The sequence below is a fragment of the Acinonyx jubatus genome, chromosome A3, assembly GCF_027475565.1.
Source record: "Acinonyx jubatus isolate Ajub_Pintada_27869175 chromosome A3, VMU_Ajub_asm_v1.0, whole genome shotgun sequence".
Taxonomy (NCBI): Eukaryota; Metazoa; Chordata; class Mammalia; order Carnivora; family Felidae; genus Acinonyx; species Acinonyx jubatus.
The window spans coordinates 28,482,301-28,553,968 of NC_069388.1; the positions used below are offsets into that span (position 1 = coordinate 28,482,301).

Below are 71,668 nucleotides of genomic sequence, written 5' to 3' on the forward strand. Positions count from 1 at the left end.
CGAATTACGCGAAATTACGAAACCAAGGTTTCGCGGCAATCCCACGTATTATAATGATACAGAATAGAATATACCTTGTTGTAGAGCCTTCTTCCCAGGAGAGCCGGTGGGAAATCGAGCAGGGGAGGGACAGAAGCCACGCCAGGGGCATCATCTTAAAGTCCCACTTCTGGTCGATCCTGCAACAGTGCTCGGCAAAGAGCGTAGGGCGCGTCTCAGAGTTGTCACATTGGGGGAGTAGCGATGCTGGGGTATTTGTACTCCTGTGCTCATCGGTGATCGGAGGAAGACCACTGCCCTCAGGAGGACGCTGCCAGTGCTTTTCCAGGTACTTCCTGCTCTCCATAAATGCGGGCCAGGTGCGCTCCTCTGAAAGAAACAGGTGCTGGCTGCTGGGGGTGGAAGCCTGGTGGGAGCCGGCACCCAAGGGGTCATCTACTACCGGAGGGGAAGTGCTCTGAAAACAGTGGAGGGCTTTACCAGGTTTGGGCTCCTCTCCCAGCTCACGGGCGACCTTAGGGAAAGTCATGTTGCCTCTCCGGGTCTATTTCTTCCGGGGCCAAGGAGAGCGACCACGCACGTGGATTGACACAGGGTGGGAGGGGTTGAGCAATGGTGACTCTCTGGGTGGTGAGCCCGTGGGGAAGCAGGCCCCGTATCATGGCTAGGGAGGGCCGGGTGGCAGTATGTGTCAAAATCTTAGATGCCCAGGGGCGCCTGGACATCTCAGTCAGTTAAGTGTCCGACTTCAGCTCAGGTCATGATCTCACCGGTCGAGGGTTCAAGCCCTGCGTCTGCCTCTGTGCTGACAGCTCAGAGCCTGGAATCTGCTTTGGATTCTGTCTGTCTGTCTGTCTCTCTCTCTCTCTCTCTCTCTCTCCCTCCCCCTTCCCCACTCATGTTCTGTCTCTGTCTCAAAAATAAATAAATAAACATTTAAACATTAAAAAAAAATCATAGATGCACAAATCCTCAACCTTCCTTTTATTTCTAAAATATGATCCTACATTTGTACTCATGCACACTTGAAACAGCGCATCTACAAGTTTATCCATCGCAGCATTGTTTGTACGAGCAACGAAATTAAAATAACCGAACTGCTGAGCAAATTATGTACACTCATGCGATGGAATATTCTACAACCAAAATAGATAGATAGATAGATGATAGATAGGGAATGAGAGCGTGCTCTCTGTACTATTGTTGGATGATCCCCAAGCTCTACAGGGAAATTATAAAAAGGCAAAAGAAATTTAAAAATCAAGATAAAGAGCAGGGCGTATGCTATTTATTTAATAAATTGTGCTGTACACATCTGAATCCACTTAGTCCGAACAATCCTGTAAAATAGGTGTTAGTATTCCGTCCGTCTTGCAGATGAGAAAACGGAGGCACAGAGAGGTTAAGGAACTTGACCAAGGTCACGAAATGAGCGAATGGCAGGGCCAGGCTTGAAGGGTGGAGGGGCTGGAAAACCTGAGCTCTCTGTCGCTCTGCTGTCTTTTCCGTCGGAAGCTGGAGATGACTCCCCATCGATCATAATCACTCTCTTTTCCCCGCCCCCCCCCCACCCCCGATCAGTGATTGCTTTGGGAAGGGCACACGGCCCCCTGTGGCCGATGTGATGTGGGGGGGGTGTGTGTGTCCGGTTTCCTCGTGGATTAAGAGAGATGTGTGGCATCCTCCTCTGCCTCCTGATGTGACGGTGAAGCTGTCAATGGAGGCAGCCACCCAGTGCGTGGGGAGAGCGGAGCCTGAAGACAGAGCCCCGTGCACTACGGATGAAGGCCTGGAAAGACAGACAGCGTCCAAGGGTTCTCACAAAGCTGTCACGCCACTGACGTCAGCAGCCCTGAGGCCTCTTGGGAGATGACAAACGTCACTGCTTCTCAAACCGCAGTGGGCATTAACGTCACCTGCTAAAACACAGGTGGCTGGACCCCGCTCTCAGAGTTTCTGATTCAGTAGGCAAAGCCAAGAATTTATATTTCTTTCTCTTTCTTTCTTTCTTTTCTTTCTTTCTTTCCTTCCTTCTTTTTTCTTTCCTCTTTCTTTCCTTCCTTCCTTCTTCTTCCTTTCTCTTTCTTTCCTTCCTTCCTTCTTCTTCCTTTCTCTTTCTTTCCTTCCTTCTTTTTTCTTTCTTCTTTCTTTCTTCTTTCCTTCCTTCTTTTTTCTTTCTTCTTTCTCTCTTTCTTTCTTTCCTTCCTTCTTTTTTCTTTCTTTCCTTCTTTTTTCTTTCTTTCCTTCTTTCTTTCTTCCTTTCTTTCTTTCCTTGTTTTTTCTTTCTTTCCTTGTTTTTTCTTTCTTTCCTTCTTTCTTTCTTCTTTCTTTCTTTCCTTCTTTTTTCTTTCTTCTTTCTTTCCTTCCTTCTTCTTTCTTTCTTTCTTCCTTTCTCTTTCTTTCCTTCCTTCCTTCTTTTTTCTTTCTTCTTTCTTCTTTCTTTCCTTCCTTCCTTCTTTTTTCTTTCTTTCTTTCCTTCTTTTTTCTTTCTTTCTTTCTTTCCTTCTTTCTCTCTCTCTCTTTCTTTCTTCTTTCTTTCCTTCCTTCCTTCTTTTTTCTTTATTTCTTCTTTCTTTCCTTCTTTCCTTCTTTCTTTCTTTCTTTCTTCTTTCCTTCCTTCTTTTTTCTTTCTTTCCTTCTTTTTTCTTTCTTTCTTTCCTTCTTTCTCTCTCTCTTTCTTTCTTTCTTTCCTTCCTTCCTTCCTTCCTTCCTTCCTTTTTCTTTCTCTCTCTTTCTTTCTTTCCTTCCTTCTTTCTCTTTCTTCTTTCTTTCTTTCCTTCCTTCTTTTTTCTTTCTTTCTTTCCTTCCTTCTTTTTTCTTTCTTCTTTCTTTCTTTCTTTCTTTCTTCCTTTCCTTCTTAGTAGGTTCCATGCCCAGCACCATGCAGGGCTTGAGCTCAAGACCCCTGAGATCAAGAGCCAGATGCCCAAACACTGAGCCACCCAGGGACCCCCAAGAACTTACATTTCTAACAAGTTCCCAGGTGATGCAGATGCTGGCTGGTCTGAGGAACCACACTTTGAGAATTACTGTTGAAAGCATTTTGAGTCAATGTTTTTATTCTAGGAAGCCCAAAGCACCTTGAGGCATCCTGTGACCTGGAGCTGTGTGCCTCCCAAATCCTCTAGGGCAGGGGAGGCCAGGGGTCACGGTCAGGGAGGCAGCCTGGGGGGATGGAACTAGCAGCAGAACGGAAGTCAGGAGCCCAGGATGCCTTGAGCACTTCCTTTCCTCCCTATGGGGTCTTCTCCATCCATACATGGGAAGGAGGTTGGGGGAGGTTACAGCTAACTTTTCTTCTGGCTTTGACACTCCAGGATTCACCAGAACGGTACCATCTGACCTTGAAGACTCAGGTGGTGTCAAGCCAGTCCCCTTTGTACCATCCGCTCCTCTCTCTCCCTCTCTCACACCCCGGTTGGGGCCGGGGGTGGGTCCTGCAGCATCAGGTGCTGGGAGGCAGACACAGACTCCACGGTCATTTTTAACATATTAAAGTTCTGGGCAGAAAGCTCATTTGGAGCGCATGTTTGAGCTGGAAGAAGAGAGGCTGGAACCAAGCCCCTCCTGCAGGGGTTTCGTCTCCGCGGCTGGAGCTGGGACGCATCACAAGCCAGCATCAGGAGGGGCGCGATGCCCGGGCCTCTATGGGAGCCCCTCCCCAGGGTTCTCAATCTGAAGGTGTTGGGTAAACATGGACTTGGCACGATTTCGCTCTCCATATCCAGTCACTGAGTACCAGCTTCCGCTTCCTAAATGCCATTCAGATCTGCCAGCTTCTCCCTGTCTGTCTGCCTGGGACTCTTGGAAGCAGCTGACCGGGCTCTCTGCCTCCAGTTTTGCCCCTGCACCCTCCCCACCCCCCACCCCCCACCCCTGCTCTGCAAGCAACACCTGATACGGCCTCTGGACACCCACACAGCCCTTTACAGCCTGGCCCCCGCCACCCTCTCCGGCACCCCTTTGCCCTTGAAACTCCAGCGGGACCAGAGTACTACCGTTTCCAGAATGTTCTGGGGTCTTTCCCACCTCTGAGCCTTTGCACGTGCCACGGGCCCTGCATGGAGCACGGCACTTTTTCTTCCCCCTCCGTCCATGCAGCCTCTCGGGTCTCAGTGTGGATCTCACACCAGAAAGTACTGGATGGGCACAGTGCAAAATGGAAACGTGGGATCGTGCTGAAACTTTATTAAGCGTTTCCAGGGGCGCCTGGGTGGCTCAGTCAGTTAAGCGTCTGACTTCGGCTCAGGTCATGATCTCGAAGTTCATGAGTTCGAGCCCCGCATCGGGCTCTGTGCTGATGGCTCGGAGCCTGGAGCCTGCTTCAGACTCTGTCCCTTGCTCTCTGCCCCTCCCCCACTCATGCTCTGTCTGTCTCTCTCTCTCTCTCTCTCTCTCCCTCTCTCTCTCTGCCCCTTCCCCACTTGTGCACTCTCTCTCTCTCTTTCTCTCTGAAAATATATATATAAACTTAAAAAAAAAAAAAAGAGTTTCCAGATGGCAACAGCAAAGCATGAAACCAAGTTTGGGCCCCTCCTAAGCGTAGGCCCTGTATGACCGCACAGGTGACACATTCATGAAGCCAGGCCCGCTCCTGTCCATCACCCCAGTGTCTCCTCTCCGGGCCTCTTCCGTGCCTCTGCCCATCCAGTCTATTTTTCTCCTCCCCCTAGACTGTGAGCAGCAGGGGGCAGGACTTAACGCCTGTCCTGTTCTCGGAATGTTCCAGATGCCCGGCACAGAGTTGGCAGCGGGCACTCCACCGACACCTGGGAGTTGTCATCCCGTGCATCAACACTCTGTTCAACAAATGTTTCTGCAGGGGCCCCAATGCGCCGGGGATCTGCATCCCTGAGCCAAACAGACACCCTTACTCTCGTATAATGTACGTTCCAGCAAGGAAGACACACTGTCTTAGGTTGGATCCGGCAGAAGCAGGCCCTGAGGCTAGGATCTGAGTGGATCCAGACAGGAAAGGGAGGGGGGTTATACAGGGAAGTGAAATGCAGTTACCACTGCGGGCTCCGGGGACTTAACTCCAAGGGGGGATCTGGCCTCCTCCTCCAGGGAGAGGGCCACAGAGCCGTGAGCGGCCTGGCGCCCCCCATGCACGATCAGCAACAACCACAACCAATTTGCACCAGGTGTCTGAGGCGAGACGTGGTATGTGGGGCAGAGTAGGTGGGGCTGGTTGTGTGTGTGTGTTTTGGGGTGGGGGGGCACTCTGCAGAATCCACTGGATCCAGAGCTGAGCCCTCCCCGCCTTCAGCCCACCCTCAGCCCCTCTGCCTCCCTCTCTCCGGCCTGATCCCACGCCACAGTGTTTTGCTTTCAGTCTTGAACTTGGACCGTATATCACAACGTCAGAGGCACGGATGGCATGAGAACTGAAGACCCAGATCGCCAGAGACTTCTAATTGGGCTCCTGACAGTTCGTCCTCTGGCCCTGCTGATCTTCCGCAGTCCCCAACCTGCAGCCCCAGGGCAGAGGTTGCTGGCCCGCTTCTTCTGGAAGGAGCTGTTAATGAAGAGAGAGGAGGAGACCCTGGCCTCATCTCCCGGTGGCGGTGCCCCAGCCCTGACAGATGGCAGAGGGAGGCAGCTAAGGCCCGCGACGTCGGCAAGGATAGCGGTCAGCTTCCACAGAGAGCATGCCCGGAGGGTCAAGATGGGCCACCCCTGCCAATAATTTGTCTTGGCTTTGTCTCGATGTCGCCTTCACTTGCTGCCCTCATCAGAAACAGGATTTTGAAGTTTGCTCCTGGGAGGGATTGGATCCCTGAGTCCCTTTTGAGCTAACGCCTCACCCCCTCCCACTGCCCCCGCCCCCCACAAAAGGAGAATTATGAGAGCTCAAGTGGAGAGCAAAAAACTCACACGTCTGTTTTCAACGTTCTTCCACATCCACGATCTCATTTGTCCTCAAAACAATCTTATGGACTTAGCAGGAAAAATATTAACATTCTCCTTACAGAAATAAGGCATTGGAGGGCACCTAGGTGGCTCTTGGTGCAGCATCTGACTCTTGATTTCAGCTCAGGTCAAGATCCCAAGGTCATGGGATCGAGCCCCGTGTTGGTCTCCCTGCTGAGCATGGAGTCTGCTTGGGATTCTCTCTCTCTCTCTCTCTCTCTCTCTCTCCCCCTCTGCCACTCTGCCACTTGCATATGCACTCTCTCTCTCTCTCTCTCTCTCTCTCTCTCAAATTAAAAAAGAAAGAAAGAAAGAAAGAAAGAAAGAAAGAAAGAAAGAAAGAAAGAAGGCATTGGACATTGAGGCAGGTTAAGATAAGGTGTGGGCTGGTCTAGAACCAAAATTTCTGAAGCTTTAATGCAGTGCCTTCCCATCAGGCCAAGCAGTGTCTACCCTTCTATGAACCCTGTAGCGGGGATCATTGGGGAAGCATTTTAAACACATTTTTTTTAAGTTGCAATATAACATAGATTGAAAAACACGAAGTTAAGGGGATGAAAAAGTACAGCATAGGGAATACAGTGAATAACATCACAAAAATTGTGTATGGTGACCCACGGTAACTACACTTACTGTGGTGAGCACGGTGTAAGGGACAGAATTGTCAACTCACTATGTTGTATGCCTGGAACTAAAATGATGTTGTATGTCAACTATACTTCAATTAAAAATTTAAAAAATAAAAATTGGGGCGCCTGGGTGGCTTAGTTGGGTTAAGTGTCCATCCCTTGATTTGGGTTAAGCATCCATGCCTTGATTTCTGCTCAGGTCATGATCTCAGGGTTGGTGGGTTCAGGCCACCCTGACAGTGTGGACCCTGCTTTGGATTCTCTCTTTCCCTCTCTCTCTCTCTCTCCCTCCCTCTCTCAAAATAAATAAATAAACTTAAATAAATTAAAAAATAAAAATTAAGGTACGACCACGAATCATAACTAGACGGCTCAGTGAATTTCACAGTATTTTGGCAAAATTCCCGCGTATCCGATATCCAGGTCTAGAAACGCTATGCTTCCCCGGAAGCTCTGAACTTTGGTGTCGCTGGAAAATCCAGGGAGACGATGGGCGTGAAATCCTTGTGTGAAGTCGAGTTTCATGTGTGTGCGTTTGCACACAGATATATGTACAAATCGGTGTGTTGATTCATGCATGCTCCTTGCACATAAGCAAGAAGATGAAACCCTCTACAATCTCTCCTTGAGTAGGTGTCTACGGAAAGAACATCGAGACAGAATGGAAGCATGATAAGCCTGTATGAGGGGCTGGCTTTGCCCCAGATATCAGTGGAGAGAGCCTAGTGAGTGACGTGGACCATAAGGAGTCCCTCCTGTCTCAGGGTGTCAGCATAAAATAGCTTCGAGCCAATGCATTCTGGTCTGGCCTCACCCCTTCTCCTTCAGATGCTCAAATTCAGGAATTAATTAAGACCTCTATCACTCCACACTACGGTTGGGCATGACACAAAGTCAAATGCTGTTAATCCTTGGCATTTCTCTGGTGGGGAGTTGGGGTGGGGGATCGTTCATCATTTGGAAAAAAAACACCTTGATATATCACTAAAGGGTAGAAGACGGGGAGGGGGGTGCTCCAGTGTTGGCAGGGTCGGGGCCCCAAAGGGGGGAAAAGCTGGAATGGCTCTGCCTGAGGTGTTTGTTTTGCTGAGAATCGTGCTTTCGTCCAGGGAGGGAGAAGGGAAGGAGAGAAAAGAAAGCAGAGACGGGAAGGGGATTAGCCGCAGAGAGGTGGTGCCTTGCACTGTGTGGGGCAAAGTGCCTGAAGGAAGCCCCCCGGGAGACCAGATGGATTTTTAAGAACACGGTGGGCAACGCAGGGTGGCGGTGCCTGATGGATGGTTTACAAGGCAGGTCCTCCCGGTGACTCTCACACATCATTAAAGTCTGCCATTTTCACTTTGTGTGGTTGGGGTTTCTTTTGTTTGGAGGGACTCAGGTGAGAATGGATAGGACAGAACAGTATGGGAACATGTGAAGGGACCCAGAGTGGAACAGAGACAACCCTTGGGAAATAGGAGTCCAGGGCTAGAACTGACATCGAGAGTGTCAGCCATATTCCTACCCCTCCTGCCCCGCCCTGGAAATCCACAGATACTCCAAAGGACTTTTGGACGGGGCTTGGGGCGAAGGGTTCTAGCCAATCTTATGTAGACCCCAAGAGGCAGAGAGGCCCAGCCGAACACAAGAGTTGAATAAAAACCTAAGAGATTACAACTCCAAACATCGTCGCCCAAACACAACAGCAGCAGCATCTGAAGAAGGCTGAGGTAGACATTACCCGGGAAGACTTTGGGTCCAGACCAATGGCATGGATCACAATTGGTCGAGGCCAATCTCTACAGTCCTATTTCCCACTTTCCCAGCCAAGGGTGGCCTCGTGACCCAGTTCTGGCCAAAGAGACCTAAGCAAAAGTCTGCTGGGTTGCTGACGGGGTTGAGGGTTCTGAAAACTTTTGTTTTCTTCTTCCTTGAACACAGACATGATGATTGGCGTGGTGGCAGCCATCTTGTAACCATGAGGGAAATGTCAAGAGAATCATGGAGGTATATATCCTGAGGTGGTTGAGCTGCTGAACCAAAATCAGCAGCCAACTACCTCTGATCTTGTTACATGAGAAAAACAAACCTCTCTTGGATTGTAACCACCAGAGCCCAGTTTTCTGTTTCTTGCACTAAACACATTTCTAAGTGATGCAGAGGTAGATGAAGGAAACTGTTCCCCAAATGACTTGATTTTACTCATCTATGAGAATCAAAGACAAATTCAAAGGACAATATAACCAGATGCCTGGAACCAAACAGGCTCAGCTCCAGCCCCAGTAGAGAATAGCAAAGAACTGCCAAATCTCATTATTGAAGGCACAGAACAGCCCTCCAGTGAAGCATCACAGTTAATAGTGTATCTCAATCTCATCCACAGGCAAAGCCAAGGCAGCAAAATGAAGCCAGTGATGGATGCTGCCACATCAGCTGTTAGCTTGCTGTGCTTTTAGTCCCTTAATCATCAACAGCTTCAAGATCCCAGTGGAGAAATGGACCATCCAACAGGAGAGCCGAGAAAAGATGTCCACTTCTAGTTTGCGGGAGCAGGAGCAGGCGTTCATGGGCAGGAAAAAGCAGCCAGGAGGAGGTGACTCTTGTCCCTACTTTATATATGAGAAAACAGAATGAGAGTTTAGAGGGCTTTGTTTGGATTTAAATTTTTCAAAAATGTTTATTTATTTATTTTGAGAGAGAGCGCGCGCGTGCGTGTTCTCATGTGAGTAGGGGAGGAGCAGAGAGAGAGGGAGAGAGAGAATTCCCAGCAGGCTCCACGCTGTCGGTGCGGAGCCCAATGTGGGGCTCAATCTCACCAACTGTTAGTCCATGACCTGAGCTGAAATCAAGAGTCAGACGCTTAACCGACTGAGCCACCCAGGCGCCCCTGTTAGAATTTAAATGAATTGATTCATCCGTCAAACACTTATTAAGTACGTACTGTGTACTGAGCCTCATGCCGGGTATCAGTAAGCTACTCTGCGTGTAGTGGGGACAACAAACCAAGGGCACAAAAAACTACGACATAAACCAAAGCCATCTCGGGAATCTTGATAGAGGAACAGAATGTGCCGGAGTCTTGGGGAGTGAGACAACTCTGGCTTTGCAATTCCAGTGGACGAGAGGAAGATTCCATTCGGTTGTTCAGTTACTGTTGGGGCACATGTGGCATCAGCATGTAAAAATAAAAAGGGACGCCTGGGTGGTCCACTCGGTTGAGCGGCTGACTCTTGGTTTGGGCTCAGGTCACAATCTCGCAGTTTTGTGGGTTTGAGCCCCACGTTGGCTCCACACTGGGAATGCGGAGCCTGGTTGGGATTCTCTCTCCCCTCTCTCTGTCCCTCCCCACTCTCTCTTCTCTCTCTCTCTTAAAAAAGATTAATTAATTAAAAAAAAATAAAAGGAAAAGAAAAAGGAGGGAAAGGAACAGACATGCATGAGGCGGGGTGTCTGTTCCTGATTGGTCTCCAGCAACTAGAAGACGCTAAATAAGCATATTTATTAGTCACCTACAGTGTTTGAGAGGAACAATGCTGGGCACCTTTGGTATGTGGGTAGAGGGTTTACCGCCATGTTTCAGAAGAGGACTGGGTCCTAGAAAGGAAAAGTATTGTCCATGGCCTCATAACCCGTGAGTGCTAAGTCAGGATATAAACCCAGATATATCTGAATCCAATCCAGACTCAATCCACAACACTACCACTATACTAACTCCTTCTACCGGTCAGGATACCTTCAGAAAATCTACCTAAGACTGTCTTTAAATTTTTTTTTAATGTTTTTATTTATTTTTGAGACAGACAGAGAGAGACAGAGAGAGAGAGCGTGAGCAGGGGAGGGGCAGAGAGAGGGGGAGACACAGAATCCGAAGCAGGCTCCAGGCTCTGAACTGTCAGCACAGAGCCTGAGGCGGGGCTCGAACTCACAGAGTGTGAGATCATGACCTGAGCCGAAGTTGGACGCTCAACCGACTGAGCCACCCAGGCGCCCCTACCTGAGACTGTCCTAAACAGAGAAGGAGATTTGCAGGATCACATAACCAAAGAGTCTAACAGTAAGTTCAGGTAAGGTTTGATCCAGCAGCCCAAATTATGTCACCAAAGTCCTAATTTCTTTTTTGTCTGACAATGCTGGGGTTAGTTTTTTCCTCTGGCTCCATATTTGTCCCATCCTAAAATAGGCCCAGATTCTCTTGTGTGCACAGTGGTCCCATTTTTGTAGATTTCGTATCATCTCCGTTATTGACTAAGAGAAGGGAGAAGGTATGCCTTGAGAGCCCTTGTAGAAAGGAGGAATAAACAGCTTCACCTTTCCAGAAATCCTGGCAAACATTTTCTGAATGGGTCTGGTGGGTCATGTGCCCATCCCTGAAGTATTAGTGTGGGTCCCCTGAAAATGACTTTTATACACAGAAAAGACCATTTTTATTTACTTCAAGTTTTAAATTTTACATTAAATATATTAAAATTATAAATTAAAAATGTAGTTCCTTAAACTTTTAAATCCAACTTATAAATCTTTATTCTATCTCTAGATCTAGCAAACTTTAATAATCAAGTTTCAGGAGGCCTTTGCAATTAACTTAACGTTTTAAACTGCATTATTAAATTTAATACAGTTGATTTTATGTTTAGGTGTTTCATCTGCCCACGAAATAAAAACTTTGAAATACTTTAGTAACGCTTATCATATGGGCTTCTTGCATGTTTCAAATCAGTTCACAAACTTCATAAAATCACTTACACTTTTTAATGTAAAATCATAAATCTAAATCCATGATTCAGTTACACTTTTATTCTTTTTAAACAATTTTTTTAAGTTTATTTATTTTGAGAGAGAGAAAGAGCGAGCAGGGGAGGGGCAGAGAGAGCTGGGAGAGAGAGAATCCCAAGCAGGCTCTGCACTGATGGTGGGCTCAAAATCACGAACCGTGAGTCCATGACCTGAGCTGAAGTCAACAGCCGGTCACTCAACCGACTGGGCCACCCAGGTGCCCCTTACTCAGAGTATTTTCAATCTCCCCTGTGATTCCTATACTGTTCTATTTTCACATATTTATGTAATTCCCAGACATTGATTTCTACTTTTGTTTTATTATTGTCAGACAGCATACTCTGTATGATTTAATAAATGTAAAAAGATTGAAATGACCTGATACATGGCGTGTCCTGTAAAACGTAGAATGTTTCATGTGCACCTGAGAAGAATGTACATTCTGTTCTTGTTGGGTGCAGTGTTCTATAAATGCCTGTTGGGTATTGTTGGTTTATGTATTGCTCTTCATTTTCCTTACTGAACTTCTATTGAGTTGTTCTATCCAGTATTGAAAGTGAGCTACTAAAGTATCCAACTATTATTGTTGAATTGTTTACTTCTCCCTTCAAGTGTGTCAGTTTTGCTTTGTGTATTTGGTGACTATTTTATTAGCTGCATATGTGTTTAAAATTGTTATATGTGCATCAAAGAATGACCATTTTGTCACATAAATGTCCTTTCCCCCAATAACAAGTTTTATCTATAGTCTTATTTGTCTCTTATTTTAACGACCACTTCGATTCCCTTTTGGTTGCTGTTTGCATGGGAGATCTTTTCCCAGCATTCCACTTTAAACTGTTTGTGTCTTTGTATCCAAAGTTTGTCTCTTATAGTCAACATAGAGTTGTTTCATGGAGTCAGCATTATATTTATTCATCCATTCTTCCAATCTCTGCCTTTTATTTGGTGTGTTCAATCCATACACATTCAATACCGTCGCCAATAAAGTAGGCTTTACTTTTGCCATTGTGTTATTTTCTGTATTTCTTATGTCTTTTTGTTCCTTTATTATTCCATACTGCCTTCTTTTGTTAGAACTGTTTTCTAGCATACATTTTAATTTCTTTCTCTTTTATTATATATATACACACACACACACACACACACACACACACACACACGTGTGTGTGTGTGTTTGTGTGTATTTTTTTAAATTAATGTATTTATTTTGACAGAAAGAGCACCAGTGGGGGATAGGCAGAGAGAAGGAGAGACAGGATCCCAAGCAGGTTCCACATTATCAGTGCAGAGCCCGATGCAGGGCCTGAGCTCACAAATTGTGAGATCATGACCTGAGCCAACATCATGAGTTGGATGCTTAACCAGCTGAGCCACCCAGGCACCCCTACTATATTTTTGAGTTATTTTCTTAGAGATTTTCCTGGGGATTTCAATTAACATCTTAAATTATAACAATCTACTTCAAATTAATGCCAATTTACTTTCAATAGCATGTAAATAAATGCATGCTCCTTTATAACTTTATTTTCTCCCTCGCTTGTGCTATTGTTATCATGCAAATCACATCTTTGTACATCGGAAGTCCTCAAAAGAGTTTTATAGTTATTGCTTTATACAGTCATCTTTTAAATCATACAGGAGAAAAAAGTTACAAACAAAATATCCACTTTCACTGTCTTTTATGTTTACATGTACTGGTAATTTGTTTTCTTCGTGTGGGCTTGAGTTACTTTTTGGTGTCATTTCATTGCACCCTGGAGAACTCCCTTTGATATTTCTCGTAAGAAAATTCAGTTAGCAACAATTCTTTCCATTTCTGTTTATGTGGGAATGTCTTAACTTCAAGAAAATTCAGTTAGCAACAATTCTTTCCATTTCTGTGTATGTGGGAATGTCTTAACTTCTTCATGGAAGCACGGTTTTACTTGATACAGATTTTTTTCCCAACATTTTGGGTACGTCATCCCACCGGCCTTAGTTTCTGATGAGAAATCAGCTGTTAATATTATTGAGGATCCCATCTGTATGATAGCTTCTCCACTGCTGCTTGTAAGACTGTCTTCAATTTTCATACTTCAACAATTTTATTACAGTGTGTACAGTGTAAATCCTTATGGATTTATTTTACTAAGAATTCACTGAGCTTCTTGTATTTTAGATAAATAGTTTCCAACAAATTCAGAGAGGTGTTGGCCACCGTTTCTTCAAATATTCTATTTGCCTTTTCTGTCCCTTTCTCTTTCTCTCTTCCTGTTCTGAGACTCCCATTATATGTACATTGGTAGGATTGGTCTCTGAGGATCTGTCCGTTTTTCTTTCTTCTTTTTTCTGTTCTTCGTTGCATAATCTCTATTACTCTACCTTCAAACTCACTGATTCTTTTTTGTGCCGTCACAAATGTATTGAATCCTGCTAGTGAATTTTTTCATTTCCCTTATTGTACTTTTCAACCCCAGAGTTTCCATGTGATTTTTTTTTTATAATTTCTATCTCCTTATCGATATGCTCTATTTGATGAGACATCTTTCTTTCTTTCTTTCTTTTTTTCTGAACCAAACATATTTATTTAGAACTGTTATTAAATTACCACTTTAAAAAACAGGTTTTCAATTTTTTATTATTATTATTATTTTTTATTTTTTTTTAATGTTACTTATTTTTGAGAGAGAGAGCGAGAGATCAAGTGTGAGCAGGGGAGGGGCAGAGGGAGAGGAGATAGAGAATCTGAAGCAGGCTCCAGGATCCAAGCCATCAGCACAGAACCCTACACGGGGCTCGAACCCACAAACTGTGAGATCGTGACGCAAGCCGAAGTCTGACGTTTAACCGACTGAGCCACCCAGGCGCCCCTCAATTTTTTATTTCATTTATTTTATTTATTTTTCATTAAAAAAATTTTTTTAATGTTTATTTATTTTTGACAGAGAGAGAGACAGAGCATGAGCAGGGTAGGGCAGAGAGAGAGAGGGAAACACAGAATCCGAAGCAGGCTCCAGGTTCGGAGCTGTCAGCACAGAGCCCGACGCGGGCCTTGAACTCACAGACCATGAGATCATGACCTGAGCTGAAGTCGGATGCTCAACCGACGGAACCACCCAGGCGCCCCTCCATTTTTTTATTTTTAATGTGAAGTATGTCTCTGCTCTTGTTTCATTGATTACAAGGGGACTTTCCTCTCACGAGTGTTTGTTGCGTACAAGGAAAGGTGGCCAACAGAAAGAAAGTTGTATTGTTTTCAAATAGAACTTGTTTTTCTTGGATGATTTTGCTTACAACCCAACAGCCAAATGAGGAAATTCCCAGAAAACGTGATCATCAAAATATTTAGCCGCATGAGATGCCCTCCACATTTTGAGATACGGGAGCAAACGTTTAGCTCAAAGCTGCAAGATGCTCTTGATGGATTTATTGATGTATTTTTAATGATGATTGCCTCCATTACTCAATGGTAAGAGTAATGAGAATAGGGATGTGTTTAATGAAATTCATATTTTTCTTTTGTACTACAAGCCTTTCTTTGATATTGGCAGAGGGGGTGCAGCCATTACAACTCATTCACAGCGATCTATCACATGTAATCTCTGTCACCTGTGTGAACTTGGCAGATAGCTAAGTCTTACTCATCATGGAAGAAAATCCATCTAAAACATATTATGTTTTCCTGTCTTATGAGACAACGTTGAACACATTTAGACTAAAAAAAAAAAAAGAGAGAGAGAGAACTGTTGAAATGTGCTCTATAAATTGGAGAAGGTATGTAGCTGTTGAAGGTAGTTGAAGGCCATTCTCTCAGAGGCCCCACCTCTTCCCATTGTTGTGTCTCCTGTTAGGAATTTCTTTTCCTCTGTTAGGCTCTCAGCTGTCACTTCTCACTTCCCTCAATGTGCCTTGGCCCCATTCCTTGACTTCTTTAAGAATGGCTTCCTTTAGTCCTTTGAATATATTTATTACGTCTGCATTGGTGTCTGCAGTCTGGTATCTGGGCCTTCTCAAAGGTGGTTTCTGTTGCCTGCTTCTGTTCTTGATTGGCCACGCTTTTCATTTCTTCATTGTATATCGTGATGTTTTGGGAAAACTGAACGTTTTGGATAATATACTGTAGCAACTCTATGTAGATTCCTTACCCTCCCCTGGACTTGTTGTTTGCTTATTTACTTGGCTGGTGGCTTTGCTGGAATATTTTGGGAAAATCTGTTTCCCCTATAGGGTTCAGCCTGTGGTGTTGCTTCTTAGAAACCGCAGCCTTGGGCATGAGCATGGTCGCTCTTCAATGCCAACGGATTTAGCAGGACTCTCTTAGACTGTCTTTTTTCTTATCTCTGTTTAACTGTCTTCCTCTCTTGGTATCATACCCGGCTGTTAGCCTCCATTGATTGAGGACTGGTTGTTCTATTGTTTTTGACAATGGTCTGGGGCATAAATTGCTACACAGTCTGCTCCAATGTCATTTGGACTTCTTCGCAGGGATCGTCTCTAAGGCTCGTTCTGATCCCAGAAGGGCTATTCTAGCTGTCTCTTTCCCTGACTCTCTATTAACCTCCTAGATGGTCTAAGGCTTAGCTTGTTGCTTTCAAGGAGGTACCAATCTCCTGGTAAGTGCTTACACCAAAGTCTTCACTGTTTTTGAGAGCACCCTTAAGCCTGAATTTCCCCTCATTCTGTTCCCAATAAAGTCCGTTCTTTTGCGGAAAGCGTCCATGTTTTCTGTGTTTCAGGCCTCCCTTCTTCCCCTGAAATAAACCTCTGCACCACTCTTCCAGCAGCCTACTTCTCTGGCAATAATATCCCTACTGCAAAGTAGGGTGCTGGGTGGGGTCACAGCCTTGGTCTTCTTGACTTGCCTCTCCTGGTATGGAACCTCTGCCCTAAGATCGAACAGGAAGAAGGGCAATCGGGGTCCCAGTATACTCGACCTGCCATTCCTGGGGTGGAGCTTCTGTCCTCGGCATGGGGCATGGGGGCTGGGTAGAGGAAGGGCATCCCAGATATCTTAGCCATTCTATCTTGGAATTCTGCCACATGGAACTAGGTGGGATGAGAACTCCAGGTGGCCCACAGTATTCTAGCCCTAAGCAGGGATCTGGGGGAGGAAGGAGTCCTGTGTTCTTATCTGCACCCACCTGGGGCAGAGCTTCATTGTGCTGAGCTGGGAGACAAGAGAGGGGACCAGCCATGGCTCAAATGGCATTGACTTTTGCTGTTCTTACTTACCATGAAGTGTCGCTTCATTTTCTGTATGTCGATAAGACAATTTTAAGTATCTTTTTAAAAAATATTTTTTGCCAGTTATGGTTGTTTCACTGGGAAGATGGTCTGCAGAGCTTCTCGTGCCACCATTCTGGAAGTTTCTTTCTTTCTTTCTTTCTTTCTTTCTTTCTTTCTTTGAGAGAGGGAGAGAGAGAGAGAGAGAGAGAGAGAGAGAGAGAGAATCCCACAAGGGGCAGAGGTGGGGGACAGAGAGAGAGGTGGGGCTCACCCAAAATGGGGCTTGAGCTCACCCAGTGTGGGACTCGAACTCACGAACCATGAGATCATGATCTGAGCTAAAGTTGGATGCTCAACTGACTCAGCCGCCCAGGTGTCCCTGGAAGTTATTGCAAAGACGAACTTGTATCTTCACTTTAGCCAAAGGTGCTAAACCCGAGATTCCCCACCTTTGACTTCTTGTTTGCATGTTTCTGTTACCTATAGCCAATAGCATCCAGATTAGTCCTAAACTTATCGAAGCCCAAGCAAAGGTTGGCAGAGCTTTCTCCCTCTATGAAGGTGACATCACATAAGATCTAGCGTAAAAGGCACCCGATCACAACACCTAGTACACCTTCATGTTATTTTTTTCTGTTTGTTGGCCTGTCTCTTTCACTGGAATGTGATCTCTTTGAGTCAGGGTCCGTGTTCTGAATATTTCAGTATTCCTGCTTTCTGGCATTAGGCGTGGTGCTTACTCTGGATACGGAAAACTAGCAATGAATGAATGGCTATTAATAAGGTCACGTAATTACTCTAGGGCCATTCACCCTTGGGTCTGTCCCCACAAACTTCCCAGATCTATTATAAAATAGAATTTGGAATTTTGCTCTGAGGACTGACCTACCCATCTTGGTGGCTGACATGTCTGAGAATGCAGAGATTAGACAGGGTTTGAATTGCTTGCTATCACTTTGCCTAACAACCTTGGACATGTAGCTTCACTTCTCGGTACTGTAGTTTTGCATCTGTTCCTTGGGGGCAACAATACCAGTCAACATTACATTTTGCGATAGTAATAACTAACGTTATTGAGTGCATGCCGTGCGTTAGACACTGTCCTGAACTTTTTACACGTATTAGCTGATTTAATCCTCACCACAACCCTATGAGGCAGGTACTATAATTACCCCCATCTTGCATGTAAGAAAACTACAGTCGTGTCTGTACCCGGCCAACACAGCCGTTTACTTCAGCCAAGCATATCATGGGGACCTCGTTCATTCATTCATTTATTCATTCATTCAATAAAGTCCCAGACCCTATCCTGTTCTTGTTCTTGTTCTAGCAGCTGGGGTTTTAGTGGGAAGTGTGGCATACAATGTGAAAAATAAGCCCACCGACCCAACGAAAGGAAGGATGTGGAGATTCGGGGCACAATGAAATGAAGCTTTAATCAAAGTTCTTGCAAGAGCGAGTGTCTAATGGACAGGCACACTTGGGGCACTTACAGCAGACAATTTATCTCCAAGTGTGAAGTCCCTCCCCTGGTTCCTCATTGGCTGAGTGCTACAGAGGTTACACCCTTACCCGGATGTCGCCTATGCCCATGGAAGGCGAAAAGTAGTCTTATTGGAACAAATGTACATTTCCTGAGATGACACAGACTTTCAGTCCCTCCTTTGTTCTTTGGTGCATGCTCATTGCAAAACCCATGAAAATAAGCCCGCGAAGAAAACATGAATAGACACTTCTCTAAAGAAGACATCCAGATGGCCAGCAGACACATGAAAAGATGCTCAACATCACTCATCATCAGGGAAATACAAATCAAAACTTCAGTGAGATATCACCTCACGCCGGTCAGAATGGCCAAAATGAACAAATCAGGAGACTATAGATGCTGGTGAGGATGTGGAGAAACGGGAACCCTCTTGAACTGTTGGTGGGAATGCAAACAGGTGCAGCCGCTCTGGAAAACAGTGTGGAGGTTCCTCAAAAAATTAAAAATAGACCTACCCTATGACCCAGCAATAGCACTGCTAAGAATTTACCCAAGGGATACAGGAGTGCTGATGCATAGGGGCACTTGTATCCCAATGTTTATAGCAACACTTTCAACAAGAGCCAAATTATGGAAAGAGCCTAAATGTCCATCAACTGACGAATGGATAAAGAAGCTGTGGTTTGTATATGCAACGGAATACTACTTGGCAATGAGAAAGAATGAAATCTGGCCATTTGCAGCAACGTGGTTGGAACTGGAGGGTATTACGCCAAGTGAAATAAACCAGCCAGAGAAAGACAGATACCATATGTTTTCACTCCTATGTGGATCTTGAGAAACTTAACAGAAGCCCATGGGGGAGGGGAAGGGGGGAAAAAAGTTACAGAGAGGGAGGGAGGCAAACCAGAAGAGACTCTTAAATACTGAGAACGAACTGAGGATAGATGGGGGGTGGGGGAGAGGGGAAAGTGGGTGATGGGCAGGGAGGAGGGCACCTGTTGGGATGAGCACTGGGTGTTGTATGGAAACCAATTTGACAATAAATTATATCCAAAAAGAAAAGAAAAAGAAAACAGAAAAGAAGCCCGCGAAATGGAGAGGGGAGGGAAGAAGAACCAGGAAGTGAAGCGTCTAAGGCGGGGGAGGCGTTCGTATATATTTCCAATAGGTTGTAAACCTGCTGTTAAACTAACAACACAGCTTTTATTTGGTATTTCTGCAAATGAATCATCTCCTTTACTCCTCACATATAATAAAGAGATAAATATGTCGAACAAGGTCGGGTGGGAGAAAACGAAAAGAGGATATGTGGAATGGGGGGTTACACTCCGACCCCTGAGGACAAGCAAGCTGGCGGCCGCCCTTAATCTGGTAGAGGACCTGCCGGACGGACGCCTGCACTTGGGGGGCTGACAATGAGTCGGCCTAAGAGGCCACTCGTGCCCACTCGCCCACGCCGTCGGATGGGCCACACTTTAGGACGTCTCTCTTGTGGAAGTGCCTCTGGCCCCAGAATCATCGTTTTCCAAACCGAAGCACCTTCTGAATCTAGCTTTCCTCCTCCTCCACTCCCCTTCGGTGTGTGGAACGAACTGGAGAAGTCAACCGGCAGACTCAGAGGATGCCCGTGACACCTCGAGGCCGGGAGGAGCCTGAACCCGGGGCTGCGGGAGCCTTACCCCCACCCGTCCCCTTGAGATGGCTTAGCTCAGTGGTTCTCGCACTTGAGCGAGCATCAGCCTTCCCCGAGGCGTGTGTTGCCCCCCAGGTGGCTGGGTGCCGCGGCCAGAGGTTCTGCTCAGCAGGCCGCTCTCCTTGTCCCCTGTCCCCCGTGTCCTCTGCCCCAAAAGGCTGAGGACGACCTCCATGCCTCACACTCTTCCATCCCTACCCTCCCGCAGGCTTTGGTGGCGTGGTGACACCTTCTCTTGCACTGAATTGAAGCCGGGCTGTGAATTAAAGGGCACCAAACAGCTTCTTTGTTCCCTAGATTGCGCAAGAAAGAGACATCTGAGGTTCTCAGCTGCAGTTGCCCTGCACACCCTGACTGGTTTCCTGAAGAATGAATGACAAAGCTGATTGCTGCTTCACAGAGAAGGGGCAGGAAAGGAAAATAGGACACACGTTTTGTTAAGGCTTTTCAAGTGTCAGTGACTTAGCATCAGGGAGCTGTACGCTGGGGGTGGGGGGGCCTTTGGGGATTCTGCTTCTGGGAACTTCCGCGCCTTCCTTCTGCTCGTTTAAATTCTACATTTCAGCCCCCTCTGCCTCTATGGATCTGCTTCCATCTGACATTCCGATTCTGAGCAGCTCTAACTGGCTCAGAAGGACTGATGCAAGGTGGGCACCCTCCAGGGATGGCACACATTGGGGACTGTTATAGGGACCCTGGACTTTGTCCAAGGACGGCATGGAAAGACCACAGCTTCGGAGACAGACAGGCGTGACCGTGAGCAATACCAGGCCACGCTGAGCCTCAGTTTCCCTGCCTGTCAAACGGGGAGCGTGCTCATGACTTCGTAAAGTCACTGCGGGGATAAACGAGGTCGGATGCGGTGGCACGGGGAGGCAGACGTTTTTGACAATAAGCATCTGCACCGTCACAAATAATTTTATTACATCTGAGAAGATGTCTGAGCGCCGAAATGCAAGGTGGCACGGACGTCTCTGTGAGCAACACGGTGCGGGTGACATCTGTTGTCGGATTTCAGAGATTCACTACCTTCCTCCGGGTCATTACAAATCCAGCCCTTGTTCCTGCGGTCTGCGGTCTAAATTGAGAAAATAAAATGCGAACACGATGTCTGGGAAACGACTTTCTGTTCCGGCGCTTACATTATAAGGCAGGTTCAGTTCTCTGGCTTTCGACATTGGTGTTTCCATCACTTATAAGAAATAAACATGCAGAAGCAAAACCGATCAGCCGTTTCATTGCTTTTAAGACACAGCGAGACGAACGGCTTCCCTAAGCCAGTGCGTCACTGCATTTAATTTGACGATGGTGTTTAGAAACTCTACGTACTGTTTTCCAGGCCAAAGCATATCAAGCATTTATGAGAAGAAAACCAAAAGACAAACGGCCAATTCCCCGTAAAGAGGGAAATTATTGTGGTGCTTGATTATAAGGATAGACTCTGCTCCCAGGGGAGGAGGGCAGGCGCTCTTTCTTGCAGGATTCACAGGCAATAAGGAGAAAAAAAACCGGTCTCTGCCACGCAAGTTACTTGACCTTGAGCAGGTCACTGCCCACCCCCACCCCCGCCCCGACTGGGCGCATCTCCTCACCCTCAAATGGACAATGGCCTTTCCCATTCAGCCAGCCCCCGGGTTGCGGTGAACATCTACTGAGTAAGCCAGAAGCACCCTTCTTACGTGGGATTTCATGTAGTCGCCACAGAGCCCAGTGACATTTGTGACTTGCCCACGGTCACAGAGCTGAGAAGAAGAGAAGCCAACATTGGAACTCTAGTCTAGATGCTGCCTCCGGAACTGTAAAGAAACAAAGCAAGAGGTATGACAAATATCGTGGCTGCCAGGGCCACCAGGAGGCTGCAGCAAGAACCGAATGACATCATTCAGTCATTGACAAATATGTGTTGAAGAGTGTGCACCCTTCTAGGCGTCGAGATTATGGCGGCACATGAACATGGTGGGGGAGACATACAGTAAACAAGCAAACGAAATAATGTTAGATCGGTAATCGCTATGAGGGAAGTAAAACATGGGAGGTGGGGGGTAGTACATTTACTTGAGATCAGGGAAGACATTTTTTTTTAATTTTTTTTAATGTTTATTTATTTTTGAGACAGGGGGAGACAGAGTGCTAGTGGGGGAGGGACAGAGAGAGAGGGAGACACGAAGTCTGAAACAGGCTCCAGGCTCTGAGTTGTCAGCACAGAGCCTGATGCGGGGCTTGAACCAACAAACCGTGAGATCATGACCTGGGCTGAAGTCGGACGCTTAACCGACTGAGCCACCCAGGTGCCCCAAGGGAAGACATTTCTAAGGAAGTGACTTCCGGGCAGAGACTTTAGGGAGTGAGCCATGGAGGGCCATCATCAGGAAGGTCAAGATGCAGGGATCAAAAGCCCAAAGTGGCGACTGTGCTTGGTCTGTTGAGGTTCAAGAGGAGGTCAGAGGGGCTGGACCTTGGTGAGAAAGTGCTGGAAAGCTAGCGCAGACATGGGGCAGGGTCCCACTGGGAGGCTTTGTTCGGCAGGGTGAGGAGACTAGATTTTCTGTTAAGTGAGATGGAAAGTCAGATCAGAGAGTCCATTAATTAATTCACATAAACATTGTAGTTCAACTGACTTATCGTGGGACAGGTAGTATGGTCATGCGATTCAAGATTCAGAAGTACCAAAGGTAAGCCGTCTCCCTCCTCACCATCCCCAACCTGCCCTGATCCTCTGCCTGGACGTCATCTGGGTGCCGGTGCCTTGTGCTTGTTGACAAGAGATATCACACAGTCAAATGCTCACCTACTCTCCCTGCCCCCTTGTGCTTTTGCAAATAGTCACACACGGCTTTTCTGTCTCCTGGATGCAGCTCATTTGTATCCGTTCCAGTAGGGCCTTCTCATCACCGTGCTCTTGGCATGCCTGCATAGTATTTCATTACGTGGGTGGAACGGATAATAAGTTAATTAATTAAAAAGAACGGTTTATTTAACCGGTTGTTCCTGGAGTTTTCCACCGAGGACTTGGACATTCGGCGGCTTGCTTGACACTTGTCACCTGGATGTCTAACAGACAGCTCACACGTACGTTCCAAACAGAGCTCTTGACCTACTCACAACCTTGCCTTCCCGGGTGCACCGCCTATCTCAGTAAACGGCCAACCATCCGCCGTTCACCCAGATGCATGAACGGCGATCTCAGGAGTCATATTTCTCTCCCATCTTCGGTCCAGCAAACCCTGCTTGTTCTAACTAGAAGTATCATTCTGGGTCTGTCCACTTCTCTTCATCCCCCGCAGCCAGACGCCTCCCTCCCAGGCTCTGTGCTCCAGCCACGGTGGCCTCTCTTTCTGGAACACTTGGGACTGGGGCGTTTTCATTCACTGTCCCTCTGCGTTTAACACTCTTCTGTGGGTTCCCCGCATGGCTGGCCCCTTCTTCACTTTCGGGTTATCCTAACTTGAAAGCCCCCTTCTCAGTTTGATCTAAGCCCCTTTACCCCCTCCCTCTCCCCCAACCCAGGCGACCTTCATCAGTGGGAGCAAGACCGCTTAACAGCCGGCCAACCCTGAAGGACTCTTGTGTGAGGTTCTCAAGTCACCGGCCCCTATTTCCCACGTGTCCCGCTGACATTTTAGTGCTGCTCTCAGAGTAGCGCTATGGGCAGCTGTACAGATAACCCAGCCACCCCCAGCAGTAAACCAACGTTTCAATGTGTTAGGAAGTGGTGGTTATTAAATTCTTTTATTAAATCCAGGTTTCAGAAACCAAACCCTTTTCAACGTGGCAAAAGCCACACCGAATCACACTAAATGACTTTAAATAACTTTACTTCGAAGATTGCCACACAGCACCCTACTGAACAGTCCCTCTGGGCACAATTTCCTTTAAGGACACCACTTGAGCCCAGCACAGCCATTTCAAATGCTGGAATCAATGACTTGGAGAGACCCGGGACTTGCAGAAAACCAGTGGGAAAACTTCTCAGAGATCATCAAAGTCCATCATCTCCTTTCTCCAATAAGAAAACACCTGATAGTGTCGGTGACTCCTTTCTCTGAACAGCTGTGTGCTCTGAATCATACATAGTGGGTGTTTCATATACAAGATTGTATTCTAATTGCATAAACACACTGTTCTAACGAAGCATCACTCACTGCATTTGCAGAACGCTCTATCTGTATAGTGACTGGTATTGTCTCAAGTAGGGTACACGGGGTGTATAAGATTATCCCCCCAGGGTGGGAGCAGAGAATATTAGGATTTATGTTCCCGAATATGCTTGTTTTATTTTATTAAACAAATGCTTTCAATGCTTATTTTTGAGAGAGAGAGACAGAGTGCAAGCAGGGGAGGAGCAGAGAGGGAGACACGGAATCCAAAGCTGGCTCCAGGCTCTGAGCTGTCAGCACAGAGCCCGACGCAGGGCTCGAACCCACAAACCACGAGATCATGACCTGAGCTGAAGTCTGATGCTTAACTGACTGAGCCACCCAGGCGCCCCATATTTATGGATACACTTGTTTTAAAAACAAGACACACACTAGGAATGCAAGCTGGTGCAGCCACTCTGGAAAACAGTATGAAGGTTCCTCAAAAAACTAAAAATAGAACGACCCTACAACCCACCAATTGCACGATTAGGCGTTTATCCACGGGATACAGGTGTTTCGAAGGGACACATGCACCCCCATGTTTAAATTTTTTTTTTTAACGTTTATTTATTTTTGAGACAGAGAGAGACAGAGCATGAACGGGAGAGGGTTAGAGAGAGGGAGACACGGAATCTGAAACAGGCTCCAGGCTCCGAGCTGTCAGCACAGAGCCCGACGCAGGGCTCGAACTCACGTACTGCGAGATCATGACCTGAGCCGAAGTCGGCCGCTCAACCGACTGAGCCACCCACGCACCCCTGCACCCCCATGTTTATAGCAGCACGATCAACAACAGCTAAAGTATGGAAAGAGCCCAAATGTCCATCGATGGAAGAATGGATAAATCAGATGTGGTATGTATATACACACACACACACACACACACACACACACACACACACAGTGGAGTATTACTCAGCAATCAAAAAGAGTGAAATCTTGCTATTTGCAACTACGTGGATGGAACTGGAGGGTATTATGCTAAGTGAAACGAGTCAGTCAGAGACAGACAAAAATCATATGACTTCACTCATATGAGGATTTTAAGAGACAAAACAGATGATCATAAGGGACGGGAAACAAAAACAATATAAAACCCAAGGGGGGACAAAACAGAAGAGACTCATAAAGAGAAGAAACTGAGGGTTACGGGAGGGGGTGTGGGAGGGAGGATGGGCTGCATGGGGAAGGGGCACTAAGGAATCTACTCCTGAAATCATTGTGGCACTTGATGCTAACTAATTTGGATGTAAATTTAAAAAAAGAAAAAAGAAAAGTTAAAAAAAAAAAAGAAAAAGAAAATGTTCCTGAAACAAACAAACAAATAAATAAATAAAGACGCACACGCACACACACACAATAAGACACAAGACACAATAAGACTAGTAAGCTTTACTAGTATTTATATGTGGTTTGACGGGACAGGCCCTCGTAACCCTCGGTTATGTGTCAGGGACAGTAAGTCCTTTCTTGGTCTTCACGTATTATGTGTTGCGGTTTCCCTGCTACAGGAAATCAGCAACAAGGCTCATTCTGATGAGGGAGCATTAAGGCAAGCTGAAGGCAAGGCTCGGGCTAGCCCCGACCCCAGGCAGGATGTGTGTGACATTCCTCAGGCACCCCTGTCTGCCCAGGGACAGAGGAAAGGAAAGAAAACAAATGGTTAACTGATAGAGATCACAGTCATGCAGGACAGGGGTCTCCATGAGTTGACAACTATCTTAGTAAATTACAAGAAAAAGGCAATCCTATCAATAGCCTAATCTCCAGAAACCTGCAGACTCAGTTTCCTGGAGCCCCAACATCACCCCTCCATGGTGATGGGGGGAACAAAGGCAAGAAGGAAATGGCAGGAAAAATTAAATTTCCTTGGAACCTGCAGCCCATTGACAAATACTTGAGGCTGGCAGAGTTAAACTGTCTCCAGGACCTCCCTACAGTCTTAATGGTAATGCTTTGTTGGGGGAAAAACAATCTTAACTAGGCCTCCGGTAATCTGTGAGTCTTCAGCAGATGGAAAATCCCTTTCAGAAACTTCCTCTTGACGTTGCCTCCCCCTGCCCCATGGTGTATAACCAGTCACTCTTCACAACCCCAGTGAGGCTATTCCTGCCCATGGGTCCTGTCCCCGTGCTTTAATAAAATCACCTTTTTGCACCAAAGATGTCTTCAAGAATTCTTTCTTGGCCATCAGCTCTGAACCCCACCATCACCCCAAAAGCCCATCAATTTGACAGAACTTAGATCCTTAAATAGTAGAATTTGTAAGGTTTTTTTTTTCAATGTTTATTTTATTTTTTTTTTTGAGAGACAGAGAGAGACAGAGCATGAGCAGGGGAGGGGCAGAGAGAGAGGGAGACACAGAATCCGAAGCAGACTCCAGGCTCTGAGCCATCAGCACAGAGCCATCAGCACAGCACGTGGTGAAATCATGACCTGAGACAAGGTCAGACACTTAATGGACTGAGCCACCCAGATACCTCTAAGGTATTTTAAAGGTGGCCACATAGGGGTGTCTGGGTGGCTCAGTTGGTTGAGCATCTGACTTGGGCTCAGGTCATGATCTTGCAGTTCATGAGTTCAGGCCCCGCGCCGGGCTCTGTGCTGACAGCTCAGAGCCTGGAGCCTGTTTCAGATTCTGTGTCTCCCTCTCGCTGACCCTCCCCTGTTCATGCTCTGGGGTGAATTTTCATAAACGGGAAAGAAAAGGACTATGTAAACTGATGGTACCCAATTACTGCAAGAGTTTATAAATTGAAAAAAAGAAGCAATAATAGAGACAAAGAAAGGCAAAAGAAACAATGCAAATGAAGCTTGGAACTGTTACTTCTAGAAAGTAGCAAATTCATTCATTCATTCATTTATGTTGCCGTTGCTGTAAAACAAAGCACTACTTTATTAAATGAGTTATTTTACATAGTACGAACGGCAACGTAATTACAATTGTAAAAAAAAAAAATTTCATAATAAGGATGGACTGATTTTCAGACGTCCAAATCAGAGTCAGCTGTACCTTTACACAGAATTGCCTCTGTCGGAAGCCCAAAAGCGGACAGTGTAGAAATGAGTGGTTCTGTGACCCCATTATTTTTGCTGATCTACAGTCTGTTAGGAAAACAGCTGCAGGTATGGGGCGCCTGGGTGGCTCAGTCAGTTGAGCAACTGACTTCGGCTCAGGTCACGATCTCGCGGTCCGTGAGTTCGAGCCCCGCGTCGGGCTCTGTGCTGCCGGCTCAGAGCCTGGAGCCTGCTTCGGATTCTGTGTCTCCCTCTCTCTCTGCTCCTCCCCTGCCCGAGCTCTGTCTCTCTCAACAATAAAGAACTGCAGGTTTGTGACCTAAGGTCTCAGACAGTAGAAGAGTCAACGATACCACGGATTCACCTGTAAACAACTTTATGCCTGAACAGCAGCCGGTTCCGGGGGAAGTGGAGTCTTAGGATGTTGGCTTCCCAAATGCTGCTTGGAGGTCTTGGGGTCCGGCATCTGTGTCCTACGAAGAGTGCAGGTGTATATGAAGGTGGCTTTGGCAGGCACCTCTGCCTTCTTGACTTCTTCTGTCCAGCTTGCTTTTTGGCATTTTTCTGCTGAGACTGAATCTCCTGCTGTCCATGAGCCCCATCCGCCACTTGTCACAGACCCCTGGCCGGCTGCCGTGGCCCGGGGGCGGGGTCAGGCCCGAGCTCTCCCTCCTGCCCCAGGCCCCACCCAAAGTAGCCAGTTTAATCACAACCTGCACTCAAGAGGCCACTGTCACAATGACAGCCAGTGGCTGCTCTTAAAGCTCACTATGGGTCCTTGGAAACGCAATGAAATTCCTCCAGCCGGAAGAGAGGGTATGAAGTGAAACTCCTCGTGAAGTCACAGTCTTGGATTTACACGGGCCAATCTTGGGGTGACACTCTTCTTCACCACACGGACACAATTTATTTCCCAACGGCCCCGTTATTTTGGACATTTGGGTTCATAGCGATCCGCTAGGGCCGCCATAACCAAATAGCACAGCCCCCGAGTGGCATACACACGACAAATGTGTTTTCTCGAAGTCCCGGAGCAGGGGATGGCCAGGAGAGCGGTGTAGACAGGTTTCTCCCGGGGCCTTTCTCTTTGGCTTGCAGAGAGCTGCCTTCCTGCCGCGCCCTCGCACAGCCTTGTCTCTGGTCCTCCTCTCACGAGGACACGGGTCGCATTGGAGCAGGACCCACTCAGATGACTTTGTTTCACCTTAATTACCTCTTTCCAAATCCAGCTGCGTTCTAAGGGGCCGGCCACTAGGACCTCAACACATGAGGGTGAGGGAAACACAACGCATTTCATAAACAGGGGTGTGTCCGTACTTTTCGCTAGACGTTTCCTCCCCTCACACAGTCCCCCATCCAAACCAATCGCCTGTATTTCCAGCACCCCGCTGAATACTTCCCTGTGCCAAGGACTGCCGGGGACCGATCCCTGCTCCCTCGGACAAGTGTAGGGGTCTCCTTCTCATTGGTTTTGCGCATTTACTATCCTCCCCAACTCCCCCCATCCGTTCTCCGCACCGACACTGTAAAAACATATATGTCAGATCGAATCATACCATTCCTCTTGACAGTCTTTCCAGCGGTTGCTTTTCAGTTAAAATGCAAATGGCTTAATATGCTGGACAAGGCCTTGCAGGACCTACACCTGTCTTCTGGCTTCCTCCCCCGACCCCCTGCCCGGTCTGCTTTACTCCAACCCCACTGGCTGTTTTCGTGCTTTCAAAAGAGCCAAGCGGCTCTCACTTGAGGCTATCGGTGGTTCCCTCTCCCAGGAACACCCTTCCAACTCATCCTTCACATCTCACGTTAAAAGTCACTATTTTGGGACGCCTGGGTGGCTCAGCCACTTGAGCATCCGAGGTCGGCTCAGGTCATGACCTCAGGGCTCATGAGTTCGAGTCCTGCGTCCGACTCTGTGTTGACAGCTCAGAGCCTGAAACCTGCTTTGGATTCGGTCTCCTTCTCTCTTTGCCCCTTTCTCTGCTCACGCACTCTCTCTTCCTCTCAGATATAGATAAACATTTAAAAAAACTTTTTTTTAAAGTCATTATCTCAACGAAGCCTTCCGCGAACCCCCACTTCCTTGACCTGATTGGTGAGGTTGCCATTATCCCAGCTCCCACGGAATCCTAGGGTTTTCTCTGCAACAGTTATGACACACAGTCATCATCCGCGTGATTATTTAACGTGCATCCCTCCCACCGGACTCATTGCTCTGTGAGGGCAGGGGCCTCGTGGAACTTATCCATCCCCATATCCCGATGCCAAGCACAATTCCTGGCAGAGGCACACTCCAGGACCACGTGCTGACTGAATAAACATCTTGTATTTGGCTGTTCCCTCTGTCTGGAAGGCCTTTCTCCAGAGTCCAATGGACAAATTGAGGTCAGTCAGTTCCTACTTCTTCTGATTAGAATGCGAATTCCCCGGAGCGCCCGAGGGGCACAGTCTGTGAAGCATCCAACTCTCGATTTTGGCTCAGGTCACGATATCACGGTTTTGTGGGTTCGAGCCCGCACTCACAGTGCGGAGCCTGCTTGGGATTCTCTGTCTCCCTCTCTCTCCCCTCCCCTACTCGCGCCGTCAATTTGTCAAATCAAATAAATAAACTTTAAAAAAACAAGGGGCGCCTGGGTGGCGCAGTCGGTTAAGCGTCCGACTTCAGCCAGGTCACGATCTCGCGGTCCCTGAGTTCGAGCCCCGCGTCAGGCTGTGGGCTGATGGCTCAGAGCCTGGAGCCTGTTTCCAATTCTGTGTCTCCCTCTCTCTCTGCCCCTCCCCCGTTCATGCTCTGTCTCTCTCTGTCCCAAAAATAAATAAAAACGTTGAAAAAAAAATTAAAAAAAACAAAACAACAACAACAACAAAAAAAACACAAAAAACAAGGACACGAGCTCCTTCACAGCAGGGTCTGTGTTCCCTGCGCCTGTACGGATATGGTGGCAGAGACTAAACCCGCCAGTTGAAGCACATCTTGGCTTGTTTCGCTTTGTAGCCGGGTCCCATCCCACTGCCTTTACTGATGGTTCTCGACTCAGGAAATAGATCCAAATTATCAATCTTCTGTCCAATTCATAATAACTCTGCCTGGTAAAAATAAATAATACAAAATAAAACTGATAACAGTTAAGATGCACCTGCTAAAATTGTTTTGTTTTCTTTTGTTTTTTAAACAACTCAGAAGATTCCTATCTTGAGGGTAACACTGAAAACTGAAAAAAAATGAAACACTCAGATCTGATTTGTTAAAAAGAAAGCCACATGGCCAAGGTGGAGTCACTTGCCCCCAGGACAGCAAACCAAGACTTAACTGCAGTTTCAACCTTTCCAGTAGTGGAATTTTACACCAATCAATCTGGAATTTTCTGGTCAGCACCAAAGAGGTAATCGGTTGTAGGGGCTCTTCATCCTTCAAAGGAGGACAAGGTAATCCACCTAATCAGACTCCTCCACCCTCCCCCACCTCCTCCCTCCCCCCTCCACCCCCTCCCCACTGCCCTGCTCCCGCCTGTCCCCCTAAGGGCTGGTAACCTTGCCTGAAACGATCCTTTCTTTTCTCTTGCTAATAACTGCTGGTCCCACCCTCCTTCCTTACAAAAAAACCTTCCACTTAAAAACTCCTCTACTTGTTAGACGGGATGCTCCTCGATTCTTGGATCGTTTAATAAAGCCAGAGCGATCTTAAAGTTCAGTCGCTTGCATTTTGTTTTTTTAACAGGTTGAAATAGTCAAACTGAAATAGACTAGACAGCGCACGTAAAATGTGTGCTTTATCAAACATTGATAAAGGACTGCCATTGGGAAATTTTAGACTTGCAAAATTTTACCAAGGAAAACTTGCACTTGCTAGTGGCAGTGCCCTCTGGCCAAAGACCTGGGAACACACCCATCCTTGAACAAGTTGCACGCCGCGGGGGGAGCTATGGGGCATTTCAGTCAAAGGGTTAGAAAGAAATCTGTAGGAATGGAGCATTGGTTGAGTGATCAAGGAGTCTACGAAAGCAGGGTTTGCTCTAGATTGGGAGGAAAACTCTAATTGGTGAAGAAGTGGCAGTCACTATAGCCAAGAGAGGGGAACCTTTGGTATTTTGTACGTGTGACAGTGACCATGTTTTTGTCCGTGCTTAATCAAAATTGTAAAGTAGCCTTGCTCTGTCTCATTTTATCACGCTATCAGGGTAAGCTTGTTTGAGAATGGTATTCTGTGGTTTGTTTATGTCCAAAAGGAGAGAAATATGGCCAAATCAGAATGTCAGACCAGCTTCTCGATCTCAGGAGTTTGTTTTGTTTTGTTTTGTTTCGTTTCAGTAAAGTGATGTTGACATAAGATACTTCACCTTGATATAATGAAAGTAAAACTCGGTATACAGATTATTGAGTAAGTAAAATGTCTATTGATGAGGAAAACAAAGACAAGAGAAATGTAGCCACAATTAAATCTCCTTACAGCTTGCAGCCCACAGATAGACACCTGAAACTCGCAGAGCGTGACCTTCCTCAAGGAACTCATGGCTGCCTTGGTGTTGATGTTTAATTAAAGACTAAGAGTAACCTTATCTTCACAGCAGCTAGGCCCTCAAGGTCCTGAAAGCCTTGCTTCCAAATTTCTTAGAGACTTATGCTACCTCTAACCCCCACTAATTAAAAAGTATATAATCAGTCACTCTTCACAATCCCAGTACAGCTTTCTGCCCACGGTCCTGTCCCCATGCTATAATAAAATTACCTTTTTTCAACAAAACAGTCTCAAGAATTCTTTCTTGGCCATTCGCTCTTGAACCAAACTTTTTTTTTTTTTTTAACCTGTGTTTATTTTTGAGAGAGAGATAGCACGGGAGCAGGGGAGGAGCAGAGAGAGAGACACAGAATCCAAAGCAGGCTCCAGGCCCTGAGCTGTCAGCACAGAGCCTGACATGGGGCTCCAACTCACAAACCATGAGATCATGACCTGCGCCAAAATCGGACGCTCACCGACTGAGCCACCCAGGCGCCCCTTGAACCCAACCTTTAAGTCACATAATTTATTATGACATTTCCATGTAACAGTCATTTAAGGAAGATGATTTCCATGAAATAAAAATGGGATTAGATACTGTTTGACTATATTGTATATATAAAAAAAAAAACGGATCAAAGAATTAAATTTGTGGGGCACCTGGCTGGCTCAGTCAGTAGAACACAGTGACTCTTGATGGGGGTGGGAGGGCTGTTGAGAGTTCTAGCCCCAGCTGGGGTGTAGAGATTACTTTTAAAAAAGAAAAAAAAAGAAAGAAAGAAAGAAAGACTTTAAAAAATTAAATTGGCTTAATGGCATTGGCTCTGGAAAAATTCTTTCACAACAGTTCATCACTGTTGATATAATCCTAATTGAAATGATTGCATTCCAGTTTTGGTGGGGACGTAAATTTGCTAATGTCTTTGGAGAGCAATTTGGCCACATCCGTGAAAATTAAACTTGCACTTGGCTTTTGACAGCAATGTGACTTTTGGAAGTTTATTCTACAGAGAACACCGAACATGTACGCAGAGGCATAGACAAGCAGGTTACCGCTGCGCTGTGTGTAGGAACAAAAGACTGGCTAAAAAATTAGTGTCGTCCAGTGGGAGAACGGTTAAACACATGATGGCACATCCATGCTAGGAAAATCAGGTGGCCTCACAAAGGTCAGCTGGTCTTGCAGCGACAGCGGTCAGCCCACCCTCGCGCACCCTCCCACAGCCACGCGAAGCCAAGAGGGTGGCATCACAAGGGGCCCCAGGAAGCAGGTCCAAGGCCACAGCGAGCGCCCCCACCACCCCCCCACGACGGTCGTAAGAGGCTAGGTAGGGCCTTGGTGTAACTCCTTCGTCGCCGTCTACTGCCCGGAGCCGGAGGATGGGGTGCGGGGAGAGGGAGACGGCCCCCGCGGGCCGCATCACTGAGGCTCCCCCGCACCGACGGAGGCAACACGAGGCCCGATCCGCCGTGGAATTCAGAGCCCGAATGTGCCAGACCACCCGGGGGTCCAGAAAGAACGCACGCGGCCGCCTTTCCCGCGCGCTTCCTGGAGCCGGGGAGCGCGCCCGCAGCCGCTCGACCCCGCATCACCCTGGCAACCGGGGGCGTCCAGCCGGCGTGCCCGAACCCGGGCGCGCGCCCGGGGCCCCGCGACCCCGCCCCTTCCCGCGCCTCTCTGGTGCCCCGCGTCGCCATAGTAACCCAGGGTCTGGGCCGAGGGGTGGGGGGCTGTCCTGGGGAGGAGGGTGGGAGAAAGGGACGGAGGGGAGTGGCGGGCTTCGGGAAAGGAAGGGCGGAGGGAAGTGCCGTGGCCGCAGGGGTGCGGTGGTCGTGCTGCGAGGGGGCGGGGGCCGCCGGCCGGGCTCCCCGGTTGGGCAGAGGCGGGCGGGGGCCTGGGCTCTGGATGGGCGGGCAGCAGGGGGCAGTAGCGGCTCGCAGTGCAGGAGGGATTGATTGGGCGCGGACGTCCCCGGGCTGGGCGCCGAGCTCTGAGACGCCGACGACGGCTTTCCTCGCTCTCAGATCCGAACCCCCCCCCCCCCCCCCCGCCCGGTGCCGCCCCGGCCGAGGATTCCGCGTGACGCTCCCTGCTCCGGAGCGAACAGGCCTGTGCCCAGTGCGCGGTCCCCTCGCGCCCGGGCTGTAGCATCTGGCCCTGCACGCGGCGATGGAACTAAGAGCAGGGCCTCTGAGCTCAACCGGCTGGGAGAAGTTACCCTCCCGAGCGCCCTGGTTTCATCTGAAAGCGGGGATAATGATAGCATTTATCTTAGGGTTGCTTTGAGTTGCTCAACGAAATAATGGGACTCGTACCGTTTCCGGGCTCCGTTCCTGGCACGTGGCAAGTGCTCAATACATGTTAATTCCTATTAGCAATACATGCTCGCTAACTTGGGCAGACGACTTACCCTTGCTGTCCTTAACCTCACTGAAAAAGGGAGGTGGTAACAGTTGTGGCGATTGTAAGAGTTAGTATTTATAAAGTCCCTAGGACGGTGCCAGGCACATAGTAAATGCTATATAAATGCTCCCCGTTATTACCATGATTATATTTGTTATCACTGTTATCATCTGTTTGCCCGTGGTTGCTCGGGAATGGGAGAGGACTGATTTTGTCCCTCTGCCACAAAGACCGTTAGCCTCTGGCTGCATTAGGGATCTGTTTGCCTGCATTTCTCCTTTTCCCTCTCAAAGTTTTCCCGCCTTTGTCGTGGTTAGGAGAGGCGGTATCCTGTCCTCAAAAGACCACTGGGCAGGCATTCAGCTGGCTTTTCTTGTTTGGTATGCTGCTGGTTCTTTATGTGACCTTGGGCAGATCATCTACAGTTTCCTCAACCGCTTCGGGGCCTCTTTCCACCAAGGGTGCCTAGTATTATGTATTTGTATATGTTTAGCCTTTCCTGGTAGTGTATTCAGTAAAAATTAGCCCCTCCTATGTCAGGGAGTCTCTAGTAAGAAAGTGGCAAGTGCCGTGAGGGTTACAAATGAGATGCTGTGGGGATTCTGAGAAGTAGATTCTGTTTCTACTTTGTATTTCGAATAGGTAGAAATGCCAAGAAGTTTGGGGGTAAAATGAGGATGGGTCCATCCCTCCATCTAACCAAAAATCTGGGAAGAACCCCCCTCCCACCGCCTGCCCCCCGTCCCCCTCCTGTTCTCAGGTGGCAGGGATGCCACTAAATGCACTTCAACTTGCCAGTCTAGTCTGTCTGCGGCTATGTATTCCCAGATTTGGACCCGGGGCTGACCTCCTCCACCAGCTGAAGCAGGAGCATCTGGTAACAGTGTTCTTCTTTTGTTTCCAGAAACTCACCAGGAGGTCAGGCCTGTATTTATCCTCCTTAAGTGAGAACCCACTAGGTTAAATGGTGAGCCGTGTTTTGTGGCTATTAGAGGGAATTGGCTTGGAAAGTCAGAAGAGACTTGAGCCCCTTGAGACCTCAGATAAGTCTCTGAGCCTCTGTTTCCTCATCTTCGAAACAAGGATAGTAACAAGGACACGACGTATTGCACTTGAAGGGTGCAGCAGTCCCTGGGGCAGAGAGCAAGGGCTCAGAAAATGTTAGCAGCACGGTTTTTTTTTTAATTTTTTTTTAATCTTTATTTATTGGAGAGAGAGACAGAGTGTGAGCAGGGGAAGAACTGAGGGGAGGGAGACACAGAATCAGAAGCAGGTTCCAGGCCCTGAGCTGTCAGCATAGAGCCTGACGTGGGGCCTGAACCCACGAACGGTGAGATCATGACCTGAGCGGAGGAAGTTGGACCGCTGAACCGACTGAGCCACCCAGGCGCCCCTGTTAGCTGCACTTTTTGTCACCATTAGCATTTGTATTCTGTTGTTAGCTTACAAAAGGCAGGGTCATCATTCATAGCCCTTTTCCTCTCTTTATTGCCGAGCACATAGTAGGGGCCCAGCAAATGCGTGCAAATGAAGGAGTAAATCCACCCAGGAAACTAGTAATAATCAATTTCACATTGCCCTAAGAGCAGCTAGCGTTTATTGAACACTTGTTCCAGAAACTGTATTACATCCCATTACTGCATTTAATGCTCAAGTTCAATGACCTTGTCTAGCCTTCTAATTTGACTCCTGACGCGTTGGTGTCATTGATTCGCAGTCCACAAGCTGACAGGGACATCTGCCATGGATTTCTGTGTCATTTCCGTAATGAGGCCGACAGCAGCCTCGTTTCTGTAACGACGTAGCCTCTGCTAACATAGGAGTCTGGTGTGGTGCTGACGTCAGGCCCTGTGTTCTCATTTCCCCAAGGATGAGCTGGCTTCCTTGATGCAATTTCCTCATCTATTAGTGGATTGCTTGACATTACACTCCTGAGACAGCAGGACGCAATGAGAATTTGTCACTGCAGCCCCACCGCTTGCAAGGGCCCTAGTTATCAGAATGAGAACGTCACATGACATCAGGTGTTCCCTTCTACCTCTCTGGCTGCTTTCAGAGCAGTAGCAGCTCTGAGGGAGGCACAGACCCAGGGAAGATATTTTTGCTTCTTCTAATCCCGTCCCCTCACTGTATTTGACTTTTGGGAATCATCTAATCCAGGGCTCTTTTATTTTTTTTAATGTTTATTTATTTATTTATTTGTGTGTGTGTGTGTGTGTGAGAGAGAGAGAGAGAGAGAGAACTTTCGAGCAGGGGAGGGGCAGAGAGAGAGGGAGACACAGAATCAGAAGCAGGCTCCGGGCTCCGAGCTGTCAGCACAGAGACCGACGTGGGGCTCGGACCCACGAACTGTGAGATCACGACCTGAGCCGAAGTCAGACGCTTAACCGACTGAGCCACCCAGGCGCCCTTAATCCAGGGCTTTTGATACTGTTCTGGGGGGGGGTTTCGGGTTCAAAAGATCCCCCTCCCTGCCCCCCCCACCAGGAATTGCTTTTGGGGGAGAAAAACTACCTGAACAGGTAGAGCTCAGGGCATCCTGGTTAAACCAGAGTGAGCTCTGTGACGTCTTTGCACGTTCCTCTTTTGAGGAACGAGTTGGGAGGCATGTTGAAGGCAGAGCTTCAGAGTCCTGCCAGTGAGTTCCGTGTTGGGTCCATACTGACTCCAGGGCTCGGGACTGGGCTCCTGGGTGAAAGGTGCCATCTCCTGCCAGCACAGGTGTGGGGAACGACAAGGCACGCACCACGGTTTGCCAATTCCGCTGCCTCTCGGGATGGACAAGGAATTGCCCTACGGTGATCACCGTTAGAAGCTCCGAGACCGCAGTTTCAGCTGTTTTCCCGTAAAGGTGATTTGCTCAAGGTGACACAAGCTGGATCTAGAAGCTAGATCCACAGATCCCAGTACTGAGGCCTCCGAGCGCCCAGTAGTGTCAACAGAATTTCATTTCCTCCGGCTCCACTTTGGGTTCAGGCAGCTGTGACCAGAGGCACAAGGTGGGCTTTGATGCCTAGATGGTCTGGCGCTGTGAGAAGGGCGCCTGTCATGCGGACAGAGGGCGAGAGGGCCAGCCTCTTCTTTTTCCCCAGGAGCATGCTGAAGGAGAAGGAGACAGACCAGAACCCACTGGGAAGAGCACGTTCAAGACCGGCAGGGGCACTTTATCTGGAGGGGACTCCGTGGATTAGAGCTCTGACCACCAGAGCCTCTGGGAGAGGCATGCTTCCCCCGGCTCTGTATTTGCTGGTTCTGATTACATAGCATTTGTGGTTTTCTTTCTTTTTAAAAAAAAATTTTTTTTTAGTGTTTATTTTTGAGAGAGAGAGAAAGAGACAGAGAGCAAGCAGGGGAGGGGAGGGGCAGAGAGCGAGGGAGACAGAATCTGAAGCAGGCTCTGGGCTCCGAGCTGTCAGCACAGAGCCCGACGTGGGGCTCGAACCCACGAACCATGAGATCATGACCTGAGCTGAACTCAGGCGCTTGACCGACGGAGCCGCTCCGGCGCCCCTAGCATTTGTGGTTTTCATGTAATGAAACTTTTTGCCCTCAGCTCTTGATAGGTTTGACTGCTTCCCCTTGGAGACGGGGCCAACATTCCTTGTCACCATGGTTTTGCCGGCATCTAGCTGATGTGTGTTCCCCAGACTGAAAAGTTTGAAACAAATTGAAATAAAGATGTGTGTAACATTTCAGAACCTGGTTTTTTCCACCTTAAAATCTATTATGCACCTTTCTCTGTGCTATTAAATATTCTTTTCAAATAGGATTTTAATCATTGTGATTGATTTAGCCTGGGGGGGAGTTCTCTAAAATTTTAAACTGGGTCTCCCTGTAGGGTTTTGACCTACAGGGAGGGGAAATTGTTCTATAACAGACATGAAATAAGGCGGGGGCGCCCGCACGAGCTGGAGAGGCGCCCGGGGGGAAGAAGAGCCCGGATGCAGCCCAGAAAGGTATGCCAGCTGTGGAGGCCACATGCTGTCTGCTGAGGCCCAGAGGTCTGTCCTTTGGAAACTTAACCGTTGCATCAGTCGGGAACACGTACAAGTAACAGCATTACCCACACCGCCGGAAGTGCCTTTAAAAACCAGGTTTTTGCTTTTTTGTTTTTCGGGGTTTTTGTTTTTAAGATTCTTTACTTTTGAGAGACAGAGAGTGGGGAAGGGGCAGAGAGAGAGGGAGACAGAGAATCCCAGGCAGGCTCCGCGCTGTCAGCACAGAGCCCGACACGGGGCTCAGACTCACGAGTTTTGAGATGATGGCTTAGGCCGAAACCGAGAGTCGGACACTTAACCAACTGAGCCACCCCGGGCGCCCCAGGTTTTTTTTGTTTTTGTTTTTGCCTATGTTTTTACAAGAGATCGGAACTGGGTAGTTGCTGGCCTTGGCTCAGCTGCTGAATGTTGCTTTTGTGTGCCTTCTCTCTCCCTTCTTCCTTGGCAGGTTGGTTTGGATGTCCTGGCCACAAATATCTACCCTTGCTCCTGGCGTTAAATCTTCATTCAAGGCTGGGAGAAGTGGAAAAGGGGCAGGGCCGGCTGGGTCGGTTTCTTGTTATCAGGAAAGCAAAAGCTTTCTCAGACCCCCCTCCTCCCCACCCCAGCATCTCTCTCCGGGCCACACTGCGTCACGTGGCTGCCCGTGGCTGAAAGGGCGGCTGGACCGTCGAGGGTTCAGCCTCTCCACCTTTCTTGCAAAGGCAGACGAGCGAGAAACGGGCAGGGCGGCCCCGTCCCATGGAACTATCACGAGAGCAGTGTGTGTAATTGAAAGTGTTCCAGCAGCCACATTTAAAACCAGGCGTTAACAAAAAGCCCCAGCTGAAATCCATACCTAAAACGTGTTTTATTTAATGCCATATATCCAGAAATCATCTCAGCCTGGAATCCATATAAGAATTAATTTTTTTAGTGTTTATTATTTTAGAGAGACAGACAGACAGAGCATGAGCAGGGGAGGGGCAGAGAGAGAGGGAGACACAGAATCCGAAGCAGGCTCTAGGCTCTGAGCTGTCAGCACAGAGCCCGATGTGGGGCTCGAGCTCCTGAGCCGTGAGGTCATGACCTGAGCCAAAGTCAGATGCTTAACCGACTGAACCAGCCAGGCATCCTTCCTACTAGTATTTTCTATCATTATTTTCCTTTTAATTCTCCCAGTGGAATTTGGAAAATGTCACTTTGTCTCAGCCTGCTGAAGAAAAAGAAGCAAAGGGATTTGGGTTTGTTGTTAGGACGAAAGTAACACAGGGAAGGGTGGCGGAACCCAAACTTTGAGAACCATCTCTGATGGCATTGTTGACGGATGGGAGGAAGGGAACAAGAGGTAAGCTGGTTGCCGTAAAGAGAAACATTCTTGTCAATATCAAAATATAACTGTTGGGGCACCTCGGTGGCTCAGTCGGTTAAGTGTCCGACTTCGGCTCAGGTCATCATCTCACAGTCTGTGAGTTCGAGCCCCGCGTCGGGCTCAGTGCTGACAGCTCAGAGCCTGGAGCCTGTTTCAGATTCTGTGTGTCCCTCTCTCTGACCCTCCCCCATTCATGTTCTGTCTCGCTTTGTCCCCAAAATAAACAAACGTTAAATATATATACATATATATGTATATATGTATGTATAACTGTTTTCCTCTGTTTTGTAGACTATGAGGAAAACAAAAGTGGCAATAAAAGATACTATAATGCCAGGTATAGTCCCTATTAATGGCATATTTCATTTTACTAATTAAAAAAATTTTTTTAATGTTTATTTTTCAGAAAGAGAGAGAGAGAAAATCCAAAGCAGGCTCCAGGCTCTGAGCTGTCAGCACAGAGCCCGACACCGGACTCGAACCCACGAACTGTGAGATCATGACCTGAGCCGAAGTCGGCCGCTTAACCGACTGAGCCACCCAGGTGCCCCTGTTTCATTAAGTTTTTATACTTACGTGTGCATATACATACTGATACACATATATGTGTATTTTGAAAAGTTGAAAGATTTTTGTAACATTTTATAACCTGTTTTTTCACCTTAAAATATATTATGAAACTTTTTCTGTGTCACTAAGTATTCTCTAAAATAGGATTTTAATAATTAGGATGGTTTAGTATTCCATCGTATAGGTGTACTATAGTTTAATTTAACCAGTCTCGTCGTGGACTTTTAGGTTGTAAACAAGGTTTGCCTGTTGTACAGTGTTGCTATAAATATCCTTACATAAATCTTGGTGCACGTTTCTGATTTTCTCACCAAGAGGTTATGAACATTTTAAGGCAATTCATGCATGTTATCACCTTGCGATTTTGGCCTAATTGGGACTGCTGACAGCATCGAAGGGGAGTGCTCATTTTACAAGGAAGAACTTTCTAACAGGGTTGCCAAAGAAAGCATGGGAGGCAGTGAGCTTTCGGGATGAAGGCTATTCCGGGGCTGGGGTAAATGACCTTTAAGAGTCTTTCCAATGTTAATGAGCTTTGTATGATGCTTATATTTTTCTGGCCAGTTGTCCATGTGAAGTTTCTGTGCTGATTCTGAAATCCAATCTGTATGTTGCTCCTCTGTGCCCTCAGGAGACACAGATCTGATGATCTCCTCAAAGGCTTTTCCCAAAAGCTTATATATCCTTACTGATCTTCTGTCTAGTAGCTCTATTGGTTACGGAGAGGGGTGGGCATTGAATCCAACTCTAACAGTGAATTTGTCTATTTCTCCTTTTGGCTCTCAGGTTTTGCTTCTTGTATTTTGGTGCCCTGTTGTTTGGTGCATACATATTTAGAATCTTTATGTCTTGGTGGATTGATTCTTTTTTCAATATGTAATGTCCTTCTTTGTCTCTAGTAATTTTCTTTGCTCTGAAATCTACTTTATCAGAAGTTAATATGGCTACTCTGGCTTTTTTTTCTTTTTCTTTTTCTTTTTTTTTTTTTTTTTCCATTTTTTATTTCTTTTAGAGAGAGGGAGTGCGTGCCAGCAGTGGAGAAGATGGGGGAGAGAGAGAGAATCTTAAGCAGGCTCCATGCTCAGAGCAGAGCCTGAGGCGGGGCTTGATCCCATGATCCTGGGATCGTGACCTGAGCCAAAATCAGACACTTAACTGACTGAGCCACCCAGGCATCCCAACTTTTTTTCTTCTTAATGCTAGCATGGTATATCTTTTTACATTCTACCTATGGGTCAGACTACCTGTGTTTTGAATTTGAAGTGAGGCTCTGGTAAGCAGCATTTATTTTAATCATTTTTTTAAAAAACATCCACTCTGCTAATTCTTGTCCTTTGATTGATGTATTTAGACTATTTACCTGAAAGGTAATTACTGATATGTCAGAGCTTAGGCTTGCCATTTTATTATTCATTGGTTATTATGTTTCTTCTGTTTCTCCTTTCTTGCCTTCTTACGGGTTTCCTGAACATTTGTAAGGATTCCATCTCGATTTATTTACCATGTTTTTGAGTATATCTCTTTGTATGGTTTTCTTAGTGGGTGCTCAGTATTACATTATACATATGTGACTTAACCACCTTCAGTAAAGTGTAGAAACTTTACTTTCATTTAGGTCCTTGCTTTTAAACATTATTGACATAAGAATCAGGTAATGTTTTATTTTTACTTCAGTCATCAAATATGCTTTGTAAAACTCACGAGGAGAAGCATCTTGTAGGTGCCCATACTTCTGTTTTCCCATTGTTTCTTCTTGGTTCCTGGAGCTCCAGGATACTTTCTTCTATCACTTTCTTTCTACTGACAGAACTTCCTTTAGCCAGTTTTAAGGTAGGTCTGCTGGTGTCGGATTCTCTTAGCTTTCCTTTGTCTCAGAATGGCTTTATTTCCCTTTTATTCATGAAGTATCATTTGGCTAGACAGAGAACTCCCAGTGGACAGCTTGTCTGTTACCACTTGAAAAAATGTGGTACGCCTTCTAGTGGGCTCTGTGGATCCGGTGAGAATCTGTCATTCCAATTGACATTCTCCCACAAGTTATGCATCATTCCTCCCTGGCTGTTTTCAAAATTTGTTTGCCTTTAGTTTTTGGAAGTTTAATTATCGTGTCTTAGTGTGGATTTCTTTAGATTTACCCTCTTTGTGATTCACTCAGCTCTGCAGGGTTGTGTCTGTAACATTTGGAACGTTTTCAGCCATTATTGTTTTGAATACTCGTTTAGGCCCTCTCCTTCTGGGATTCCAGTGATGAATGTCGGCTTTTTTGTTATTGAGCTCTGTTCTTTTTTTTTTTTTCAGTCTGTTTTCTCTCTGTTGATCACACTGGTTAAATTCTACTCGTCTGCTCTCCAGTTCACTGGCTCTATTCTTTCATCTCCCCTCTATTTTTAAAAAAGTGTTTATTTATGTATTTATTTTGAGAGAGAGAACATGTGCATGCGAATGCGCATGCACAAGCAGGGGGAGGGGCTTAGAAAGAAAATCCCCAGCGGGCTCCACGCTCTCACTGCAAAGCCCACCGCGGGGGGCTTCACCTGGGGAGATCATATCCTGAGCCCAAATCAAGAGCCGGAGGCTCAGCTGACTGAGCCACCTGGGTGCCCCTCATTTCTGGTCTAACATTGAGACCATCCCGTGAGATTTTCATTTTCATTAGCACATTTTTCAGTTCTACCATTTTCATTGGTTCTTTTCCTTTTTTTTTTAATTTTTTTAAATGTTTTTATTTTATTTTTGAGACAGAGTGAGACAGAGCATGAGCAGGGGAGGGGCAGAGAGAGAGGGAGAGACAGAATCTGAAGCAGGCTCCAGGCTCTGAGCCATCAGCACAGAGCCCGACATGGGGCTCAAACTCATGAACCGTGAGATCATGACCTGAGCCAAAGTTGGACGCTTAACTGACTGAGCCACCCAGGTGCCCCTCATTGGTTCTTTTTTATATTTCTTTGTGAAATGTTTTTTTTTAATATTTTATTCTTTTTTTTTTTTTTTGGAGAGAGAGAGAGACAAAGCATGAGCAGGGGAGGGGCAGAGAGAGAGGGAGACACAGAATCCGAAGCAGGCTCCAGGCTCCGAGCTGTCAGCACAGAGCCCGACGTGGGGCTCAAACTCATGAACCGTGAGATCATGACCTGAGCCGGAGCTTAACTGACTGAGCCACCCAGGCACCTCTATAATTCCTATTTCTCACGGAGATTCTCTATTTTTCCATTTGTTTGAAGAGAACCTGTCATTGGTTGTTGAAGCATTTTTACAACAACTGCTTCAAAATCCTCATCGGATAATTCCGATTATCTAAGGCATCTGGATTGGCAACAGTTGATCGATTGTCCTTTTTCATTCATGTTGTGATGATCTTGGTCCTGGGTATAACGGATCACTTTTTATTGTTTTTGGGACATGCTGTCTATTGTGTTAGGATAGTGGGGGTCCTGTTCATATTTTTTTGTTTCGCAGGCCTTCACTAAGGCTTAGGTTTAGCACACAAGCACTGGCCTACTTCGGCTGGCTCTGGTGTTGATGACAGTTTCATTTTCAGAGCCTCTGCAACATCATTTGGGTCTGTTGGGTTTCTCTGGCGATGCTGGGGCTCCCATGGGTGAAGGGGTTTCCCCAGACTGGAGCCTATGGCTGTCTCTTAGTCGGGGAGGGGAGTCTCAGGCCCATGCGGCCAAAGAGGTTTCTTTGGCCAGGCATTTGCTGTGGCACAACCCCTCCTGTTGATGTCGCCTGGCTACCCCCATCTCTGCGTGGGGGATAGAGTTTCAGGCCCATGGGGACAAATAAGCTTCCTGGGCTGCTTATGGCGTCAAGTCGCCCCCTTGCCACTCCCACCCACCACCCCAGTATCTCTTGGTGGGGATGGAAGTCTTGGGCACAGTGGAGAAGCAGCGTACTTTCTCTGGCTGTGCCTTTGGTTTTTTTTTCCCAGCCTGTCTCCCAATCTGTCCCCCTTGCCAGTGCTGCCGGCTCCCCCGGTGTTGTAGGGGAGATACTTGTTAGATCTGGGGGAGAAAGGAGCCCAGAATGAGCCCAGCCTGGGCTGCCTTCTGTTCCAGGGGAAGATCGGACCTCGGTCACCTTCCTCGTGGTGGGAGGATGTAAAACACCATCTCAGTCAGTCACTTTTTCGAGAGCACCCTGGCCTCCTCCGCCTCTTCCCTTCCTCCCTGGCTTCTTGTGCAATAATTGCTTGCTGGGCGACCCGCACAGTTGACTTGATGTTGTGCCTGGCACTCTACCTGTCTCCAAAGCACTCTGAAATTGTACCCTTGTATAATGGCTCGGGGAGCCAAGCCCCACTCGCCTGGCCGAACGCGTGGCTGACAGTTGTCACGTGCCGTCACCTGCCCGTATTTGATGGCTAGGCAGGTCCACGTAGCAGGTACCAAGAAAGCAGCGGGGAAGAAAAAAAAGGAATTGAAAGCTCTTCTTCCTCATTGTTCCATAGGTTCACAAAAGTTCTGGGCTGCTCTGTGAGTAGGATTTCCTTTTTCTCCCTCGTGTGACTATTTCACAGTAGTCAGCAGGTCTTATGGAAACAAATACGAGTATATCAGACAACATCTTGCCGATTTCCTGCTGTCAGTTTTGGCATATTTTCATCTCAAAAGGTCTAGTTGTCCATTAGGAACAGGGAGCTTCCTACCTGTAAAGTGTTTCCTTGTCAAGGTAAGCTTTGGGTTTTGATTTTGTTAAACAAAGGGCTGGGTCACAATGGGTTTTGTTTGCACAGCGTGGCTTTTCTTATGTCTGTGTGTGCATCCCCGGGCCACCCGGGTGGCTCAGTTGTTAAGCATTGACTTTGGCTCAGGTCATGATCTCACGGTTCACAGGTTCAAGTTCCACATAGGGTGAGCTCGAGCTCCGCTTTGGGTGAGCTCCGCTTTGGGTGAGCTTTGGGTGAGCTCGGTGTCACATCAGGTGAGCCCTGCTTCTCTCTCTCTCTCTCTCTCTCTCCTTCTCCTTCCGCCCCTCCTGGGATTCTCTCCCTCTGCCCCTCTCTCACTTGCACCCTTTCTCTCTCTCTCTCTCTCTCTCTCTCTCTCTCAAAAGAAGAAGTCCTTACTGTGATTATCAGAACCACACAATTTACATATTGTTTTGCTATTTCTCCTGCAAAGGCGTTTACCTCTTGCTTAGTGTTTTGTTTAATCCCATTTAAAGTCCAAAATCTTTTCATGCTCTACAAGGGTCTCCGTGATCCTGCTACCCTGCCGTGTCCTCTCTCCTGCCTCTTTCCTCAGCCTCAGTCTTGACCTTCCTGACCCTGAGGGATCACACGCACACACTGTTGAATCCCCAGTGCCTAGAACCAGGTCGATGCAAGAGGCATTCAATGAAGAGCTATTGAATTCATTACTAAGTGGATTTAAATACAGTTTACTATCTTGCCATCAAAAGTGTAACCTGTGTTTATTTTAGAACTTTAGGGAATATAAAAGTGTAGGAAACCCTTACACAATTCCACATTTGAAAGGCAAAACATAATTTACACTCTTTTAAAAAAATATTTCTTCCCAAGCCTTTTACTCTTTGTGGTATTTTGGTCAGTTGGTTTTCTCTTTCTTTCTTTTTTTTTTTTTAATGTTTCTTTTATTTTTGACGGGGTGGGAGGGGCCGAGAGAGAGGGAGACGCAGAATCCGAAGCAGGCTCCAGGCTCTGAGCTGTCAGCAGAGCCCGACGCGGGGCTCGAACTCACGGACTGTGAGATCATGACCTGAGCCGAAGTCGGACACCCAACCGACTGAGCCATCCAGGTGCCCCGGTTGGTTTTTTTTGTTTTTTTTTTTGTTTTTTTTTGTTAAATTTTTTTTTTCAACGTTTATTTATTTTTGGGACAGAGAGAGACAGAGCATGAACGGGGGAGGGGCAGAGAGAGAGGGAGACACAGAATCGGAAACAGGCTCCAGGCTCTGAGCCATCAGCCCAGAGCCTGACGCGGGGCTCGAACTCACGGACCGCGAGATCGTGACCTGGCTGAAGTCGGACGCTTAACCGACTGCGCCACCCAGGCGCCCCCCGGTTGGTTTTTTTATACAGTTATATTCTCAATATATTTTGTGTAGAATTTGATCTTTTTACGTGTGTTCTCCTTGCTTTTTCTGTCCTGTCATATTTATTTATTTATTTTTTACTGCTTTTTATTCCAAAAAGGATTTGAGGCCCTGTGAGATACGTAAGTACAATTTCCTTCTATTGCCTGCAGCATGCAAGCTATGCCTTAATCCTACTAAGTGCTTATGGAGCGAATGAGCGATGCGTGATTATCCCTGACCCCAGGAAGCAGCCAGTACCCCCCAGCCGAGCCGCGGCCTAGTGCCTTTGACACTGAGTTCTATCCCTGGTCCTTTGTTGTGCGCGTCTGTGTTTGCGTCTCTTTTCTGGAGAGGAGCGTGTCCAAAGGACTGACTGGTCACAAGGAGTGGCCTCCCTCTGGACCGGAGGAGAGCCGTTCCATCCTGCTGGTATGCATTTCCAAAGGTGCTGTCGGCATGCAGAGTTAAGCCCCAGCCCAGCAACTCAAATGTGTGGGCACCTCCTTCCCTCCCAACCCCCGGAGGCACACAGTCTTGACATGGCCCAAACTGCCATAACCCTTCACCCTGCCAGGCTCCAGGGTCCTCGGGTTGGGAGTTTGCAAAAAGTGTGACATGCATGGGTTTCTCGGAGGCCAGGGCTCTAAAAATGGTGCCTCTAGTCACCATACAAGTGAGTTCGCCACACGCCCTCTGGCCGCAGGATCGTTCTACAAGTTGCCCTACACGCACGTACACTTATCTGCCTCCAACTTACGCCTGCATCAGATCTTGGCTCTGAAGTCGCTTCCTCTGGGAAGCTTTCCCTGGGTTCCATCACGTGACCCATGATTTGGTCTCATAGCAAAGCCCTGTATAGCCTTCCTTTCTTGCACTCATCATAGTTTCTAGTTACGTGTGTTTTCGTATGTCTTTGCCGCCCGCCATTAGACTGTAAGCTCAGCGAGGGTAGGGCCATGTCCATTTTTTGTTCACTGTGCCTAGAACATGATGGTGCTCAATAAGCATGTTTGAATGAGCGAACGAATGACGGACATTTGGGTTGAGGCAGTAAAGTGTACTGGTTAAGAGGGTGAGCTTTGGAGCCAGATATTTGGACTCGAACCCAGCTGTGTGGCCTCGGATAGCACCATAACCTCTCTGTGCCACCATTTCCCTGTCTGTAACGTGGAATTTCTAATGCCACCTGTCTCCTGGGATTGTTGTGAAGCTCAAATGAGGGACTCGGTGTAAAGGCTTCGCGCAAGGCCACGCTCGTAGTAGGTCCTCAACAGGTATTAGCTATGATCGTAACTACGATCTGACTCTTTTGACCAGTTAGTTGAAAGGTTGCTGTAATGAACATTCTTTCACAAATATCTTGATACAGCATTTCTGAATATTGTAAGAGGTGCGATTCCTAGAAGTTGAATTGTTGCATCAGAAGGTTAATTTCTTGGGGCTCTTGGGTGGCTCAGTCGGTTGGGTGTCCGACTTCGGCTCAGGGCACGATCTCACGGTCTGTGAGTTCGAGCCCTGCGTCGGGCTCTGTGCCGACAGCTCGGAGCCTGGAGCCTGCTTCCGATTCTGGGTCTCCCTCTCTCTCGGCCCCTCCCTTGCTTGTGCTCTGTCTCTCTGTCCAAAATAAACATTAAAAAAAATTTAAAAAAAAAAAAAGAAGGATAATTTCCTTGGGATTTATTTTTGTGTCTATAATAAGGGAGAGATCAAATTTTGTACTTTTCCAAATGGAGAGTCAGAGGAGGCCAACTCCCCTGTGAGTTTTGGGGTCAGCTTGAAGCAGAAATCAGACATTCACACACGGGATCAGAGAGGACCAGCATTTCCTTAACTCAGCTAAAAGATACCTCGGTGCACAGTTTTCACGGCTCCCTTTGGTCTCCCTTATCCCTCTGAGGCTCACTGAGATTGCAGAGATTAGGATTAGGGGAATCTTCTGTATCTTCTGTGCTTTCATTCCCAGTACTGTGGGAAGTCATAACGGGAATACATCAGCTCCCAACACGGCCCTCCACAATTAACCACTCCATAACTGCCAATCTAGACTTGTCGTCTAGACGTCTTGTGTCTGGATTTGTGTCCAGATTGTATCCCAACCCCTCCAAAGGACTAGTTTACCCCCATGCGCACACACGCCTGCCAGTGCACAGCCATGTACATGTTCTCACACAACGCGTGCTTCCACTGGAAATTTCACTGGAATTCTATTGAACGGGTCGAAGAACCCGGAGGGGTTTGATTTCAACATGGAGTCTTCCCATGCTAGAACATGGAATATTGTTCCTTCTGTTCAGGTGTTTTGTGCTCTTCAGTAAAATTTTATAGTCCTCTGTAGAGGACCCACACATTTTGTATTCCTTTGTTGCCATTTGTCAGTAGGGCTTTGGTGATTATGTTTTTTCAGTTGGTTACTCATGGGAAGAGGTGAACTGAGAACTTTTGAGACACATGGCTAAGCTGATTTTGGTTGCCATGTTACAGACAAGGCACTAAATCAGATGCTGTAAACAACTCCCAGGCAGGGATTAGAATAAGCCAGGCATTGTTTGCAGGGCGTGGAATACGCAGTTGGTCAGCAGCATCTTTACCTGGTCCGGTTGCCATCTAGCATCGATAGTTTACCTCTTATCTCCTAAATATTATTCCTGAGCCACCCAGATTGGCTTACAGAATAATTTAAAGTAACCAACGGAAGGTGATATTGAAGTATCTTTCTCGCTGATCGACTCTTGTCTGTTTCTGATGGTTCAATTTTCTGGGAGCGCCTTCCTTAAGCGCCTTGTCTTACCAGGTTTGCACTGGCGATAAGGTTTGCCGAGGGGTTTGCCATTACTCAGATGATCTTTTGACCTTCAGTTTTGAGTCGCTAAAGTCAAGATAAGATCCTGTACTGCTTCTTTCTTTCCTTTCCTCCCTTCCCTTTGCCTTCCTTCCTCCTTCCTTCTTTCCTTCCTTCCTTCCCTTCTTTATCTACCAGCTTATGACACAATCCTTTTACCGAGATGTAATTGACATACCACACAATTCACCCAGGTAAAGTGTACGATCTGGTGGTTTTTTTCACATATTCAGATTTGAGCGACCCTCACCGCCATCGATTTTAGAACATTTTCGTCTCACTTCAAAGAAATCCTGTACCTGTTAGCAGTCACTCCCATTTCTGTGTCACCCTCCTCAGCCCCAGGCAGCCACGGATCTACTCTCTGTCCCTATACATTTACCTATTCTGCACACGTCACATGAAAGGAATCGTACAACGTGTGGTCTTTTGTGACTGGTTTCATCGCTTGTGATGATGCTTTCGGGTTTCATCCGTGTTGTAGCATCTGTAAGGGCTTCTTTCCTTTTTGTTGCCAAGACACATCCCATTGTATGGCTTTACCACATTTTACTTACCGATTCATGAATTCACGGACATCCGGCTCATTTCTATTTGTTTGGCTTATGAATAACACTGCTATGAATATTCATGTACAAGTTTTTGCGTGGACGTATGTTTTCATTTCTCTTGGGTATATACCTAAGAGTGGGCTTCCTGGATCATATATATGGCAGCACTGTTTATCCTTTTAAGGAACCGCCACACTATTTTCCAAAGCACCTGCACCATTTACAGTCCTTCCAGCATTGTATCAGGATGCCAACTTCTCCACCGTCGCCAACCCTTGTTACCTGTCTTTATTACCTGTCTTTGCCTACAGCCATCCTATAATGGTGGGTAGGAAGCGGTATCTCACCGTGTTTTGTTTTTGTTTTTTTAACGTTTATTTATTTTTGAGAGAAAGAGAGCGTGAGTGGGAGAGGGGCGGAGAGGGAGAGGGAGACCCAGAATCAGAAGCAGGCTCCAGGCTCCGAGCTGTCGGCACAGAGCCCGACGCGGGGCTCGAACTCACGAGCACTGACTGAGATCATGACCTGAGCTGAAGTCGGACGCTTAACCGACGGAGCCACCCAGGCGCCCCTGTAACAGATATTTCAACACTCAGAACCAAATCAAGAAATGAACTTTTTTCTAGAAGCCCTCATTAATGGTTAACTCCTAGTGCCTCATATGAGGAAAAATTTCATGTGTCCTGTCTGACATGAAAATGCTGTAGTCTGGAAAGGTCTCACATGTCGACTAATATGGAAGTTCTCACAGTGAACGGGTAAAGATTGCTGAGCCCAGGGCAGGGGGCTCGTAGGACTCGCATGTCCAAGAGAATAATCTCGAAGGGGAAAAGAAAAGAGCAAACAAATACGAGTTAATAAGAGATAGAAATGGGACAAGTTAGTACTTTTGTCAGCATTGGGTCCTCTAAGATCTGAGTTGAAAGAGAACTGGAGAATGCCTTCGCTGGGGCAAGTGACATAGTAATAGTAACCACCTTTTATTCCTTGCTTGCTGCGTGACAGGCATAAGGCGACGTGTGTCACGGCATAGTATTACGTTTACTCCTCAGAGCCCCCCTACCCCATTTTACAGGTGAGGAAAACGAGGCCAGGAGAGATTATGGCACCTGTCCAAAGTCCCTACGTGGTGTTTGAGACTAAGCCCTTGTGGGTCTTACCTATTCAGAACTGGGTGTTTCTGCAAGGTACTAATGCATGACAGGTTTGGGTATAAACGGGCCTTGGGTAGACCTAAGAAGAAGATAGAGGTTTTTTAGAAAATTGCCAAGAGCAATACCCACATTAGGCAAGGCTGGACCCAGACGCCTACATCAAAGAATTAAGACTGAGGATTCTCTTTTAAAAAGCCAGTGATAAACAAAGTAACTGTCATAAAGACTTAGATGGTCTTAATCCTTGTATAAGGGATTCAATTACCTCCTTACGCATCCAGGTATGAAACTGTGTGTGAGCAGCCCCCTGGCTGCACCCTCTGTAACCCGATAGACCCTCCCATCTGCAGTTGAGAAAGACTGGTGATGTTACGTTCTCCTGGGAGGAGTGAGGCGTATTCTCGAAAGACTGAAAGACTGTGTGGCCAATGCTAAAGCTCTAAGAAGGAAATGGGGAATCAGCAGCGAAAGGCTGGCTGGGCCTGGTGTTCTCATTCCAGCTCACGGTGTTATCCTCTCAGGCGTGGCAACAACAAAAACTATGACTTGTAGCACAAAAAGGCCATCAACGCCCCCCACCCCCCCACCCCCCACACACACACGCACACACCCATTTCTCAGAGAAGCGTGGCTTAGTACTTTGGGACCTTGGCAGTTTCCAGAGAGGAGCCAGTTGGAGGAACCATTGCTCGTCCTAACAGCTCCTCCCTAAGACCACGCCTTTATGACTGAGACCCCCTGGAGCCAGGGACTGGCTGGGAGAAGGAGCAGATTCCTGGACCAGATGCTTGGGGATAATAAAGATCAAAAGTCCGTGGCGCCTCACTCCCTTCGTCACATGTTAATTGGGGCTACTTTGGATTCCGGCCAAGGGTGGAAGATTTGCCCTGAACTTCCTCTTACAGCCTTTGTTCCTTCTGTTGGGATTTTGCCCCAGGACGATGTCAAACCATTCCAATATGGAGCCATGAGGGAGCCACAGGTGACGAGAAAGAAGAGGCACTTAGAGACGACGCAGTCACCACCAAGCGTGTTGTTAAAGCCCCTATAGACAGGGAGCTTGGCTTCGGGCACGCTCCGGAGCCAGTGAGAAGCTCTTTTTTTTTTTTCTGAGAAGCTCTAGGCTTTCTTTGAATAAACATTTATTTAACATTCTATCTTCATTTGGAGCCGCGGCAGACAGATCGGAGGGTGGCGAGGAGCACAGAGGCCACGCAGATTTAGCGTGTGCCTCCCGCCCCACCTCCACCTGCCAGAAGGCATGTCAGGGGTCCCCGCGACCACCCCCGGGTTTGGCAATTCGCTGGAAGGACTCACAGGACTCAGAATGTACAGTTGTATTCATGGCAAGAGAGAGAGAGAGAGAACCAGAGGGGAGGGACAGCGAGAGGGGGGGACAGAAGATCCCAAGCAGAATCCCACTGACAGCAGAGAGCCCGATGCGGGGCTCGAACTCACAAACCGTGACGTCAGGACCTGAGCAGAAGTCAGATGCTTCACCGACTGAGCCACCCAGGCGCCCCTTTCCTTTTGCTTAAGAACCATGTTTTCCTGCTTTTTGCTTGAAGCAGTCTGGCTCGCTAAACTGTTTCTTTAATTCGGGAAGGTAACACAGGCACATGGTAAAAATTCAAATAGTCCCGAAGGGTATGACATTGTCGAAAAGTTAAGTTCTCTCACGTGGTAATTCCCAGTGTCCTTCCCTGGAGGTTGACAGTTTGTTGTGTACTCTTCCAGAATGTTCTCTGCCCATACGAGCATGTGTTCGGACATTCTTAAAACACAGAGGCTTTGCACACCTCTCACACGAGTGAGATCCCATACACTATACTCACTGTAGACTTGGTTTTGCTCTTTTTTTTTTTTTAATGTTTTATTTTTGAGAGCGAGAGAGAGCGAGCAGGGGAGGGGCAGAGAGAGACGGAGACAGAGGATCCAAAGCGGGCCTTGCGACGACAGCAACAAGCCTGACACAGGGCTCTAACTCAGGAACTGTGAGATCATGACCGGAGCCAAAGTGGGATGCTCAACCAACTGAGCCACTCAGGCGCCCATGGCTTTGCTCTTTTTTGCTTCATATGTCACTTAAGAAACTTTTCCTCCCGTGTTGATCTTTCTCGTTTGTGTTTTAAGTTCCAGAGTGTTCTAGTGTGTGAGTGTGATTTATTTAACTAGTTCCCTCCTGATGGGTATTTGAATGATTTCTAGGCTCTTGCTGTTTGAAGACACAGCTCTGATCTGCCCTTCCCCGGCTCGGGCACCTTACATGACTTCCGCTGTTTACAGCTATGCTCCTAGCTGGGAACCAGAGACGCAGACGGGTCTGCTGGGGGTTCCGCCCAGAAAGACCGAAATGGAGCTGGTAAGGGATTAAAAAGTTTTATATTAAGACAACAATTCTATTACGGTGTGGAACATGGAATCCTCGTGAATTTTCCACATTTCCAGCTGTGTGACCTTGGGCAAGTTACTTAACCTGTCTGAGCCTCGTTGAACTGATTTGTAAAATGCAAGGGCTAAATGTATCTGGTAAAACTCTTGTGGGGTCCAAGCGGGTTCGTAGCTGTAAAGTGCTTACTTAGAACAGCACTGGGTACGTGGTAAGCAGTGTATAAAGATATTGCTGCTAATGTTATTATTTTTAGCATTCAGGGTCCAGTTTCCATGATTTCTCTAGGTTCCTTCTTTACAGGTACTTGTATGTTACTTACTCTTCCCTTTAGGCAATGCTCTCACGGAGAGACAGGACCCTGCCTTGTTTTGTTTATCTTTATAACCCCTGTGTGTGACCCACAGTAGATAATTTGTTGGTGTTGCATAGATATTCACCGAAGGAGATAATGATTATAATAATAATGGTCAGAATTCTTCTATCCGCCCTCATTTCCTTGTCCTGTCAATTTATTGATACAGCACCCCAGGATCATTTTTTGTTGTTGTTGTTTTGTCTTGGAGGGGGGCTTCTCACCTCCTCGGGAGGGTGTGAAAGTGAAAACTTCACGGTAGAAACCTTTTGCATTAAACCAGTGTTCCTCCCACCACGTGTTAAGCTCATACCTATTCTCCAAAAACAGCTTCCACAAATAAATGTTTGGCAAACGCTAACTTGCACGAAATTAACCGGATACCATTACCTAAGTCCTTCTCAGCTCTTTTACTCCGCTAATTAAGGGTGGAAGGAGAGACTGCGGGATAAAATTAGCAAATTTCTTAACCTCTTTTGACCAGAGGACCTTTTGCTCTGAACGTTATCAACAGCCGTGGGACTAGTTCTATGGAATGTGGTTGATGAAAAGTTGCCCCGGCTTCGCCTCATTCTCTCCCAGCGCCGACTAGCCTGGGGCTTGGAGGCTGTGATTAGGGTGCCATTTAACCACCATCCGTGGTCCCAGGCCTATAGAGCATCTGTACTGCTCTCCTAAAACCTTTATCACAGAGGAACTGTGGCAGCTCAATTATCCATTCAGGACAGATTCACGGAGCTTCTGCTGTTGTGCACTGGCCTTGGGAGAAACAGGGCTCCGGCCGCCAGGGAGCTAACTGGGGACTCAGCCCAGAGGCCAGGTGTGAAGATGGGGACGAGCAGGGCCCTCTGCTGGCTGTGCTTGGCAGCTCGGAACGAGGATGAAACCAGTCTCTCGGGTCCAGACCTCTCAGGGTATAGGTGGATAGAGGGGGGTGGGGGGCGTGAGGCTTGAACTCCTACCCCTGAGATCAAGACCTGAGTGAGATCAAGAGTCAGAAGCTTAACCGACTAAGCCACCAAGGTGCCCCAATATCTATTAAATCTTTTTTTTGTAATGTTTATTTGGTTTTGAGAGAGAGAAGGAGCGCATGCAGGGGAGGGGCAGAGAGAGAGACACAGAATCCGAAGCGGGCTCCAGGCTCCGAACTGTCAGCACAGAGCCCGACGCGGGGCTGGAACCCACAGACCATAAACCCGAGCCGAAGTCGGACGCCCAACCCACTGAGCCACCCAGGCAGCGCCCCACCCCTGCGATATTTATTTTTATGTAGCCAGTTGATTCTTAGACAACACAGGCTTGAACAGCATGAGGCAGCTGAGAGGCGGATTGTTTTTTCTCCAGCAAAACAGTGCAGTACTGAAATGTATTTTCTCTTCCTTATTTTATTTTCTCTAGCCTACTTTATCGTAAGAGTACAGTATATAATATATATAACATACAAAATATGTGCTAGTCGACTTTTTACGTTATCGGTGAGGCTTCTGGTCAACAGTAGGCTATTGGTAGTTGGTCTTATTGGCCAAGAAGTAGGCTTATTGGTATTCGTCTTGTGGCTTCCACCCTTGATCATTCTCGGCGGAGGTGTCTGTGGCCTTCCGTGCTCTGCAGCCAGAGGGCTACAGCTGTGGTTTGCCAGCCTGGCAATTGGTTGTGGGAGGAAAGTGGCCCGGCGAGGGTAGTGCCTGCAGAATGGGAGTGAGTTTGCGGTACTGTGGTTCCTGATGTGCCGCGTAAACACTAACCAAACAGGAATGTAACACGCGCACTGCAGATTAGAATGAATAGGCCACCCACTCTCGCCCAAGGCTCCTCACCAGCCACCCAGCCTGCTCAACCGGGGCCCAGGGCACGTTCACTGAGGCACTCGGTGTTTGGTGCGAAGAGCCAGCCTCAACCCGCCAAGACGTCCCCTCTCTCAGCAGCCCCCTCTCTGCTTTCTGAGGTCCACGGGCACAGCGGGAGCCCCCCGTGGGTTCTCTCGCCCACGCCCGCTGCCTCTCTCTAGTCCTCTTCTAACCGCCCTCCGTCCTCACTCCTTCTTTGCGGAGAACCTGCCCCATGCCTTCCCCATTCTGGAGCAGTGGCCTACCCGACCTTGGCCTCTGCCTCTGCTTGGCGAAATCTGATGACTTTTCCAAGGCCTGTGAACCTCCCAGGTTTGGGTTCAGCTCTTTCCTTCCCATCTAGGAGAAGTTCCACTCCACTGGCTGAATTACAGGGGATTCACCTCATGCGACAGGAAGTTCAGGGGCAGGCCGTTGAGGGGCTGGTATGCAAGCTTCATCCTGGGCTCCTTCCAGGAACCAGCTCTCTCCACCTGCTGTCACGAGAGCGGCTCTAGTCTGAGCATTTCCCAAGTTCCGGGCGGGAAGAAAGAAGAGGCAGACGCTGCCCTTGCAGAAACCTGTTTCTGCCTTCTTGGCCGGAAAGGAGTCACCTTCTAGCTACCGTCAACTGCGAGGGGGTCAGGGAAGCTTTCTAGCTCTCTAGCCTCCAAGGGCCAGCTAGAAGGGAGTTCAAATGAGCTGGCAAATGATCTGACCTCTTAAATATTACCTCCTCCCTGAAGCCTTTTGCAAGCATCTTAAACTTCCTGCACTTTTATCTAGCACGCGTGAACCTTTTTAGAGCCCTCACAGTTTGCTTGGTGTCATGTGCTTGCCTTCCCTTTTCTTCTGGATCATAAACTTCTCGGGGATCACATCCTGTCTCCCTCGCAGCTGCTTTTGGATCGATTGGTGATTCCCGCCCCTCCCTCACCTGTCCTTCCTCCTTCTCCAGTTTCCTAAGGTGCACAGGTTAGACAGTCCATCGGTGTATGCTGATTTTTTTTTTTTGAGTTTATTTATTTATTTATTTTGAGAGAGGCAGAAAGTGTGAGTGGGGGAGAGGCAGAGAGAGAGGGAGAATTCCAAGCTGGCTCCGCACCCTGGCCGTCCGCGCACAGCCCCCCATGGGGCTCGAACTCACTCACGAACCTGTGAGATCACGACCTGAGCTGAAATCAAGAGTTGGACGCTTAACCGCTTAACCGACAGAGCCACCCGGGCGCCCCAATGTGTGCTGATTTAAACTGAGCTGAATTACAAGGGAGAGGAGTAGGGTGGTTCTTGGAAAGGCGTTGGATGCGAGTGTGGGGTGAGGAGGCCGGAATTTGAATCTTGCCTTCACTGGGTTCCTTTGTAGGAGTTGCAAGGCCTTCTTGCACCTCCGTGTCTCAATTGATTTAGACGGTCTCCAAGGCATTTTCCGGCTTTAGGAACTCAAGGACTCTTCGGGATGGGATTGATTAGCTGCCCTAGGGCAGTGCAAGGAGGTGGAGCCTATTCAGGCCCAGTGAGAGCCACTAAAACAGGGGGCAGAGGCGGCCAAGCACCTCTCAATGCACAATGTATGGGCGCAGGCCAAGCTCAGGGGGCGGGACCAGGGAGGGCAAAATGTAAAAGAGACTGGGTAAGGAAGCTGGGGTAAGAGGTTAGTGAAGAACAATCTGGGGAGGTCATGTTTTCAGGAAGCCAGAAACTCCAATCCCCGAAGCTTGAAGCCCTCTGTACCCTGACTCCTAATAGCAAGAGAAGGGCTCTCATGAAGATCTCCTTTATGTTTGGGGGAGGTAGAGAGCCTCGTGTCTGGCGTCCTATGTCAACTGGAATGGGTCACCGGTGTGTGTGTGTCTAAAATTCCTACAGGGGGCTGGGAATCAGGACTTATAGGTGGAAGGCCAAGGTCTGCCCTCATGTTTCTCGGAGCAAGTTAATTGTCCTCTCTGGGCTTTGGAGGCCCGGGTAAGAGACAGGCACTGACAAACATCACTGTTTTAGATCTTTAGTACCAGAACAAAATGGGTTGAATAGGTTTCTCAAGCCATCCTCTTGGCAAGAAATACCTCCTGATCTGAGGTGCTTCTGTGGATGCAGGGAAAATCACCAGCCTGAGTCACCTTCGAGCTCCCTCCCTGCTCACTGACCCTGTGCCCTTTCCGATGGTGGTGACAACTACCCCCTTACCCCCATTCTCCATCGACTGTAATTCAACCCCGACTACTGGGGTTTTGACAAAAAGATCATCGGGGCACCCGGGTGGCTCAGTCAGTTGAGTGTCCAACTTCGGCTCGGGTCATGATCTCGCGGTCTGTGAGTTCGAGCCCCGTGTCGGGCTCTGTGCTGACAGCTCAGAGCCTGGAGCCTGTTTCGGATTCTGTGTCTCCCTCTCTCTCTGCCCCTCCCCTGTTCATGCTCTGTCTCTCTGTCTCTCTCTCTCTCTGTTAAAAATAAGTAAACATTAAAAAAATTTTTTAAAGAGATAATTGAGTTAAGAATCATCATGACATGTGATCTCAGGCTGACACGTCCTACCTCCGTTCGTTGCTTGTTTCTGCCCGGTCTTCATTGCCTTCATCAGAGTTTGTATTTGCCCTTCCCCACCCCCAATCCTCTCTTTGTCATTGCCACAGACACTCACTCATGAGAAGCAGTGATGAATCCTACCATTCCTACCCTTGTCTCCAGGTTGGGTGACTCACAGGGAGGCAGTGAAACTGATGCCAGAAAGAAATTTTGCACCTGTTTGAGGCTGTTGATTCCGGTCAATGTCTCATCTCAGAGGTGGAAATTGCTGACTTGAACATCTTACTTTTGTGGTCTCTCGGGGGTGGGGGGTGGCGGGGTGGGGGAGACCTTTTGAGGTTAGTTTCACAAGGGACCTGCTAGACCAGTCTCACTAGGGTTTTCGAAGCCAAAATTTGTAATTCTTCTTTCTCCTGTTGCAACGTATTCATAATAGCAGTGACAATGACACGGGTACTCAACTCTTAGTATTTGCAGTGTCTCTTAGCTGCCAGGCCTGAGCTAGAGGCTCCACATACATCGTCTTTAATCTTCATCACTTTGGAAAGTGGCTGTAAGTATCCCATTTTGCAGATGAGTAAATCTCATGGAAATTCAGTCAATTGTTCAAGGTTGCCGGGCTAGAAAGAAGCAGAGAGCCTGGATTCAAACCCAAGTCTGATTCCAATGCTCACGTCCTGTCCACCTCCCCATAAAGAGACGCTATGCCTTTTCTGGGCGTTAAAGCTTTGTGACAATTTTGGCAAACAAAAAGAAGAAGCAATAGGGCAGAGAAAAGGCTACTGATAATGTTAAAACTATTACGACGTTACTTGGAAATTAAGTGAGAACAAACTGCGAAGTCAAGTCTCATGACTGAGGAGAAACCACAGGTCAACACAGGTACAAACTTATGACCTTGTGTAAGTCTCTAGAACTCTCTGCCCCTCTGTTGCCTTACCGATAAATGGGAGACTCAGGCCCTGGAAAGCAGTATAGACCATCAACTTATTTGGAAAACGCAGGCATTTTCTCAAAGTTTTTTTTTTTTTTAAATGAACATAAATTTGATGATGCATTATTATTAGATCTAATAATACTTTAGATCCACAAAGGGCTTTGCAGTTTATAACGTTCCCCTTTATCCATGATCTCATTTAATCCTCCTGATAGCCCCACGAGGCAGGTGTTGTCGTGACCAGAACTTCTAGCTAACAATAGATCGATGAATTGTTGACTGAACACCTCCTTCGTGCCAGGTTATTCTCGAATCTGGGTGGAATACGGACATGACTAAAATAGAGATTGCATATGGTTTTTATTACGTTTTATTTTCATTATCTTCCCACGATGCATTGATCCTGAGAAAAGATTATCCCCTCCCTCACTCAAAAAACCGATGCACCTTTTATTTTTTATTTTTTTATTTTTTTAACGTTTATTTATTTTTGAGACAGAGAGAGACAGAGTATGAACGGGGGAGGGTCAGAGAGAGAGGGAGACACAGAATCCGAAACAGGCTCCAGGCTCTGAGCTGTCAGCACAGAGCCCGACGCGGGGCTCAAACCCACGAACCGTGAGATCATGACCTGAGCCGAAGTCGGACGCTTAACCGACCGAGCCACCCAGGCGCCCCCCGATGCCCCTTTTAAAGGAAATCAGAGTCCAGGAGAAAAGACAAATGTGCACAGGGAGCCAACATACACGGCAGATCAGGGAAAGGTTTATCAAAGAAGTGCAATCAGGTGGGGACAGTTTTGATTCTAGAAGCAGGAAGCCTTTAAACACTCTGTGAATTCAGAGCAATGATAACGCTTGTCCTGTCTTCCGTGGTTCTGGAAGCTCAGCACCCTGCACAGAAGCTCTCAGGTCCTGTGCATCCTGTAAAGAATGATGGTTTCTGCCCGGGTGCCCGGGATAGAGTTGAGAGCGCTGGTCACTCTGTTCCCCTGAAATCCGCGTTAAACTTGCGAGGTCTTTCTAAACATGGCAGTCTCGCGTCTGCTCTGTTCACTCTGTTCTGCCCAGCTCACCTCCTCGGCCCTTGGCCAAAGCGTCTTTGCAGCAAAATTATGGTCACTGAGAGCCCATGCAGCAGGGAGAGACCACCTTGCACTACCAAACTCAGTCGTGCCCTTTAGGGGTTCTGGTCTTTGCTCGTTAAGACAAAACCAGGGGCGCCCCGGGGGGGTTAGGTCAGTGAAGCGATCGGCTCTTGATTTGGACTCAAGTCGTGATCTTGCGGTTTCGTGGGTTCGAGCCCCCCATGGGGCTCTGTGCTGACAGCGCGGAGACTGCTTGGGATTCTCTCTCCCTCTCTGCCCCTCCCCTTGCTCATGCTCTCTCTGTCTCTCTCAAAATACATAAATAAACTTAAAAAAAAAAAAAGACAAAACCATAAAGGTCTATCGTTCAAAACCAAGCGGCCTTCTCCTTATGTTTTAGTATGAACTTTTTGGACTGGCCCAAGGTATAGCACCTGGTCCCCCTGGAAAGAAAGAGCCGACAATTATAGGACACTCATGAGTCAGGTAGCTCGATTAACAGGAACCCCAGGGTGGTCTCTGATCCCGGGAACTCTGGCCACAGGCTCCCAGCCCCAGCCAATTAATTCGGTTCAGTCCCTGGATTCAGAGGGACTGCCTGAGGCTGTCAGTTACCAAAGGTTTGCTGTCTGTGACTCCAGCTGGAGCGTAGACGCCTCTGGAAGCGTCTGGAAGCACGGCAAGTGCGGGCCGCCACCCGCTGCTGTCCCAGTCAGGCTGTCGGCTGCGATCAGACACTCAGCAGGCCGCGTGAGTTGAAAGCTTCCCGGCAGCTTGCAAAGGCAGCTCCAGGGAGTTCTCCTTCAGGAAGAGGGGGAAGCTTCCGGAGACAGTTCCGAAAACACAGAGCGTGAGTGCTCGCCAAACCTCCCCGGATGCTGGGACGTTTGTTTCTTGGAGGGTTTTTGGTTTGTTTCTTTTTCTCGGCTGCCGTTTCAAAACTCAGGGTGTCCCGCTGAACGACCGCAACTTTACGTTTTAACGTTTATTTATTTTTGAGACAGAGACAGGGCATGAACGGGGGAGGGCCAGAGAAAGAGGGAGACACAGAATCCGAAACAGGCTCCAGGCTCTGAGCTGTCAGCACAGAGCCCGACACGGGGCTCGAACTCACAGACCGTGAGATCATGACCTGAGCCGAAGTCGGACGCTTAACCGACCAAGCCACCCAGGCACCCCAACTTTACGTTTTAAAATCATCCCCTATAGCATCCGAAACGTCGCCTCGAAGGGTGGTACGCAGGAGGGACAGACGCACGGCTCGCAGAAAAATGTTTTTGCGCAACCGAACCAGAAAGATGATCCTGTTCAGGGACTGGCCGCAACGGCATCCTGGATTTTTCAACAACTTTCTAAATGGGTTTCTGTAACCTCCCTTCCTTTTTATCCTCCTCTTCTCTCCAGAGAGCAGACTTTTCTGGAGCAGATTCATCATCAAACTGCCTCACAAGGTGTGTGCCCCGGGGGCCGGCGGGGAGAGGAGTCAGGCGGCAGGTGCACAGTTACAAGCTGAGTCTGATAAGCAGCAGCAGTGGGGCCTCTCCCGGAGGTGGTCCAGGGTCCCAGCTGTCAGAAGAGGGCAAAGAGGTCACAGGCCCTGTGATGTGCCCTCCCCCGCCTTGTAGCAGTAATCTCACGTTACAATGCAGCCCGGTCTCTGTATCAGACCTGCAGATCCTATCAGCAGCTCCATTTCGGATGATCCCCATCAAAGCCTAAATCCTTTCCTGGAGACATTTGTGTGTGACCCAGCCAGCCCAGCCAGCATCCATGACATCCTGATGGTTTAGGGTCCCAGAGGGGTGTCCTCTACCCAAGGCAGCCCCAGCAGTGAGGTCCTGCTCTTGGGGCCTGTTCCAGCATTTAGTTCAGCTCGGTTGAGGCCGAAATGGCCCACAGTGGACGGAATCAGCTTTCAGGTCCCAGTCTGACCCAGGCAATTAGGATCAGTGAATTGAGGACGCCCAGCAGGCCCCCGGCATTTCTTTGGCAAGCAGAAAAGGCAGACCCTGGAGGGCCAGAGGGCTGGGTTCCCAGCCCAGGTGACAAGCAGGGTCGTCCTAGAGTTCAAGTTGACCTACTCAAACACACGCACAGCCGGCCAGAAAATCACCAGCCTGGGAGGGGCAGCATTTCCAAGATCGGGTATGATTCACAGGAGGTCATTAGCTGCTAAAAATGGCTTTTTAAAACTCCAAAGTGTGCGTTCAGCTGGTGAGTGCCTCTTTTCATATAGTTGCATTTACCCAGAGGCTCCAATAGCAAAACTTATAGTAAAAATCATCAGTATGGGGACTGACTCTGTTTTAACACCCAAAGAGTTTAAATTCTAATTTGTGTATCGGTGACCAAAAAAGCAAGGACGTTGGTCTTACCTCTTTTTTGGTTGCTGTTTTCAGTTTCCCTGATTGGAATGATCCCTCTGGCCTTTATGAAATTGCCAGCCCATAACGCTCTGCCCCACTTTTGTCCACACATGCAAATGCTGTAACTGCACGATACAAAGCCATTTTTAAAACGCCCCTCTCCGTTTTTTTTGTTTTGTTTTGTTTTTTGTTTTCTATCGTTGCAAGTTGTAGATTCAAATCTTAAGCAGTAAATCCAGCATTGACAGATTAACGGTAACAGCCGCCAGGGATCTTGGCTGGAATGCGAGATGGGCTTGGGTCTGAAGAAGTGGCTGGATCGCCCCTGCCCCCCCTCCCCTTTCTTCTCCTTGGATCGATTTATTTACTTTTTTAAGTTTTTAAAGTATTTGTTCATTTTTTGATGGAGAGAGACAGAGACAGAGACAGGGCGTGAGCAGGGGAGGGGCAGAGAGAGAGGGAGACACAGCATCCGAAGCAGGCTCCGGGCTCCGAGCTGGCCAGCACAGAGCCCGACGCGGGGCTCGACTCCTCGTGACAGGCAGCAGCTCGGCCACTGTTTTATGCTTTTCGTCTGCTGCCCTTTTATCCTTTTCCCCAAAAGGTATTTCAGGAGCAGGGTCTTTCTGACCCACAGCCGGGGTCCCCAAGTCCCCTCCACGCAGGTTCACTGCCTGAGTTAGCAGGACTCCTGAGGACCGTCCTCACAGCCATGAACAGACACAGAGTAAAATCGGTGAAGGGAAAAGGCGTGCAGGGGCGGGGGGGGGGGGGGGGGGAAGGGGGAAGGGCAGAAGGGACCACGTGCCAACCTCTGAGTCTCCCAGGGAAGTCGTGCAGGTCGTGTGTAATTCCTCCAGCGTGGGACTGCCACAGCAGCCCTGAAATGTTGTCTACAGGGACCCTTACCCGCATCCAGGAGCCCAGGGTTTTAGCGGGGGTCGGTCACACAGGCAGCCCGCGCTAGCGTGGGCCGAAACTCCAGGCTCCCAGAAGGAAAGCTTTCACCACCTGGTTTATACGGTTTAGCATAGCGAGCGTCTCATCATTTAGGGAATGGGGGGGACCCCTCCCCAGATCTAAGTTCCCAGACATCAGCCAAGGGCCGGCTCCTCAAGCAGGTGTTTCTAAAGGTGGTGATCTCAGACACGAACTCCTTTCTACCTAAAAAGAAAAAGTGCATGGTTAAATAAAAGAGACAAGAGAGCAAAAAATAATACGACAGGAGAAAAGAGTGGAGCAGAAGAGGAAAAGAAGAAAACTTTAAGTCTGAGGCCAGTAAAATGGCTAGAAAACAAACTGTTGTATAATAATATCATAATGAAGAAAAAGAAAGACATGCGTTAAATCACAGAATGTCCTGAACTTCTACTTGGAGAAGATCAACCATTCAAGGCCCAGACTCTGGGTGCAGGACAAGCCCAACGACTTATTTAGTGAGGCCTATATTTTAACTTTTCGGAGGAGCAAACTCTTTACTCAAACGAAGTCCAATCAAGGCACAAAAGTGGAGGCCCTGTGTGCTGAGTGAGAGTGGGGGTCACCTCCCTGCCCGCTCCGACTCCTGCCATTCCAGTCAAAACCGTGGTGGAAACCATTGATTCCGGACAATCTCATTTATTTTTCCAGATAATAAACGCAAGGCTCAGCCAAGGTCTTGCCATCTTAGATACAGAACCCATTTGTTTGGAGTCCCGGCTCATTTTGTCGCTAACGTTATTGTTTTCAGTAAATGCCCCTAAGCGCCTCCTGCACGAAATGAACGAAAGCCAACATTGCCTCGTAACGTTTCCAGATGAGGCCGCTCATTCTCAGGAGAGACAAAAAATAAATAAGCAAGTGGTCTGGCTTTCGGAACATTCTTCCACGCCTGCCATGAGGATGTTGTATTTCCTCGTGGACCATCAGCCTGTTCTTCGGGTCCAAGGTGAGCCAACCGATTCCCCTACAAGCCTTAACTTGTCTTCTGCTCTCATGGGAATTTGCGATGTTCCTGGGCTGGCCCAGACTGGTGTTGTGCATCTGCTTAGTTTTTGAACTGCCCCACGTGTTAGTTGCACAGAGGAGATCAGAGTCTTAGCAAAGCGCTGAGACATCGCTTTGGAAAACATCTCTTCTACTTCCTCCATTTCAGAGCCTGGAAGCTGTTCATAAAACGGATGGGGGGAAAAAAAAGGCGGCCTCCTTATCTTCTAAGTACAACTATTTCTTGGGTTTTTGTCCCACCCAGTAAGCTTCCCTGGCCTTGAGTTATGTCCCCTTGCAGTAGCCGAAGGGTCCGGTCTTGCTGTAAAATGAATGTATGACAAATGTAGTTTTTTGTTTTATCCTACTAGATGTAAGAATATTTTGTGATTTGCTTTAGAGCCCAATTAGCTGTAATGGGATTATAAGATTTGGAATAGGCATTAGAAGCCACTGAGTCCAATTGCCTGCCGGAATCCTCTTTCTCACACCTGGATGCTTAACCCAACCATATTGTCGTTCTGTCCATTCTGGACAGGATGCTGATTTGCCTTGGGCTCAGCACATTCAAGGTTTGACAAACGTTAGCTTTTGGAGAAATCTTCCTTTTGTTAAGCTGCCGACTACTGCCTCCCATGCCACTGCCCCCTGGGTCTTGGCTTTGACCTCTGGGGCTACCTGCAGTATACCTCATCTCTCCCATAATCCTTCTTTGGGTTTAGGCTGTGCAGCCTTCAGCCAGCCAATTCCAACTAGCCAATTCCATTTTGACATTGGACATTCATGAAGGGCCTTGTGCGTTTCGTCAGGGTAGATGGCGTGGTAATAAGGGACAAATGCAGGGTGACAGCGGGACCTAACTGCAACCAACTGGATGTTGTCGTGTTCAGAGGAAATCATTTTAAAGAGAATATGGTAACACTCCACTAGAAAAGGGAAAAAAAAACCACAGTGAAGTTTCTTTCAAAAGCAGATCAGTGGTGGCCAGGGGTAAAGAGAAGGGATCAACTGTAGAAAGCAAGGGAACCCTTTGGGGGTAATGGAAATATTCTAGATCATCATTGTGGTAACGGGTACACTCCTGAAAACTTTTCAAAACTCACCACATTCTGCATTTAAAATTGGCGAATTTTGTTGCCTGTGCATTGTAACTCAATAAATGATGCGATTTACTTCTGGAGAAAGGGAGAGAGAACAAATCACTAGGTTGTACACCTGAAACTCCCGGGACGTTGCGTGCCACCTGTATGTTAATAAAAAAAAAAAAAATAAATGAAAGAACCTGAAAAGAAAGAAGTTTTCCAGAATTCCGAAAGCCCCACTTGTGTCCCCTTCCGGTCATCGATCTATCTCCCCCAAGGGTGACCACGCTTGTGACTGCTAACGCCCTAATTTGTTTTGCCTGTTCTTTGACCTCACACACGGTGGAATTCTGTTGTGTGTTCCCTGTTGTGTCTGGCGCTTTTCATTCATCGTGCTGCAGGCGAAATTCGTCCGTGATTTGTGCATAGCGTGTTACGTGGAATTCTAGTGGCGTAGATGAATCACAACTTGTCGGTGGAAATCTGGGTTGTTGCCAGTCTTCGCTGTGAACATTCTAGTGTATCTTCTGGTGAACATGTGCCTGTAATTCTGTTGGGTACACATCTGGGAGTGGAAATTGCTAAGTCTTTGGGTATGTCTGTGTTCATTTTACTAGATGCTGCCGAACATCATTCCCAAGTAGTCATTCTGTTTTACACACCCACAAGCAGTGTGTGTGAGAGAGTTTAGTTGCCTAATATCTGCTATAGTCCTTTTCATTTTAGCCATTTCGGAGGGTGGGAGTGGTATTCCATGGTGGTTTTAATTTGCATTTCCTGATGACTAACGAAATTGAGCACGTTTTTATATGCTTACTTGCCATTTGGCATCTCTCTTTTATGAAAGGTTTGCTCAAGCCTTTTCCCCATTTCTCTGTTGGGTTGTCCGCCATTTTGATCTGCTTTTAAAATAGTAATTTTCTCCACCATGGTAATGGAAAAGCCATTTTTTGTAACAAACCTTCTTCCAGGTACAAATCCACTTCTTCTTTATTATTTTTTCTATTATTATTATTTTTTTTAAGGAGAAATGTGCTGGAATCCTAGGAGAAGGTGCAATGTTAACTGGAGAAGGAACCCAACACTCCAATTATAAATTCTTTTTTTTTTTTAATTTTTTTTAACGTTTATTTATTTTTGAGACACAGAGAGACAGAGCATGAATGGGGGGAGGATCAGAGAGAGGGAGACATAGAATCTGAAACAGGGTCCAGGCTCTGAGCTGTCAGCACAGAGCCCGACGAGGGGCTCGAACGCACGGACCGTGAGATCATGACCTGAGCCGAAGTCGGCCGCTTAACCGACTGAGCCACCCAGGCGCCCCTATAAATTCTTTTAAGAATACTTATGTGGGGCGTCACCTGGGTGGTTCAGTCGGTTGAGTGCCCGCCTTTGGCTCAGGTCATAATCTCACAGTTCGAGAGATCAGGCCCCACATCGGGCTCTCTGCCGTCAGCACGGAGCCTGCTTGGGATTCTCGGTCCCCATCTCTCTCTCTGCACCTCACCTGCTCACCCTCTCTTTCTTCCAAAAATAAACACTGAGGAAAAAAAAAAAAGGATGCTTTCGTGGGGCATGGACTGTAATGAGGACAAGAGGGAGGGAGAGAACCAGGGCACGCAGCTGAATCCAATCTTACAAAGAGAGGAATCTGAAGCCCAGGGAGATAAGGTGATTGTCTAAAGACACACGGCACAACAGTCCTTTGACCAAAGTCTCCAACATAGCAGTAGAGACTAGGAGCACACTTTACTGGAACCCAGAGACTTTTTTCCACATCAAGCTAACCCAGTCTTAACAGAGCCAATGAGAACGTCTTCGCTCATAAGAATTCAGCTCTTCCTTTAGGGTCTGCCTCAGATGTGGTTTCTTTTGTGAAAACTTTCTGATCTTTTCAGCGAGAATCAATCTTTTTTTTTTTAATTTTTTTCATGTTTATTTATTTTTGAGAGAGAGAGAGAGAGAGAGAGAGGGCATGCGCAAGTGGGGATGGGGCAGGGAGAGAGGCAGACACAGAATCCGAAGCAGGCTCCAGGCCCTGAGCTGTCAACGCAGAGGCTGATGCAAGGCTTGAACTCACGAACCTTGAGAACATGACCTGAGCGGAAGTTGGATGCTTAACCGACTGAGCCACCCAGGCACCCCCAGAATCAATCTTTTGATCCATGGGTTGAGTTGTAGTATTTACCCAGTTCCCTCTTGGACTGTTAGTATATCTGTCCTGTTTCCCATGCTAGGTGGCAGGGTTCTGAGAAGGCCGGCTTGGCATGGCTCTTTCTGTTGGGGATGGTGGGTTTGCACAGATCAGTCGCTCAAAGGCTGAATGAAATTGCATTGCTTCTAAGGAGAAAGGACTCCAGGGACTGTGTGTTCCATGAACCAGCTGGCAAGCATATTCATGTGGAATTGGTAGATACCTTTATTTTAGAGTAGTGACTCCCACATTTATTTTTTAAGTTTATTTATTTATTTTGAGAGAGAGAGAGCATGTGCGAATCGGGGAGAAGCAGAGGGAGGGAGAGGGAGAGGATCCCAAGCAGTCTCCGAGCCACCAGCACAGAGCCCAATGCGGGACTCAAACCCACAAGCTATGAGATGGGAGTCGCACGCTGAGGCACCCGGACCCAGAGTGGGCTCCCGGGCCCCAGAATTGTCACACACAGAGGAGGAGACCCCAGAATGGACTTTCCTTGGTAGAATGCCTGGGTAGCTGCACTGCAGGTCCCCAGCACGGCCAGAGCTGGTGGCCGACCTCTCTCCTGCTTCTGCTTCTGCGTGTTGGGCCGGGGTAGATTCCAGAGCTGCTGTGAGGTCAGGGTTGTAGAAGGAAGTCTGGGGACTCTTGCACCAAGGCAGGTGAGCGAAGGTTGACTGGGAGACTAAGTACACTGGGGGGAAGGGAGGCCCCTCTCCTGCTTCCTTCCTTCCTGCTTCTTGCTTCTTGCCCGAGGGCCCCAGGTCCTTAGCTGGCAGCCACAGAAGCATGACACGAGCTGCAAGGGTGTGTGCAGGCTTCCCTTACCGTCGCCCCTGCCCTGCCCACTCTCTCCCCCCCACCCTCCTGACACTCAGGGTGATCACACAGTGGCACAGGGTGTGGGGGAAACTTCACCTGTCATCACTCAGGCAGGGCTCAGCCTTGGAACAAAGAGGTACTTAATGTCGCCAGGGCTGACAAATGACGAAATCCACAAGTCCATGATCGTATGCCCATGAAGGGAGCAGGTCTGGCCTCAGAAGGAATTTCTTTGAACTTGAATGAATACAATCTCTCTCTCTCTCTCTCTTTCTTTTTAATGTTTATTTATTTTGAGAGAGGGGGAGAGAGCATGAGTGGGGGAAGGACAGAGAGAGAGAGGGAGAGAGAGAATCCCAAGCAGTCTCCACACTGTCAGTGTGGAGCCCGATGCAGGGCTCGATCTCATGAACGGTGAGATCACGACCTGAGCAGAAATCAAGAGTCAGTCGCTTAACCAACTGAGCCACCCAGGCGCCCCGAGAATATAATCTTTTCTAACAGCCTGATAATAGTCCTTGCAATAAACATAGAAGGGCTGGGGAGGAGCATAGACTGTGTCCTTCCTCACTTCTGATTCTTGGAGGGAGAAAAGATGAGCCAGAAGGGGGGAAGGAAAGAGAGCTCACAGACTCCTAGAATTTTCTTTTCTTTTCTTTTCTTTTCTTTTCTTTTCTTTTCTTTTCTTTTCTTTTCTTTCCTTTCCTTTCCTTTCCTTTTTCCTTCCTTCCTCCCTTTCTTTCTTTCCTTTTTTCTTTCTCTGTTTCCCTTCCTTCCTTCCTTCCTTCCTTCCTTCCTTCCTTCCTTCCTTCCCTGTTTTGTTTTGTTCTTTGGAACCATATTGTCACATTAATGGGAAGAAAACAAAGAACCAGAGAAGCCAAGTAACTGGTTAGAGGCAAAATTTAGACCCAGAACGTGGATGTAAACACTGGAAGGGTTTCAGGGGTGGGGAAAGCTGATTAGCGATCACTGCTATGTGATGCTGTAATGCTGCCTGACGTCAGACGCCGTGAAGGTTTTGTGCAGGGGTTACCTCGTTTACCCTGTGTGACAATCCTGTTAAATCGATATCCCATCATTTTACACATCCATTCACGCTTCCAAAAATAAAAACGGAAGAGCCTCCCCCAGTGCCCAGCACGGTCCTTGGCACTGGGGATACACTGAAGACAGGCGGGCATGGCCCTGCATAGGCTGTGGAGGAGAGTCAGGCAAAGGGGTGATTGCTGTGCATTCTGCGGCTATAACAGGGGAAGTTCGGACTGTGCGGGAGCGCATAGACGGGTCCTAATCAGACTTGGAGAAATCAGGGAGGGCTTCCTGGAGGAAGTGAAAGGGCCCGGGTGACTGGGGCAGTGATGTGAGGATGGGGGCCTGGGGAGGGGTGGCAGGAAGATGAGAAACCAGGCCCTCCGAGGAGGCAGATTTCAGAGCTTGGAAGTCCTGGTAAGACGTTCCGGATCATCCCAAGACGGGAGGAAAGGTTCCAAGAGATGGGATGACAGCATCGAACGTCCCTGTCCTAAAGAAGGCTTTGGCTTTGGTGTGGAGGGTGCACAGGGCGAGAAGCGGGGAGGTCAGCCAGGGGCCATGGCTAGATGCACAGCAGGGAGGACAGTAGCCTGAACTGGGAGAGTACCAGGGCGGGGGTGGGGGGGTGGTCAGCACCTGATGCCCGATGGGCTGTGCGGGGTGGGGAGCTGGGGGAACCCAGCGTGACTCCCAGGTTTCGTCCGGGCCGTCACGGCCACCACCGTCCGCCCAGCCTGCCCACGTGAGGGAACCGAGGCCCCCAGAAATAACTCGCCCAAGGTCAGTCAGCTCATACGTGATAGGGCCGGGCTCAGCCCGTCCCCGTTTGATGCCTTCCTGATCCCCTCGATTTCAAAATCTCCCTGTTTGTGACTGTCTGGACGGTAGGCCTGAATGGCTTTGGCCAAAGTGCACAAAAGAGGTAGGCTTCTGCAGGGGTTGGTGTAGATTTATTCTGAGCCTTGGCAGTTCATTTGAAAGAAGCGCTAAGAACCTCCCCACCCAAACCCCTGATGCAGAGAGCTCAGCACTGTCCCAGAAGGCAGCCCGGGTCACCGAAGCATCGCTAACCTGGGTTAGGAGAGCCGGCTTCAGGTCCTGGCCCTGCCCCCCTCACAGACCTTCTCTGGGCCTCAGCTTCCCGATCTGAGAGCGAGGGGGCTGGGCCCGTTGACTCCCGAGCTTTCGCACGTCGGGGGAGCAGGGAAGGTGCATAGACACGCAGGGTCACAGCTGGCAGCATTCTGGGGACCGCTGAGTCTGACTTTCCACATGATACACTAGTCCCTCCCACAGGGGTCCCGGCTAAGCTGGGTCCCGTCAGACTCTGCGGTGCGGGGCGACAGAGAAGGACCTGGAACACTCTCCAGTGATCCCCGTGGGCAGCGAGGGCCGGGAACTCCTGTCTTGAGGACCCTAGGAAATCACCAAGGTAGGTGTCACCCACAGGAAGCCAGTGGGAAGGATCGGTGGCCTCCACGGAAGAGATCAGAGGAGTCAGGCATTCCAGAGCAGGGAGGGAAGTGAATGCCTGGCTGAGGGGTCATCCTGACTCAGGCCCTAAGATGTGCTCCTGGGGTCACAGGAAAGGGACAGGGAGGGGAAAGGAAGCAGCAGCTTGAGCCTGAAGACTGTTAGCGCCTCTCCCTCAGCCCCTTCAGAGTAACTGCCCCCTATGTCTGTTCCTCAGGGCTCCTCACTGCGGCTTTTGTCTGGCCCTCGGGGTGAGGTGACCCCACCCAAGCCCTGTGAGGGAAGAAAACAGGAAATAACTCTGGGTCATTCTGAATAAAGCGAGATAATGCCCGGTCAAGAGATGAGGGAGACTTTGGGAAAGCAGTAGTTCATGAGATAAGCCTTAATAACATCTTACCTTTCGGGGGCGCCTGGGTGACTCAGTTGGTTGAACGTCCGACTTTGGCTCAGGTCATGATCTCGCGGTTCATGGGTTCGAGCCCCACGGCGGGCTCTGTGTCTCCCTCTCTCTGTCCCTCCCCCACTTGTGCTCTGTCTCTGTCTCTCTCAAAAATAAACAAACATGAAAAAAAAAAATAACGCCTTGCATTTCGTCAGTGAGAATTTGCCAACAAACACCTATGCACGCCCACCCTGTGCCTGTGCCCGTCTCTGCCCTTCCCACGGGATGCAGATAAGGAGGTGCACTTTGATCTGTAACCTCCAGATCAGAGGACGTGACAGACAAGCATACGTGCAATCGTGGTGTAGTGTGAGAGACTCTGGGAGCCCAGAGGAGGGCCATTAAGGCTCCCGATGAGCCACCCGGAAGACTTCCTGGAGGAGTTGGCCCTTGAGCTGAGTTTTGAAGGACGGGTTTGAATTATCCAGGTAGAAAGAAAGGGGTGTGCAGGTAAGGGAGGTAGTGATGCCGTTTACTGTGTTTTACAAAATCTAAAGCCCCTGTCTATTTATTATTTCATTTCGTGTTGCTATGACTCTCTTGGGGAAATTCACAGATTGATACTTTCTTCTGGGCATTCTCTGAGGGACAAGAGACGGAAGGCTAGCCTCATCATTATAGAAGGCGGACTGGGGGCCTTCGTTCGCCCAACACAGAGGTTACTGAAAGAATCTTCTCTGGATGGTATCTCTGCCTAGTATCTCCCTCAGTCTCTCTGGTAACTTGTGAAATGGAGAGAATTTTCTCTTTTATAGAGGGGGAAGCCGAGGCTTAAAGAAATTGACTTCTCCATCAATACTCTTGTACATAATGGCTACATAAGGACTAGGCATCTTTAAATACCCTGTGGCTTAAGGTGAAAAATACATTAATAAATAGTCCTCCCGAATTAGGGCTTTCTTTTGTCCCATCTGCCTGCTATATACA

At 47.9% G+C, this 71,668-nt stretch overlaps 1 pseudogene; it reads right to left on the reverse strand.

The window, feature by feature from the left end:
• Window positions 1–27,217: 27,217 nt before the first annotated feature.
• LOC106985989 (zinc finger protein 706-like) lies at window positions 27,218–32,757 on the reverse strand (annotated as a pseudogene).
• Window positions 32,758–71,668: the final 38,911 nt, after the last annotated feature.